General features: G+C 40.4%; 1 protein-coding gene across 1 annotated transcript; it reads right to left on the bottom strand.

Annotated features, from left to right (window-relative positions):
• Positions 1 to 38,546: 38,546 nt before the first annotated feature.
• Positions 38,547 to 43,374, bottom strand: LYG1 (lysozyme g1). Its single transcript, XM_047854664.1, has 5 exons — positions 43,332 to 43,374; positions 41,616 to 41,720; positions 40,498 to 40,691; positions 38,858 to 38,990; positions 38,547 to 38,665 (listed from the first exon to the last, which is right to left on the bottom strand). Exons 1-5 carry the CDS (start codon positions 43,372 to 43,374, stop codon positions 38,547 to 38,549), a joined length of 594 nt encoding a protein of 197 aa, XP_047710620.1.
• Between the last annotated feature and the right edge of the window lie 28,715 nt (positions 43,375 to 72,089).

Here is a 72,089-nt window from a genome sequence, read left to right as displayed (position 1 = left end):
GAGAAAAATGTGAATTCTACATTAAAGTTTAAGATAAAACACCAGATTCAGAAATGTCTCTCTCTCCCTCTTGAAACTCTGCTCCAGACCACCACCCACCCAGAGTGGCCTTTATGTGCCTCTGCCATTGAGAAAGCTTCAGTGGAAAAGTTTAAGAAGTACTGTCCTAATTAATAGGAGGAGAAAAATGATTATGGAATCGGAGGCACTGTGTGTGCCCAAATAAGGGAATGTGGGAATTCCTTGAGGGACTCCTCAAAACATATCATAGAAAGAGATGCACTTGTGCCTTGAGCTAGCCTAGGTCAGCACCCTTTGGAGTTATAAGAGCTCAGTATCTGAAGCTTGCTTGGTCCCCTTTCTTTTCTCATCCATATCTACCTCCTTTTCAGCATTGGTCTGTGGTTTTAGAGACTGGGTTGCCTCTTCCATGTTGCCATTTGTGGATCCCAGTCACAGCTCTCTTTTCTCAAGAACAACTAATGATGATTACCATGGCAACTCATTTAACCTCTCTGAGCCTTAGTTTGCCTCATCTGTAAAATGGAGATGATAATGATGCCCCATGACTGTTTTGACGTTAAAAATAAATTATATGTGTGAAAACATGTTATAAATTGCAATGCTTCATAACACGCCAGTTATTACTATGATGGAGTTGCACACAGATCCTGGTGAGTTGATTTATTCATTTGTTTGTTTATTTGTCCATGGGATACCAGGAAACATAATGAAGAGTTGACTAATAGGGTAGGAAGTAACAAGTGAAGCCAGAAAGGACATATGACAAGACAAGAAGGGCTATTGCTGGGACTCTGCAGTCTGCCTGGTGGGACTGGAGGAATGGTAATATCAGAAACAGTCACAAGCAGCCTAAGCATCCACTGCACAGCTTAGAAACTAAAGAATGAAGGGGCTGCCCAAGAACACATGGGAAAGGCACTTTAGAAACGATGGCTGGTGGGAAGGCAGAAGAGGAGCCCTTGCACAAAATTTCACTAAAAAGCTTAATTTAACCTCAAGATATTTCTATGCCTGGCTTGAACTGCTTAGTGCTTTTCTTTTCTTGTCTTGAGTTTAATATACTCGATGGTAAATAAAATGCCATACCCTGCGGAAGGTACATGATCTTCCAGTGTCAAATATTTGACCAACAGTTCAGAAAAGAGACACAAATGGTCAAAAAACTCACAAAAAGATGCTCAACATCATTGGGCATCAGGAAAATACAAATTAAAATCACAGTGAGCATTTCACACTCTCTAAAAAGGCTAAAATCAAAGACTGGTTATAACAAATATTGGTGGAAATATGAAGCAAATGGAACTCTTGTACATTCCTAGTTAGAGTGTAAAATGGAATAATTGCTTTGGAGAACTGCTTAGCAGTTTCTTATAAAGTTAAACATGTGTTGGGGAGGAAAATTTTTTCTCTACCCTTCACAAATCTAGCTAGTCTAAGAATTAAATGACAGGGGCGCCTGGGTGGCGCAGTCGGTTAAGCGTCCGACTTCAGCCAGGTCACGATCTCGCGGTCCGTGAGTTCGAGCCCCGCGTCAGGCTCTGGGCTGATGGCTCAGAGCCTGGAGCCTGTTTCCGATTCTGTGTCTCTCTCTCTCTCTGCCCCTCCTCTGTTCATACTCTGTCTCTCTCTGTCTCAAAAATAAATAAATGTTAAAAAAAAAAAATAAAAAAAAAGAATTAAATGACATGAGACAGATTCACAGAAGAAAAAAACAAATTTTAATTATGTGCACATGGAGGCCCAATAATGAGATTGAGATCTAAAGAAATGGCCAAGGCAGGCAGTTTTTATATTTTTTAGATAAAGAGACAATAACTCTGCAGGCAACTGACAAGACAAAGAAGACTTATGTTTGGGAGCTTCAATGACTATGAAATTCTGCACAGAATTTGGGCTGGGGGAGTAAATTAGTAAAAAGTAGAAAGTTTGTTGATAAAGGCTTCTTGGCCCTGAATCCCCTCTCTCTGTTGATAAGGATATCTCTATGCCTCTTGGACAGGGAGGGTAACTTTCATATAGGAGATTTCTTTCCTGCTTTCTGGAGACAAAGCAGGGTAGGAGTGTTCTTGCACTGGCTGGTTTTTTTTTTTAAACTAACTTTAATTTAAAATAATTACTATGCCAAAGGAGCACTTTGTGGGGTGGTCTGATTTGGTCACTTATACATACATCTACCATAGGACACAGAAATTCCATTCCTGGGTATTTATCTAAGAGAAATGGAAACAAATGCCTCCAAAAAGACTTGCACAAGAATGTTCATAGTAGCTTTATTTACAATAGTGAAAATACTAGAAACACCAAAAACTCACCAACAGGGGAATGGATTAACAATCGTGGTATAGCCATATAATGTAATAATACCCAGGTTAATAAACAAACAAATTAGGGAAGAACTCCAATTAACCTAGATTGGGTCAAATGCCCACTTCTGGACTATCCAACTATGTCTAGGAATAGATTTGTTTGAAAAGGAGAAAAGAGAAGTCTGATTTTTTTTTTTAATGTGTCATAGTTTTTCACTATACCTGTATTGGAGAGAAGAGCTAGGACAGTATCTGAAGGAAGACTTGAGTCAAAGCCACTTTGTCATGATTTATGCTGGGAATGACTTGAAATATTTAACTGCTGTAGAAGATATTGAGGATATGGAAATGGAAGCATTATGTGATCACATAAGGTTAAAGTCATGAGTTCAAAAGCCTAGGAATAGAGATTGGCATGAGGCAGGAATGGGAACACTTCTTTTATTGTTAACAGAAAGAAGAAGACAAAATCAGATAGTAATGCAGTTAAATGTATAGAGTCAATGGGAAAAAACAGAGTTCTCTAATGATCCCTAATTCTTCTATGAAATAGAAGGTCATGGGGCGCCTGGGTGGCTCAGTCGGTTAAGCATCCGACTTCGGCTCAGGTCATGATCTCGCGGTTCGTGACTTCAAGCCCCACGTCGGGCTCTGTGCTGACAGCTCAGAACCTGGAGCCTGTTTCAGATTCTGTGTGTGTGTCTCTCTCTCTCTCTCTGACCCTCCCCCGTTCATGCTCTGTCTCTCTCTGTCTCAAAAATAAATAAACGTTAAAAAAAAATTTAAAAAAAAAGAAGGTCAAATCATGTGCTAAGTGTAAAAATTATGTAGAATTAGATGCTTATGGAAATGGAGAAAATGTAGAAAAGCCACTCTGGAGGTTTGAGACTTGACAAGAAAGCCAAAAAGACAGTAGTGTCCAGATATGGACTAGTTGAAGTCAGAGTCCATAAATGTTTTAGAAGCACCAAATGCTAGGCCCCCCAGAGTGCAGAGAGAGGAAGCATGGATTAGGAGCCTCTGCTGGAGGCTTTTTAATAATAAGTTTTCTTGTTTAACAACAGGAAAATGTTCGTGATATATTGTTAAGCTCTTTACTTAAGCGGGTTGTTAAATAGTATTAATGAATGGTTCCAATTTTATTTTAAGTGTGTGTATATATACAGTCATGGAAAATAAGCTGAATTGCATCTTCACCTGCACTAGATGTTAGAAAATTTTCTTCAAAGAAGCTACACCACACCTACCCTCTAAAGTGGGATATGAATGTTCCCAATGTCCCATATCTCCACCAACATTTGCTGTTATCAGACTTTTTAAATTGGGTGGGAAAAGTCTCATTTCCTGGATTGAGGTTGGGTGTCTTTTCATCTATGTATATTCACCATTACACTTACAGCTTCTCTAAACTATTTACTCATATCTTTTGATAATCTTTTACTAGATCATTTGCTTATTTCTCATTTTTTAAAGTAGGAATACTTAATCCATTGTAGTCTGGGTCCTAGTCCTTTGTTAATTATATGAAATATAAAGAAAGGAATTGCAGAACATAAAGCAAAATAATACATAATTTATGGGGGTATAATCACAGTATCTTTCATATCTTTCACATATTCTACAAAGAATATGTATTAATTTGGTTATCAAAAGGAACGCTATTTCAAAATTCTTTGGAATTTTAAAGAATCCTGTGTTCTCCAGAGTGTAGCTAGGTCTGATCCCACAGGTGGACACTGTGTAGGGATTTCCTTTTGATGGCCCTCAGCCCCTAGAGTTTTATAAAAACTTCAAAGACACCTTCCAGAATTCTAGCCCCTTGGCCCTCACCTCAGTAGGTGACTGGGAAGGTGGGATAGTCAGAGGACATTTACATTTGCCCATCCTTCTTTGAGTCAAATTGAGAGCTGAGGGAATGAAGTCTGAGTTTTAGCTCCAGATGTGCACAGGAACAGAGAGGCCCGGGAAAACACTGGCCTCCCTGAGGGTCCAGTCCAGCAACAGGCAAGGAGGAGAGGCCTGAGGAGTCATAGCTGTCTGTCTCCCAACCTGTTGACCCAACCTCAGCCAGTATTCCTGAGGCTGGCAAAGGGGTGAGAATGCCACAGGCATCACTGGCTTCTCCTGGCTCCTTTGTAGGAACTTCTAACAACCCTGAGGCTGGAGAATTCACTGTTCAAGAAAAACAGGGAAGTGGCCCCAGATGGTCATGCCACATTGTTAACAACAGAGAGCAGCATTGTGCTGCCTTTGCCTCTGAAAAGAGCCAACCCAAGAAGATGCCAGCTTGGGCAGAGTGAGCAGCTCAGCCCAGAAACATCATCTTACAGCAATTTTTATACTATTTTATTATCTCAGCCTGATTTACTTGATTTTGTCAGGTTCCAGAATTCTCATCCAAAGGAAATTGTAACTACCATAGAAAAAAGAAGAAAATGGGAGCTTCTGGCTTTCTTCATCTTCACTTTCTTTTGCTTCTCTGCAAAGACATAAGCACAAAGACACCAATATGTTCAATGACAAATTGTCTATACAGTAATTACTCACTTTGAAAATTATCAACAACTCTCTGTACAGCTGGATTGAGCCAGGATTATAACATAGGCAATGTCTTTTTAATATCTTATATTTGTACAGTGTTTCAGAATTTCAAATGGACTTTTGAATAAGTTAAAATACCTGAAATAACCCTCTGAGAAAGGTCAAGCAAATTTATCTCCTCCATTATACATAGAAGAAAAGAGATTAAGTGATTTTCCCAAGATCTCCCAGCTAATAAATGGTGAAGCTGAGACTAGAACTCAAACATTCCAACACTGTGTCCAAGGCATTTCCTTCACATTATTTACTGGACCAGATGATCCACAAGGCATTTATTTCTTAAATCATGAAATTCCAAGATTCAGTGACTTGTTTTCTCATTTCCAAAAGCCAGACACTAATTCCCTCACTTACCATTTGGCTGCACAAAGACCTCTTTTCCGAGCCATGTAGGTCCACTTTAATTTCAACACGGCCCAGCATCTCATCTGTCTTCCTTCTCTGATATACACTCACTCCCATTGGAAAATATACTTCTTAGAGTTCTGTGTTCAGAGGTTTTCCAGACCAGCACTGTCCAAAGGAACTATAACATTAACCACAAATTTGATTTTAAATTTTCTATTAGCCACATTGAGAAGGGGGAAAAGAAAATGAAGATTAATTTTAATAGTGTATTTTATTTAATCTAATACATCCAAAATATTATTTCAACATGTAATCAGTATAAAGACAGATATTTACAATCCTCTTTTTAATACTCAGTCTGTGTATTTTAGAATCACAGCACAGCTCAGTTCAACTTAACCATGTTTCAAGTGCTCAGTAGTCACGTATGGCTAGTGGCTACCATACTGGGTGACACACTTTTATTTTATTTTATTTATTTATTTTTTGTTATTTATTTATTTTTAACCAAGTTAGTTAATATATAGTGCAATAATGATTTCAGGAGTAGATTCCAGTGATTCATCCCCTATGTATAACACCCAGTGCTCATCCCAAGTGTCTTTCTTAATATCCCTTACTCCCCACCCATAACCTCTCCAGCAACCCTCCATTTGTTCTCTATATTTAAGAGTCTTTTATGGTTTGTCTCCCTCCCTGTTTTTATATTATTTTTGATTCCCTTCCCTTATGTTCATCTGTTTTTTTTAATGACATTTATTGACAAATTGGTTTCCATACAACACCCAGTGCTCATCCCAAAAGGTGCTCCTCAATACCCATCACCCACCCTCTCCTCCCTCCCACCCCCCATCAACCCTCAGTTTGTTCTCAGTTTTTAACAGTCTCTTATGCTTTGGCTCTCTCCCATTCTAACCTCTTTTTTTTTCCTTCCCCTCCCCCATGGGTTCCTGTTAAGTTTCTCAGGATCCACATAAGAGTGAAACCATATGGTATCTGTCTTTCTCTGTATGGCTTATTTCACTTAGCATCACACTCTCCAGTTCCATCCACGTTGCTACAAAAGGCCATATTTCATTTTTTCTCATTGCCACGTAATATTCCATTGTGTATATAAACCACAATTTCTTTATCCATTCATCAGTTGATGGACATTTAGGCTCTTTCCATAATTTGGCTATTGTTGAGAGTGCTGCTATGAACATTGGGGTACAAGTGCCCCTATGCATCAGTACTCCTGTATCCCTTGGGTAAATTCCTAGCAGTGCTATTGCTGGGTCATAGGGTAGGTCTATTTTTAATTTTCTGAGGAACCTCCACACTGCTTTCCAGAGCGGCTGCACCAGTTTGCATTCCCACCAACAGTGCAAGAGGGTTCCCGTTTCTCCACATCCTCTCCAGCATCTATAGTCTCCTGATTTGTTCATTTTGGCCACTCTGACTGGCGTGAGGTGATACCTGAGTGTGGTTTTGATTTGTATTTCCCTGATAAGGAGCGACGCTGAACATCTTTTCATGTGCCTGTTGGCCATCCGGATGTCTTCTTTAGAAAAGTGTCTATTCATGTTTTCTGCCCATTTCTTCACTGGATTATTTGTTTTTCGGGTGTGGAGTTTGGTGAGCTCTTTATAGATTTTGGATACTAGCCCTTTGTCTGATATGTCATTTGCGAATATCTTTTCCCATTCCGTTGGTTGCCTTTTAGTTTTGTTGGTTGTTTCCTTTGCTGTGCAGAAGCTTTTTATCTTCATAAGGTCCCAGTAATTCACTTTTGCTTTTAATTCCCTTCCTTTGGGGATGTGTCGAGTAAGAGATTGCTACGGCTGAGGTCAGAGAGGTCTTTTCCTGCTTTCTCCTCTAGGGTTTTGATGGTTTCCTGTCTCACATTTAGGTCCTTTATCCATTTTGAGTTTATTTTTGTGAATGGTGTGAGAAAGTGGTCTAGTTTCAACCTTCTGCATGTTGCTGTCCAGTTCTCCCAGCACCATTTGTTAAAGAGGCTGTCTTTTTTCCATTGGATGTTCTTTCCTGCTTTGTCAAAGATGAGTTGGCCATACGTTTGTGGGTCTAGTTCTGGGGTTTCTATTCTATTCCAATGGTCTATGTGTCTCTTTTTGTGCCATGTTCATCTGTTTTTTATCTTAAATTCCTCATATAAGTGAAGTCATATAATATTTGTCTTTCTCTGACTTATTTTGCTTAGCATAATACTCTCTGGTTCCATCCATGTACTTGCAAATGACAACATTTTATTCTTTTTGATTTCCGAGTAATACTCCATTGTATATGTATTTTTTTAATATGAAATTTATTGTCAAATTTGTTTCCATACAACACCCAGTGCTCATCCCAATAGGTGCCCTCCTCAATACCCATCACCCACTTTCCCCTCCCTCCAAGCCCCCATCAACCCTCAGTTTGTTCTCAGTTTTTAAGAGTCTTTTATGGTTTGGCTCCCTCCCTCTCTAACTTTTTTTCCTTCCCCTCCCCCATGGTCTCCTGCTAAGTTTCTCAGGATTCACATAAGAGTGAAACATATGGTATCTGTCTTTCTCTGTATGATTTATTTCACTTAGCATAACACTCTCCAGTTCCATCCACGTTGCTACAAAAGGCCATATTTCATTCTTTCTCATTGCCAAGTAGTATTCCATTGTGTATATAAGCCACAATTTCTTTATCCATTCATCAGTTGATGGACACTTAGGCTTTTTCTATAATTTGGCTACTGTTGAAAGTGCTGCTATAAACATTGGGGTACAAGTGCCCCAATGCGTCAGCACTCCTGTATCTCTTGGGTAAATTTCCTAGCAGTGCTATTGCTGGGTCATAGAGTAGATCTATTTTTAATTTTTTGAGGAATTTCCACACTGTTTCCTAGAATGCACCAGTTTGTATTCCCACAAGCATTGCAAGAGGGTTCCTGTTTCTCCGCATCCTCTCCAGCATGGGTGACACACTTTTAAATGATGACTGTTTAAATGAGATTTTCCTGCCCTAAGACAAATGATTCATCTAACATAGAATTTTTATACCTATGGAGGAGATATTTTTAGGTATTTCAAGTTGCACTGTACCAGGTCCTGTCAGCCCCAGTGTCCCTTGAAGTATTTGTAGTGCTAAAGTCTTGGACTTTAGTTCAAAACCTGCTTCTTAACTGGCCATTTGACGCTGAGAAACTGACTCAACCTCCCTGATTAACTAACTTAACCAGAATACTATTATTTATTTACGATATTGTGAGAATCGTATTTAATTTTATATATAAAGTACCTATTATGATGCTTGTCATACACAGCAACCATTCAACAAACAGTACCTCTCGGTTACCAATATTGATCCTCCTATGCTGCTCAGTTGTGCTGGACTTTCTGTGACTAGATCAGGCCAGTAGGCAGCCATTATACAGGGAGGAGGGGAGTAAATGTCCTCCTTGGAGCACCTTGTACTCCCCCCCACCAGCGTACTCTTTATCACCCATGCTGGGTCAAATAAGGTCACTTCAAAATTCACATCCACCAGGAACCAGTGAATGAATGGGATCTTATTTAGAAATAGGATTTTTGCAGATGTAATCAAGTTAAGATGCGATCATACTGGATTAGGGTGGGTCATAAATGCAATGACTGGTACCCTTAAAGGAAGATAATGTGAAGACACATGGGGACACACAGGAAGTAAACATGTGAAGCCTGAGGCAGAGATTGGAGTGATGTGTTTACAAGCCAAGGAATGCCAAAGATTGCAGGAAACCACCAAAAGCCAGAGGAGCATGGCCCTGCTGACACCTTGATTTTGAACTTTCAGACTCCAGAACTGTGAGCGATTAATTTCTGTTGTGTTAAGCCACCCAGTTTGTGGCAGTTTCTTACAGCAGTCCTAGAAACCAAATACACCACTGAATTTCAATAGTCTCCTTTCTGGGTTGTCTCTCTCACAGTCTGTTGATTCATGTCCTGTCATCTTTCTATCCCTAGTACTTGGCATAGTATTTGGCATATCATGGGTGCTCTATACATGTTTGTGGACTAGAATTGAAGTGAGAAAGCACATGGGAAAACCAACTCTGATAAACATGTAAGGATGTCATTCTACTCCTGATAAATCTCTAAGAACTATTAATATGAGCCAGGAAAAAAGCACACTTGGAAAAACCTGTGGGTTATTATCCTGGAGAACAATCCATGAAACTCTGACTGGAGTTGTTTTTGGTTTTGGTTTTAGTTTTCCTGATTGTAGAGTTTTGACGTAAGACAAAGAGAGTAGAGTAGCAAGAAGCAGAAAAGTCCACAGAACAAAGGTGGGAAGCAGAAGCCATGAGGCAAGAGAAGCCCTGAGTGAGAAGACAGGAGACCAGAGATCAGTCAGAAAAATCATTTGGCTGTCAGAAGTAGTAGCTGTTTATACAGAGATGGAGCGTTCCTGAATCCCAAGAAGAGATCACTAGGAGTTGCTCCTAGGCCACTTATGGGGCTGTGGTCTTCTGAAGAACATTCTGCTTCTCCATACCACCTGCTCATTCCCTGCTGTACCAGCTTCCTCTACTTTCTGATGGTGATCAATAGATCACCATCATCTGAGGTAACCTGAGCATTTCCCTCTACTGCAGACCTAAATATATATATTTTAAAATGTTTATTTTTGAGAGGTGGGGAGGGAGGAGAGAGAGGGGGACAGAGGATCCGAAGCAGGCTCTGGGCTGACCGTAGAGAATCGGATGTGGGGCTCCAACTCACAAACTGTAAGATCGTGACCTGAGCCAAAGTCAGACGCTTAAACTGAGCCACCCAGGTGCCCCAGTCCTAAATATATTTTAATTCAATTTGACTGCTTCTGATGTTATTTTTACTTTACAGATGAAGAAATTGCAACTTATATTAGCACATTGGTGGGTTTATCATATATATATATATTTATATTTATATTTATATTTATATTTATATTTATATTTATTTATTTTGAAAGAGAGAGAGAGAGCAGGAGAGGGGAAGGAGAGAGAGAATCCCAAGCAGGCTCTGTCCTGTCAGCACAGGCTCGAACCCACGAACCGTGAGATCATGATCTGAACTGAAATCAAGAGTTGGACGCTTAACCCACTGAGCCACCCAGGCACTCCTAGTACATTGATGGGTTTAAATCTTGTTCTTTCTCTCTCTCACCTTTCCCCCTCTCTCTTGCTACCTTTCCTACTCTTTTAAGTTAGTCAGAAAGCATAGAGCACGATAGAGAAGACAGGCAACAGGAGAAGTACCTTTTGATGGAATAAGGTAGGTGTTTGTGTGAGAATCATTAGGGGGTAGTTGGTGCTTGGGTGGAGGCAGCAGGGCAGCGGGTCACCCACAGGGAAGAAATGCTTGAAGAGAAATTCCCAGTTTTTCTTAGGAATAAATTTTTAAAAATCACAGACTGTAAACTATTTCCCACAGAAGTCAAGGAGAACATGAGAGTAACAAAGACCTTTAAAAAAATTTTTTTAAATGTTCATTTATTTTTGAGAGAGAAACAGAGTGCAAGTGGGGGAGGGGCAGAGAGAGAGGGAGACACAAAATCTGAAGCAGGCTCCAGGCTCTGAGCTGTCAGCACAGAGCCCGACATGGGGTTCGAACTCACAAACCACGAGACCATGACCTGAGCCGAAGTTGGCTGCTTAACCAACTGAGCCACCCAGGTGCCCCAACAAAGGCCATTTTAAAAATGTTTTAATTTAGGGGTGCCTGAGTGGCTCAGTTGGTTAAGTGTCCAACTCATGATTTTGGCTCAGATCATGATCTCATGGTTTGTGAGATCAAGCCCTGCATGGAGCTCTGGGCTGATAGCATGCAGTCTGTTTAGAATTCATTCTCTCTCTCTTTCCCTCTTTGCCCCTTCCCCATTCACACACTTGTCCACGCATTCTCTCTCTTTCAAAATAAATAAACTAAAAAACACCCTGGTAAATAAATAAATAAAAATAAAAATGTTTTAATTTGAATGTTTCATCATTGTATTTTCACTCTGCTGAGATTTAAAGGTCATATCATAGAAGCAACTCTGAGCAGAGTCCTATTTACCTGGCATGCTGTGATCGCGTTGCTACCCTAAGCTATAAGGAAAGTTATAACCAGCTTTCTCTCCTGAGATGTTTCACATAAGATGTCCCAATGCAGATTCATCAAATAAGGCAGCAGCAGACTGTGAGACCATATAAACACTGTGGGTTTTTTTGGAAGATTAGATTGCATAATTCCAGCGTCATGGACATCTGTGGTCTCAGGCAGATGAATGAACAAAAGATGAAGTCATATGCCAATGAGCAAAACGTGGGTGGGGGTGGGGAATGGTGGAGGCAATCTTTCATCTGAGGAGCCAAGAAAGGGCTTCCCTTCAGGACTGACACATTATGCACCCTCTTCCCCTGGAAACTGAAACCACAGCTGTGGGTCTGAGTTCTAACGCTGGACTGGCTGCTGGAAGATATCCCTGAAAAAAAAAAAAAAAGCCTTCCCAAGAGCAGGGCAGGCATTTTGCTCTTTGCTACTTACAACCTTAGGGTTTTTATCTTCTTTCAGAACGTGGAAATGAAATCATACCAGTGCTAGCAAGAACAATTGTCTTTATTTTTCTAAACTGATTTTTTTTCCCCTCTAAGCTCTTATATCAGTAAACAAGGACATCCCAAGCTCCTCTTTCATTTTTTTCCAGGTAATGATGTTTGTGTGTCAGCATTCAACCCAAGAGGAGAGACTGTCTGGGGTCCCACTGCCACAGTTGATCAGTACAGCCTTGGGCATTCATATTGATCTCATTAAGATGAAAGCCTAAGAATATCCTATTTGCCCCAAGAGCCCTGCTAGGGCTTCCTTAGACAGGATCCTCTGTGAGTACATGTGAATTCCATCACATGAAATCTTGACCCCTTGTTACGAGGAGGTTAATTAACTGTACATCTATCCTGTAAAATAATACTTATTTTTGTCATTGATTGACTTCCTACCTGTGTCAGGGGCTCTAATCAGCATTTTACACACATTGTTTCCTTTTTTAAAAATGTTATTTATTTATTTATTTTTGAGAGAGAGCAAGAGCATGAAGGCTAGCGAGGGAGGGGCAGAGATAGGTAGAGAGAGAGAATCCCAAGCAGGCGCTGCACTGTCAGCACAGAGCCCAGCATGGGGCTCGAACCCACAAACCGTGAGATCATGACCTGAGCTGAAATCAAGAGGTCCATGCTTAACTGACTGAGCCACCCAGGTGCCCCCACACATTATTTCCTTTAATTCTCATTCCACAGATGGGGAAATTCAAGCAGAGATATGAAGTTCTGATGTGAAGCCACGTCTCTCTTGCTGCATGAGGGGAGCTGCCTTTGTTAAACTGGTATCCAAAACAATTTCCCAATATATGTTTAGATTAGCTGAAGTGGATATGCCATATGAGCAAATATTTAGCATAACAGGCAGTCAAAACAGATTATAAATATAACTACCTTGAGGCAGTATAATTATATTAAAAGAAATTTACACCTGGTAGGAAATTCAGAGCATCAACATGTCCAACCCCTTAATTTCTAGATAAGGAAACTGAGGCTCAGAAAGCTTAAGTAACTATAAAAGTATACACAATAAATAGAAGCAGAGTCTAGACTTCTGACCAAATGTGTACTGTGACAATCCACCTTCTTCCCTTAAGACAAAATATACCTACCTCTACTCCCCAGCCAAGCACTCAGGGATGTCAGGAGGCAGGGAGCCTTGGTGCTAAGAATTCATTCCTGCCTTGGCATCCACAAGCTATGTGACACCATGTCAGTCACTGAGCTTTCTGGATCTCAGGTTTCTCTTTTGTAAAATGGAAATAACATGATTCTACCTATCTCACAGAGCTTCTGTGGAAACATAGTTCAATAATGGATATGAAGACATTCAAAAAGGGAAAATGTACTATTGGATGTATGACATAATTATTATCAAAAAGTGAGTTAAGGAGTATTTTCTTTGTTAAGATATGGGTTTGGCTAATGTAACAAAGATCCAAAATCACAGTTATTCAACAAATTAGTTATTCAACATGAGTCAGATTCTTCTTCTATATACTGCTCTGCCTTCCCTAAGTTTGCCTTTTCTTCATGGTCCAAGTTGGTTCATCTCCATGCCATCAAAAACTGAAAAGACAACCCACAGAACGGGAGAAAATATGTACAAACATAAACCTGATGAGGGACTTGTATCTAGAATGTGTTAAGAATTCTTACAATTCAAAAACGAGACAAGTAACTCAAAAGTAAGCAAGGCATTTGAATAGACATTACATATCCAAAAGAAGACATACAAGAAAGCCAATAAAAGGATGCTCAACATTATTAGTCATCAGGAAAGGCAAATCAAAACCACAATGAGCTCCCACTTCACACCCATTAGATGGCTAAAATTATAAAGATGGACAATAACAAGGATTGACAAGGATATGGGAGATAGGAACCCTCATTCATTGCTGGTGGGAATGTAAAATGGCGGAGCCCTTGTAGAAAGCAGCTTGGCATTTCATCCAAAAGTTATCCATAAAGTAACCACATGACCCAGCAACTCCACTTCTAGGTGTACACCAAGGAGAAATGAAAATATATATGTGCAACACAAAAAGCCTGTACACAAATTTTCATAACACTATTATTTACATTAGCCAAAAGTAGGAAACAATCTAAATGTCCATCAACTGATGAATAGATAAAATGCACAAATCCATACAATGAAATATCATTCATGAATAAAAAGAATTCAGTGCTGACCCATACTACAACAGGAATGTACCTTGAAACCATTACGTTGAGTGAAAAAATCCAGACACCAAAAGCCACATATTATTTGATTTCATTTATGTGAAATGTCCAGTAGGCAAATCCATGGAAAGAAAGTAGATTAGTGGCAGCTGGGAGTGGTATTTGGGTATTTGGAGGGGAGTGGGGAGTGACTACTTAATAGATATAAGGTTTATTTGGGGGTATGACGAAAATGTTCTTGGGGCACCTGGGTGGCTCAGTCCATTAAGTGTTGGAATTCAGCTCAGGTCACGATCTTGCAGTTCATGAGGTTGAGCCCCGTGTCAGGCTGTCGTGCCGACAGCTCAGAGACTGGAGCCTGCTTCAGATTCTGTTTCCCCCTCTCTCTCTGCCCCTCCCTCCTTCATGATCTGTCTCTCTCTCTTTCAAAAATAAATAAACATTTTAAAAATTTTTTTAAAAAAGAAAGAAAATGTTCTGGAATTAGACAGTGGTGATGGTTGCACAACAGCATGAATATGCTAAAAATACTAATTGTATACTTTAAAGGGTAAATTCTATGATATATGAATTATATCTAACTAAACTGCTATGGAGGCACCTGGCTGGCTCAGTCAGCTGAGCATTCAACTCTTGATTCCAGCTCAGGTCATGATCTCATGGTTTGTGGGTTCAAGCCCTGTGTCAGGCTTTGGATTCTCTCTCTCCCTTGCTCTCTGCCCCTCCCCCACTCATGCGTGCGTACACACTCTCATCTCTCTCTAAAAAATAAACAAACATTGGGGCGCCTGGGTGGCTCAGTCGGTTAAGCATCTGACTTCAGCTCAGGTCACGATCTCGCGGTCCGTGGGTTCGAGCCCCGCGTCGGGCTCTGGGCTGATGGCTCGGAGCCTGGAGCCTGCTTCTGATTCTGTGTCTCCCTCTCTCTCTGCCCCTCCCCCATTCATGCTCTGTCTCTCTCTGTCTCAAAAATAAATAAAGGTTAAAAAAATTAAAAAAAAATAAACATTAAAAAAATGAAAAATCTTTAAAAAACAAGACAAAGCAATATGTGTAATATACATGTTATGCATAAGACTAAGCAATATACATTATATTGATAAGAAGGGAATCACAAATATAAAATACAGGAAAATGGTTGCAGAAAGCAGAGGATGGAATAGGAGAAGAACCATATAGGTAGAGGTCATTTATTGGTAATATTCAATTTTTTTAGATTGGCATCGGTCCTCAAGTACTCATGATATTTTTTTAAATAAACAGCTAATAGAAACCCATAAGTCACAGGGGTGAAAGGCACAGCATAGGGAATATAGTCAATGACATTGTAATACCACTGTATGGTGACAGATGGGAGCTACACTTGTGGTGAGCATAGCATAAAGTATAGAGATGCTGAATCGCTATGTTGTACATCTGAAACTAATGTAACATCGTGTGTCAACTATGTTGACAATTTTTTTTTTAAGTGTATGTATAATGGGGCAGGGCACCTAGATGACTCAGTTGTCTAAGTGCCAGACCTCAGCTCAGGTCCTGATTTCACATTCGTGAGTTCAAGCCCTACATTGGGCTTTGCACTGGGTGCAGAGCCTACTTGGCATTCTCTCTCTCTCTCTCTCTCTCTCTCTCTCTCTCTCTCTCTGTCCTTTCCCCACCTGTGCACTCTCTCTCTCAAAATAAGTAAGTAAACTTTAAAAAAATAAAGTGTATGTATAACACTTAGTCTTGTGCCTGAAAAAGTTTCTCAACATCTGAGTAATCAGGGAAATGCATATTTAAAGCACAATCCAATAACATTTCACATCCACCAGATTGGCAAAAATTTTAAATGTGCACAATGCTGGGGGATGTGGCAAGAAGAGCATTCATACATTGCTGATGAAAGTGTAAAGGTTATAACCACTTTGCAAAACACTTGGGCATCATTGAAAATTAGATCCAGCAATTCCACAGTAAGATAGATACCTTATTGAACAGCACTGTCCTAGAAATAGAATGCAAACCATATATGTAATTTTTAATTTTCTAATAACTCATGTAAAAAAATAAAAAGAGGGGCACCTGGCTGGCTCAAACAGCCGACTCTTGTTTCCAGCTCAGGTCATGATCTCACGGCTCCTGAGATGGAACCCCATGTCAGGCTCTGTGCTGACAGTGTGGAGGGAGGCCACTTGGGATTCTCTCTCTCCTCTCTCTCTGCCCCTCCCCTCACTTGTGCTTGCTCGCGCACTCTCTCTCTCTCTCTCAATAAATAAATAAACATTAACAAAAATAAAAAAGTAAAAAGATTTAGTTCAAATTAATTTTAACAATATTTTAACTTAAGCCAATGTATCTAAAATTTTATCATTTCAACATGTAATTAATATAAAAACATTAATAGTGAGATATTTTACATTTCTTTTTCATACTAAGTCTTCACAGTTCAACGGATATTCTAGACTTGCTGCACTTGGACTGGCTATATGTTAGGTGCTCAATAGCCACATATGGCTAATGGCTACAGTACTGGATAGCACGGCTCCAGAAACTTGAAGCATGCAACAGGAGGCTTGCACAACAAAGTCTATAACAGCATTGTTTACAGTAGCAAAATCTGTCACCACCCAAATGTCCGTCAACTGTGGAATTGATAAACTGCCACATGCATACAAAATGGAATATCAGATACTAGTGAAAATAGGTAACATTACAGCCATAAGTACCCACTTGTTTGTTTCTCACAAACAAGATCGAGTAAAAGGAACAACTTACTGATTAACATCTACAAAATGACCTCATTGATATAAAGTTCATAAGCAGGCCCAACTAAATGCTATATCATCTAAGAATACATATGTAGTCCGTAAACATGAAAAGCAAAGCAGAAGTCTGGTTAATACAAAAATTCAGTCCAGGTTCCCCCTGGTGGTGATGGAAGAGAAGCACCTTGGAGATAGAGTAGCAGTGGTGTTCTGGTTCTTAACCCGAGAGATGGCTATATGGGTATTCATTTTGGTGTTCTTTAAACTGTACATAAACACTTTATATAACACTGTGCATAAAAGTATATATAGTATGCCTCTGGTTGTGGGGAAAATAGTAAAGCCCAAGAATATTACATGCATATTTATTCATATGTATAACATATGTCTGAAAAAATACAAAAGAATAGGTAAATTTAGTTGCCCCTGGAGGTGCCTGGGTGGCTCAATCATTTAAGTATCCAACTCTTGGATTTCAGCTCAAGTCGTGATGTCACAGTTTGTGAGATCGAGCGCCCTGCGGGCTCTGCACTGACAGTGCGGAGCCTGTTCATATTCTCTCGAAAGAAAAGAAAGAAAGAAAGAAAGAAAGAAAGAAAGAAAGAAAGAAAGAAAGAAAGAAAGAAAGAAAGAAAGAAAGAAAGAAAGAAAGAAAGAAAGAAAGAAAGAAAGAAAGAAAGAAAGAAAGAAAGAAAGAAAGAGAAAGAAAGAAAAGAAAGAAAGAAGGAAAGAGAAAGAAAGAGGAAGGAAGGAAGGAAGGAAGGAAGGAAGGAAGGAAGGAAGAAAGGAAGGAAGGAAGGAAGGGAGAAGAAAGAAAGGGAGGGAGGGAGGAAGGGAGGAAGGAAAGAAGGAAGGAGGGAAGGAAGGAAGGAAACAGTTTCTCATTGGCTGCAAGTGGCAATTGGTGTGCTGTTGGCCTCCCTACAGCAGGGAAAGATCTTGCTTCTTTAAGACCTGGAGATGAAATTCACACGTGAAAATGTTTTCTCTTGTCAAGGTAATTCTCTTCATTCTTTCTGCTGGCTATGCAGGCTCAAGGAGTGGCACAGGTAGGAGTTCCTCCTTCAGGGCTTCCTGGCTCCATTTTAAATGAGGTTTCCTTTATTTTCACAATTAACTCTTCTAACAGCTGCGGAAAAGGAGAAATAACAGGATTAACATAGCTGTTTTTTTTTTTTTTTTAAGTTAAAGAGGTACTGTGGTATAACAGAAAATATATATTTGGTCTCTGTCCCCAGGTCCTGACACAGAGCTCCTAAAACCCTCATAATTTCCTAAGTGATAAGAACACTAGGAGCATCTTTTGTTCTAATGAGGTGACTCTGGGTGGACTCCTGGATGGGGGCTGCTCATCAACAAGACCAAGCCATAATTAGAAGCTTGGAATTTTCAGCTCCACCGCCTCCCCAGCCTTCTGAGGTGGGAGAGGCGCTGGAAATGTAGTTAATGATTGATTGTGCCTGTGTGAGGAAGCTTCTATAAAATCCCAATAGAACAGGGTGCAGAGAGCTTCCAGATGGGTGAACACTTCCACACCAGGAGGGTGAGGCACCTCACCTCCACAGGGACAGAAACTCCTTTACTTGGGACCGTCCCAGGTCTCATCATCTGGCTGTTCATCTTCATCCTTAAATAAACTGGTAAACATAAGTATTTCCCTGAGTTCTGTGAGCCGCTCTAGCAAATTAATTGAGCCTAAGGAGAGGGTAATTGGAATCTCTGATCTATAGCCAGTTGGTCAGAAGCATGAGTGACAACAGATTGGTATCTGATGTGTGTGGGTGCTGTCAGAAGTAGAGGGGCAATCTTGTGGGACTGACCTGTGGAATCTGACAGGCAAAGAGTGTCATAATTGAGTTTTGCTCAATTGAGCAAATTTGCAGAATTGAGAATTGCTTGGTGTGGGGGAAAACTTCCACACATGTGGCGACCAGATGTATGGTATGTGGCTGATAGCTAGTTTGTGCAAGCATACCCCGCATGCACCTGTTAATGACTATCTTGAAAGAGATCCTGTCTTCCCTTCATATTCCCATCAAGCAGAATGTGCAGCAGAATGTGTTGCAGGGTGAGGTGCTCTGGGGCAAAGGGGCAACCCAGAGCATTTCCCTTGTAATGAAGAGTGTCCAGGTGGCAGGCCTTGATCTCCTTAGAAATGCTAGCCATGCAAGGAGGGAGAAGGCCACTGACAGTTGCTACATTAAGTTGCTATGATTTAAAAACTTGCTGCACATAGATCCCAGCAATAATGCTTTGACCAGTTGGCCAATAAACTTCTCCCAATAAACTCATATCTCAATTGTCTCTTAGTCTTGTCTGTGGCCTCACCAGACCATCACCACCCTAGGCTTAGAGTGTGCTAGATTGTGGCTGAACACCAGGTTTTGTGTGAGTAGTAAAGGTGGCTCCCAGAGAAGAAACACACAGTAAGGTAGAGGTGGGGTTTTCCCTAGTAAGAGAGAAAAAAAAAGTTCTTCCCTTACAGGTATTCATCAGGAAAGCTACAAAAAGAAAGGATTAACACATTTGCTCCAAGGAAGTATGATTGGGAAAGGGGTAGGGTAGAGTGTGTTGTCTCCACTTTCATTATAAACTCAGTCTCTCTTTTTTTTTTAAACCACATATGTGTATTACTTGATTTTTTTTTAAAGGGTGGGGACTACAAAAAGTATGACAGAGATGCTGGTACATCCCTCTCCAGGATCAAGCTCAATCCCCCGAGGTGGGGTGGGGCTGGATAAGGTTTTTTAGTTTTTTGTTTTGGAGAAAGTGTGCAAGGCGTGGTCAGAGGAAGGGAGAGAAAATCTTAGGCAGGCTCCATGCCCAGCACAGAGCCTGAGGTGGGACTCAATATCACCACCGTGAGACCACACCTGAGCTGAAATCAAGAGTCTGATACTTAATTGACTGAGCCACCCCGAAGGGGGTGGGCTGTTTTTAAGTGTTATGTGTTCAGATGGGGCCTGTAACTGGAAGCAAACAGGCTGATTGGAGAGTAAGATAGGAAGGAACTTCAGATCTTGTTTCATGACCATTCTGCATTACCTTGGAAAACAGGGCCTGCTTATATTTGCAGCCTGGTTCAGGTGTCCCCAGGTGTCAAATTAAGCAAGCACAGAATCTCTGGGCTTTGGACGAAGAGAAGCAGGTGGGTACCAACTAAACTTCCCCTACCCTTTCCCTCCTGGAACAAATGATTGGCTGGTGCCCAAGACTCTCCCCCTTGGGGCCCATTCCTGCCCCTCCCCTCCCCCAGCCTCAGCATCACTGGGGCCTTCTCTGCTAGGCCTATGCTTCTGAAGCAGCCTGCAGAGAGAATACCCTAGGGCAAATGGATTCACAGTCCAGGGTTACTAGACCTTTGAGGAAGCATTTCAAAAGGAAGATAACATATAGATCCCATCAAAAGCAAAAATATTAGCAGAGACCAACAAATAATTTTAAATTAGCCTAATTTTAAATTTAGGGAAAAATGAAAAATTTGATGGATAGAAACAAGTATTATCCGACAGTAATCTATAAAGTAGGTGTCCCAGAAAGAGAAAAAAATAAAATGAAAAAGGGGCTTATTTCAAGAAATACTGGATATTAATTACCTAGAATTTTAGAAAAGGTGATAAGCCTCAGATTGAAAGCGTCCAGAAAGTGCAAAGAGGAAAGGTAATAACAAATTCACATATTATAGGATAATTTAAGAATATTAATAATAGGATAATAAAGAATAGTGATAGAAACTATCTTAGGAAATACAATTTTATACCCAGCCAAAGATGGGTATGATAAAAAATACATCCTTATGCAAATATGGCCTCTGAAGAGATGCCACACAAAAAACCTACATTGGAAAATTTTGGATGAAATATTTTTAAAAGAAAGGTAATATATCCAGGAGAGATTCCAACGTGTAAATGAAGGAAAGAGAATGAAACGCTTTAGTCAACTTGGTTGTGTGAAAGGATTTCAACCTTAAATGGAGCCAGAGAATATGAAATGGAGAATCTCATGTGAGCACCCTCAGAAGAAGGGACTTAAGAACTGAGGGACTGATTTCCTGTAAACGTCTAATTTACAGAAGATGGAGACTTCTCTCCTGACCAGTGAATATCCACCAAGAATCTGTCTGCATCCCCAAGCCAATGAACTCACTGCTTGGACTCTGCTGGATTTCCCCCTCTGAGCTTTTTGCCCATCAAAGAGCCTGCCCCAAACTCTAAATGGACTTGCCTGTACTTGCTACATGTTTCCTGAATTGTAGTCGCGTGGCCATTCCCGAATAAACTCAATTTCTGGTAACTTGAGCTTGCCTCAGCTTACCTCTCTATTTAGGTTGGTGGGTTTTGCCTTTAAAAAAAAAAAAAAAGGAATAGAAATAAATCCATAACTGAAAACTGAAAATCTAGAAAACATCAACTTGGTAGGTTTGTAATAGAGACCAATGAATGTGAGAGCCTGCTAGTTTCTTGTGTTATTTAGGGAGAGAACAAAATATCAATAATTTTTTTAATTATAAGAAATAATTTTTTAAAAACACAAAATGAGTAGGCAAATCAAAATAATAAATTAAGATGATAAAAGTAGGGGTGCCTCCGTGGCTCAGTCGGTTGAGTGACTAACTCTTGATTTCAGCTCAGGGTATGATCTCATGGTTCATGAGATGAACCTTGCATTGGGTTCCATGTTGGCAGCATGGAGCCTGGTTGGGATTCTCTTTCTCATCTCTCTTTGTCCTTCCCCCACTTGTACGTGTGCTCTCTTTCTCTCTCTCCCTCAAAATAAACATTTAAAAAAATGGTAAAGGTATGTAAGGGTTAAATTGTAGTGTAGGGCTAACCTGTAGCCTTAAGAAATAACAGAGATAATAAGAGATAACAGCCTTGTCCTGTCAATCAAGGGAACAAAAAGTCAAGGAAAATCAACTGGATTAATGTTTTGGATTGGGGTAAGGACATGTCTGAACTGTTTCCACCCCCATCTGGGAACTATTTCTTTGTTCTGTTCCCCGGTGATGATAAGATGATATGGTTGGCTATAAAAACTCTGTACCCTGGCTGTTCGAGACCGCAGTCTGGTCAAGAGTGTCGGTCCCGATTGGTTGGCCTTGCCTCTCATTGCAATAAATTTTGTTATGACTGTCACTGGTGCCCGTAGCATTCTGTTTCAGGAGTCGTTTGGATGCAAGAGGTAGATCCAAATTTATGATTAATTTTTATAAATGTGAATAGAATAAATTCACTATTCATTGAGTTTATTGAGCAATTAAATTTTTTAAAAAATCCAGATATATTCTGTTTATAAGAGATATATCTAAAATCTAAGGATATAAAAGGCTAAAGTTAAAGGGCTGAAATGACATTTCTGGCAAATATTGGCTAAATAAAACTGGTGTGGCAACATTGTATCAAATAAAATAGGCCTTAAGATAAAAACACATTATTAAAGATAGAAACATTAAATGAATGACAAAGATTTAATTCAGTAGTAAGATGTAGCAATGCTAAACATGCAAGGATCTAATAGAATAGCCTCAAAATATATTAAATGAAATTTGATAGAACTACAGAAAGAAATTAATAGGTCTACTGGCATAGTAAACAAATTTCAACTTTCTTCCCTTGGTTATTGATATTTTATTGTTAAGAAACAAAATTCAATCAAGTAAATTTGAAGATCTAATTGACTTTATTAAACAATTCATGAATTGAGCAGCTTCCCATCTAGCAAGAAGAGGACAGCTCTAAACAAAACAAGAGTTTTTAAAGGCAGAGAAAGATCATTAAAAAAGAAGACAGGAATTTATTAGTAAGGAATGCACTTTTTAGGCAAGGGTATCCTCCTAAGAGGGAGCAGAAAGGGTCTATCAGTAAATTTCCCAGCATTGACCAGGAAATTCCATGTTGACTGGTTAAAGGTTACATTCCTAGGGCGTTGAAATGGCAGGCTAGGTATTAAGCCTTAGTTTACTGACTTGAGGCTTTAACCTATGTGACGCCAATTTTGGCTTGTAGTTTTCTTTTCTTCTGTTTTTACTAATTAATTTATTATTTTAATGTTTATTTTTCAGAGAGAGAAAGAGAGAGACAAAGTATGAGCAGAGAAGGGGCAGAGAGAGAGGAAGACACAGAATCTGAAGCAGGCTCTAGGCTCTGAGCTGTCACACAGAGCCTGACATGGGGCTCAAACTCACAAGTCACAAGATCATGACCTGAGCTGAAGTCGGGTGCTTAAATGACTGAACCATGCAAGTGCCTCGGTTTTCTTTTTAATAATGTCTTGTTAGTCACCTAGTTATGTTCTTTGGATAAATGTCTATACAAGTCCTTGGTCTATTTTTTAATTGGGTATTTGTTTTTTAATTTTTTTATTGTTGCTTATTTTAGGAGTTACCATAATGAGTATGAGATGGTATCTCATTGTGATTTTGCTTCGCATTTCTCTAATGACTAGTGAAGATGAACACCTTTTCATATGTTTAGTGGGGCTGTTTGGTTTTTTATTGTTGAGTTTTGGGAGTTCTCTAAATGTTCTGGATATTAATCCCTTATCAGATATGTGATTTGCAAACATTTTCTCCCACTCCATGGATTGTGTTTCTACTCTATTGATAGTGTATTTTGATGCACAATTTTAAAAATTTTGATGAAGTCCAATTTATTTTTATTTTGTTGTTCTGCTCTCGTCAAGAAATTATTGCTAAATCCAATTATCATAAAGATTTCTCCCTATCTTCTGAGAGTTTTATAGTTTTATCTCTTATATTTAGGTTTTTGATCCATTTTTAGTTAATTTTTTTTCTTTTTTAGTTAATTTTTATATTTGGTATAAGGTAAGGGTCCAGCTTCATTATTCAGTTTTCCCTGTATCATTTGTTGAAAAGACTATCCTTACTCTCATCAAATCATCTTGGTATCCTAGTCAAAAATCATTTGACCATGTATGTAAGAGTTTATTTTTGAGATCTCTATTCGATTCCATTGGTCTTTATGTCTGCCTTTATCCCAGTAGCACCATGATTTAGTTACTGGAGCTTTACAGTAAGTTTTGAAATGAGGAAGTAGGAGATCTTCAACTTTGTTATTTTTCAATATTATTTTGACTATCTAGGGTCCTGTGAGGTTCCATTTGATTTTTAGAATGGGTTTTTAATTTCTGCCAAAAAAAAAAAAAAAAGTCTGGGATTTTGATAAAAATTGCATTGAATCTGTAGATCACTTTGGGTAGTATTGACATCTAGTCCTAACAGGTTTTGTGTGTAAGTGTGCATGTGTGTGTATGTGTAATCTTTAGTTATCCACATATAAGATCATATTATCTGCAGAGGTAATTTTACTTCTTCCTTTACAATTTCAGTGTCTTTTATCTCTTTTTCTTATTTGCTTGCTACAGCTAATACCCTTGAACATAAGTGACTAATTTGAACATAAGTGACAAAAGCAGACATCCTTGTCTTGTTCCTGAACTTGGAGGAAAAGATTTCAATTTTTTATCACTCAGTATGTTGATAGCTGTGGGTTTTCATATATGGACTTAATTATGTTGAGCTAGTTTTCTTTTGTTCCTTGCTTGATCAGTGTTTTTATCATAAAAGAATGTTGAATTTTGTCAAATTATTTTTCTGTATCAATTAAGAAAATCATATGGCTTTTTTCCTCATCATATATTTTTTTTATAATCCTAAAAACTAAAATGAGAATGAGAGGAAAGCAAGGGAATGATGAACACAGGATTTATGTTGATAGGTGGAGAAGCTCCAAGGGGATATAATGGTGAAGAGGAAGGAACAATATATTTAAATGTATCTTATTTATTGTTAACATCCTAGGTTTTATTTGGGCATCCACATGATTGTTACATTGCTAAAAACACCTAATTGTATAATTAACTATATATAGCTATATCTAACTATAACAATAAAATCAGGCCATATTTGGATTATTTGACTAGAGAGTGTCATTAACCAGTATTTATGATTAATATAATTCTGATTCCTGAGGCCTGGGAAAAATTATAATATAAAAGTGATAATTGGATATTATTTAGCATTAAGGAGTTTACCATAAGAAGGACTATAAAGGAAAGAATTAAAAGTGGTTGCTTTTACTCAAAAATTCCACTTCTACATATTCACCTAAGAGATGTGAAAAAGATATGTCCACAGAAAGAGTTGTACCAGAATATTCATAACAACTTTATTCTATAATAACCCAAATCTAGAAACAACCTAGGTGACTGTCAACAGAAGCATGCATAAACAGAATGGGATAGCTATACCACAAAGTATTAGTCAACAAGGAAAACATACGAATTACTAGCAAATACAATAATGTAGATGAACTTCAAAAACATTTTGCTGAATGAAAGAAGACTTGTACAAAAAGAATGCATGCTATTTATTCCATGTAAGTGAAATTCTAGAACAAGAAAATTTATGGTCTGGAGACTGAGCAGTAGTTGCCTTCATGGGAGGAGATTGGGCAAGATCGTAGAGGATTTTTTGGAGTGGTGGCAGTGTTCTGTAACAGGACCAGGATTTAGACTGTATGGGAGTAACATTTGCTAGAACTCATCAAATGGTACACTTAAGATTTGTGTGTGCAAATCTTACCTCAAAAGAATAACAGTAAAAAAGAATCATGGACAAATATTGAACTCCTGTTATCATATACAGACTGAAGTATCTGGGAGGAAGTAGAAATAATGTCTCTAAATTAGTCTGAAATGCATCAAAAAAATTGATGGATTGATGGATAGACAGAGGATGGATAGTTGAGTAAATGTATATATAATAAAACAAGTTTAGTAACACATTAAGGGGAAGAATCTAAGTATTACAGACATGGGTGCCCACTGTAAAAGTTTTCAACTCTCTGATTTGTTTGAAAATTTCCAAAATAAAATGCAGGGGTGGGGAAGAATGCCAATGATCCAAACTTCCTTTAGGAAATTTATTAAATAATGATACATCCACATAATGGAATGAAGTAAATAATTATAAAAGAATTTTGTTGCTTTAAGGATGTCTGAGGAGGGATGGAGTGGGAATACTTCTGCTTTTTATTATTTGCACAATTCTATTTTTCTGTGTTTATATTACTTTGGTAAAAATAAAAGCAATACAGAAACTTTTAATAATGAAAGATAATTGATTTTTGTTTGGGAAGCAATTATATTTCCCTAATATTTATCTAATTAGGTAATCTACTTGATTCTGCATGGAATACACTTCCAAAATATAAAGTGGTTTTGTTTGGCAGTAGGACAGACCAGCCATTACTTTGATAGTGGTGATATTGGTTATCTATTGCTGCATAACAAATTACCACAAATTTAATGGCTTAAAAAATGCATTTATTGTGGTACCTGGGTGGCTCAGTTGGTTACGAGACTGACTCTTGTTCTCGGTTCAGGTCATGATCTCATGGTTCATGGGTTTGAGCCCCGCATTGGGCTCCATGCTGACAGTGCAGACCCTGCTTGGGATTCTCTATCTTCCTGTCCTTCTGCTCCTCCCCCACTTGCACATACTCTCTCCTTCTCCCTCTATCTCACAATGAATAAATAAACGTTTTCTTAAATGCATTTATTATCTCAGTGTCTGTGGAATCCAGGCATAGCTCAGCTGGATCCTCTGCTTCAGTGTCTTTCATACAGCTGCAATCAACCTGGACTAGAATCTCATCTCAAAGCTCAACTATGGAAGGACCTGATGCAAAGCTCACTCATGTGGTTTTGGGGAGGATTCAGTTCCTTTGAATCGGTGGAATGAGGGCCTCACTTCCTTGCTGTCGGAGGCCATCCTCAGTTCTTTGCCACATAGGCTTCCCTAACACGGCAACTTGCTTCATCAAAGCCAGTCAGGGAGTTTGCTAACAAGACAGAAGTTACAATCTTATGCAGTGTAAACACAGAAGTAACATCTCATCATCTATGCCATACTTTATTTTTTAAAAGCAAGTCCCAATTACTACCCACAATGAAGGGGAGGGAATTCCACAAGAGCATGAACACCAGGAGAAAGGGACCCTAGAGGCCATCTTAGAAGTCTTCCTGCTACAGTGATCTACTTGGATCCACCAAGGCATAAATCCACAGCATGAGGAAGCTATCAACTTTGCTCTAAGTATGATACAGAGAAACAGCAGAAATTCTAGTTGAAAACTCCTGGTCCTTGGAAACATTCCTAGACCCTGATAGATAAAAGCAACAGTTGTGAAAGCTGGAAAACACTTGGACAAGTTGGTCACTGATAAAACAGGCATAAGAAGTGAAATCCTAGCTTGGCAGTGGGAAAGCAAAGAACCAACTTAATTCATGTTGTGAAACCTTCAGAAGACTCAGAAATTAATGGCATTGGCCAATTCTGGAAGTTGAGGGAAACTCAGGTAAAGAAAAGATGTTTAAGGTTGAAAGGTGATTACGAAACAGCTGAAACCCTGGATCTCTTCCCTGATCCTGGCAGAGATTTTCCTTTCTGGAAAGGGTAATACAGAGGGCAGGATAATATCTGGCAAATTTGGGAAGGCATTCAGACAGAAAAGAGGGAGACCAAGTGAAATGCATGCTGAATGCTGAGTTCCTCAGCCTGCTACCTCCTCTTGGATTCCAGAATACCACCAGACTCTATATGGGTTTTTTCTCTCAGGCGTATGAATAGTCAAAAGAAAATATCTAAAGACATACAGACATAGAGGATTTCCTAACAAATAGCCCAACAGGACCACTTTATGGGATTGCTCACAGATGATAAACTCCATCCATGTGCTCAAAGTTTCTGATAAACTTTCTAGTTCCTGCACTTGTAATATGTCCAGATAACAAATAGTTACTGACATTTGAAGAAAGCCTCCAATATGAAATATAGATGCCAGAACAAACAGAAAAAGGCACCCAGAAAGAAATAGAGATTGTGGAAGAAGACTTGGAGGAGTGGGGAGGACTCTCAATAATGCCCAGAGAAATAAGAGAAAATATTGCATTGATGAAACCAAAGCAAGATGCTATTAAAAGAAGTACTCAGGATCCTAGGAAGATGGCGGCGTAGGAGGACGCTGGGCTCACCGTGCGTCCTGCTGATCACTTAGATTCCACCTACACCTGCCTAAATAACCCAGAAAATCGTCAGAAGACTAGCAGAATGGAGTCTCTGGAGCCAAGCAGAGACGAGAGGCCCAAGGAAGAGGGTAGGAAGGGCGGCGAGGCAGTGCGCGCTACATGGACTGGCGGGAAGGAGCCCGGGCAGAGGCACGGCCCGCAGGCCAAGCAGAGCCCCTGAGTCTGGCTTGCAAGAGCGGAGGGGCCAAACGGAGTGTGTTCCGACAGCAAGCGGGACTTGACATCTGGAAGGTTATAAGCTAACAGCTCTGTTCGGAGAACTGGAGGGCTGGAGGAAAATGGGAGGGAGAGTTGTTGAGCCCGGAGACAGAGCTCAGCTTGGTGGGGAACAAAGGCGCTCACCAGCGCCATCTCCCTCACCCATCCCCCAGCCAAAATCCCAAAGGGAACCATTTCCTGCCAGGGAACTTGCTTGCACCGCGCAAACACCCAACGCTGTGCTTCTGCGGATCCATCCCTCCAGCGGGTCTGACTCCCTCCAGGTGCCGCAGGGCCCCTCCTGAAGCAGATCTCCAAAGGAAAAGTGAGCTGAGCCTGCCCCTCCCGCCCCTGTGCACCTTGCTGATCCACCCCAGCTAATACGCCAGATCCCCAGCACCACAAGCCTGGCAGTGTGCAAGTAGCCCAGTAGGGCCACGCCACCCCACAGTGAATCCCGCCCCTAGGAGAGGGGAAGAGAAGGTATATACCAGTCTGACTGTGGCCACAGCGGTGGGCTGGGGGCAGACATCAGGTCTGACTGCGGCCCTGCCCACCAATGCAAGTTATTCAAGATAGCAGAGGGGAAGTGCCTCGCAGTCCCGCAACACTCCAGGGACTATCCAAAATAATGAAATGGAAGAATTCCCCTGAGAAAAACGTCCAGGAAATAACAACAGCTAACGAACTGATCAAAAATGATTTAAACAATATAACAGAAAGTGAATTTAGAATAATAGTCATAAAATTAATCGCTGGGCTTGAAAACAGTATAAAGGAGAGCAGAGAATCTCTTGCTACAGAGATCAAGGGACTAAGGAACAGCCAGGAGGAGCTAAAAAAAAATGCTATCAGTGAACTGCAAAATACAATGGAGACAACTACCGCTTGGATTGAAGAGGCAGAGGAGAGAATAGGTGAACTAGAAGATAAAATTATGGAAAAAGAAGAAGCTGAGAAAAAGATAGATAAAAAAATCCAGGAGTATGAGGGGAAAATTAGAGAACTAAGTGATGCACTAAAGAGAAGAAATATACACATAATTGGTATTCCAGAGGAGGAAGAAAGAGGGAAAGGTGCTGAAGGTGTACTTGAAGAAATAATAGCTGGGAACTTCCCGGATCTGGGGAAGGAAAAAGGCATTGAAATCCAAGAGGCACAGAGAACTCCCTTCAGACGTAACTTGAATCAATCTTCTGCACAACATATCATAGTGAAACTGGCAAAATACAAGGATAAAGAGAAAATTCTGAAAGCAGCTAGAGATAAACGTGCTCTAACATATAAAGCTCTAATGTGACTGATCCCTCTACTGAAACTTGGCAGGCCAGAAAGGAATGGCAGGAGATCTTCAATGTGATGAACAGAAAAAAAAATGCAGCTGAGAATCCTTTATCCAGCAAGTCTGTCATTTAGAATAGGAGAGATAAAGGTCTTCCCAAACAAACAAAAACTGAAGGAATTCGTCACCACTAAACCAGCCCTACAAGAGATCCTAAGGGGGATCCTGTGAGACAAAGTACCAGAGACATCGCTACAAGCATGAAACCTACGAACATCACAATGACTCTAAACCCATATCTTTCTATAATAACACTGAATGTAAATGGGCTAAATGCACCAACCAAAAGACATAGGGTATCAGAATGGATAAAAAAACAAGACCCATCTATTTGCTGTCTACAAGAGACTCATTTTAGACCTGAGGACACCTTCAGATTGAAAGTGAGGGGATGGAGAACTATTTACCATGCTACTGGAAGTCAAAAGAAAGCTGGAGTAACCATACTTCTATCAGACAAACTAGAATTTGAATTAAAGGCTGTAACAAGAGATGAAGAAGGGCATTATATAATAATCACAGGGTCTATCCATCAAGAAGAACTAACAATTATAAATGTCTATGTGCCGAATACAGGAGCCCCCAAATATATAAAACAAGTACTCACAAACATAAGCAACCTTATTGATAAGAATGTGGTAATTGCAGGGGCCTTTAACACTCCACTTACAGAAATGGATAGATCATCTAGACACATGGTCAATAAAGAAACAAGGGCCTGAATGATACATTGGATCAGATGGACTTGACAGATATATTTAGAACTCTGCATCCCAAAGCAACAGAATATAGTTCTTTCTCGAGTGCACATGGAACATTCTCCAAGATAGATCACATACTGGGTCACAAAACAGCCCTTCATAAGTATACAAGAATTGAGATCATACCATGCATACTTTCAGACCACAATGCTATGAAGCTTGAAATCAACCACAGGAAAAAGTCTGGAAAACCTCCAAAAGCATTGAGGTTAAAGAACACCCTACTAAAGAATTAATGGGTCAACCAGGCAATTAGAGAAGAAATTAAAGAATATATGGAAACAAACGAAAATGAAAATACAACAATCCAAACACTTTGGGATGCAGCGAAGGCAGTCCTGAGAGGAAAATACATTGCAATCCAGGCCTATCTCCAGAAACAAGAAAAATCCCAAATACAAAATCTAACAGCACACCTAAAGGAAATAGAAGCAGAGCAGCAAAGACACCCCAAACCCAGCAGAAGAAGAGAAATAATAAAGATCAGAGCAGAAATAAACAATATAGAATCTAAAAACACTGTAGAGCAGGTCAACAAAACCAAGAGTTGGTTTTTTGAAAAAATAAACAAAAGTGATAAACCTCTAGCCAGGCTTCCCAAAAAAAAAAAAAAAAGGGGGGGGAGATGACCCAAATAGATAAAATCATGAATGAAAATGGAATTATTACAACCAATCCCTCAGAGATACAAGCAATTATCAGGGAATACTATGAAAAATTATATGCCAACAAACTGGACAACCTGGAAGAAACAGACGAATTCATAAACACCCACACGCTTCCAAAACTCAATCAGGAGGAAATAGAAGGCTTGAACAGACCCATAACCAGTGAAAAAATTGAATCAGTCATCAAAAATCTCCCAACAAATAAGAGTCCAGGACCAGATGGCTTCCCAAGGGAATTCTACCAGACGTTTAAAGCAGAGATAATACCTATCCTTCTCAAGCTATTCCAAAAAATAGAAATGGAAAGAAAACTTCCAGACTCATTCTATGAAGCCAGTATTACTTTGATTCCTAAACCAGACAGAGACCCAGTAAAAAAAAGAGAACTACAGACCAATATCCCTGATAAATATGGATGCAAAAATTCTCAATAAGATACTAGCAAATAGAATTCAACAGCATATAAAAAGAATTATTCACCATGATCAAGTGGGATTCATTCCTGGGCTGCAGGGCTGGTTCAACATTCGCAAATCAATCAATGTGACACATCACATTAATAAAAGAAAAGAACCATATGATCCTGTCAATCAATGCAGAAAGGCCTTTGACAAAATTCAGCAAACTTTCTTAATAAAAACCCTTGAGAAAGTCGGGATAGAAGGAACATACTTAAAGATCATAAAAGCCATTTATGGCTAACATCATCCTCAATGGGGAAACAGCTAACATCATCTAACATCACAGCTAACATCATCCTCAATGGGGAAAAACTGAGAGGTTTTTCCCTGAGATCAAGAACACGACAGGGATGTCCACTCTCACCGCTGTTGTTTAACATAGTGTTGGAAGTGCTGGCATCAGCAATCGGACAACAAAAGGAAATCAAAGGCATCAAAACTGGCAAAGATGAAGTCAAGCTTTCACCTTTTGCAGATGACATGATATTATACATGGAAAATCCGATAGACTCCACCAAAAGTCTGCTAGAACTGATACATGAATTTAGCAAAGTTGCAGGATACAAAAATCAATGTACAGAAATCAGTTGCATTCTTATACACTAATAATGAAGCAACAGAAAGACAAATAAAGAAACTGATCCCATTCACAATTGCACCAAGAAGCATAAAATACCTAGGAATAAACCTAACCAAAGATGTAAAAGATCTGTATGCTGAAAACTATAGAAAGCTTATGAAGGAAATTGAAGAAGATACAAAGAAATGGAAAAACATTCCGTGCTCATGGATTGGAAGAATAAATATTGTCAAAATGTCAATACTACCCAAAGCTATCTACACATTCAATGCTATCCCAATCAAAATTGCACCAGCATTCTTCTCGAAGCTAGAACAAGCAATCCTAAAATTCATATGGAACCACAAAAAGCCCCAAATAGCCAAAGTAATTTTGAAGAAGAAAACCAAAGCGGGAGGCATCACAATCCCAGACTAGCCTCTACTACAAAGCTGTCATCATCAAGACAGCATGGTATTGGCGCAAAAACAGACATATAGACCAATGGAATAGAATAGAAACCCCAGAACTAGACCCACAAACGTATGGCCAACTAATCTTTGACAAAGCAGGAAAGAATATCCAATGGAAAAAAGACAGTCTCTTTAACAAATGGTGCTGGGAGAACTGGACAGCAACATGCAGAAGAATGAAACTAGACCACTTTCTCACACCATTCACAAAAATAAACTCAAAATGGATAAAGGACCTAAATGTGAGACAGGAAACCATCAAAACCCTAGAGGAGAAAGCAGACAAAGACCTCTCTGACCTCAGCCGTAGCAATTTCTTACTTGACACATCCCCAAAGGCAAGGGAATTAAAAGCAAAAATGAAGTATTGGGACCTCATGAAAATAAAAAGCTTCTGCACAGCAAAGAAACAACCAACAAAACTAAAAGGCAACCAACGGAATGGGAAAAGATATTTGCAAATGACATATCAGACAAAGGGCTAGTATCCAAAATCTATAAAGAGCTAACCAAACTCCACACCCGAAAAACAAATAATCCAGTGAAGAAATGGGCAGAAAACATGAATAGACACTTCTCTAAAGAAGACATCCAGATGGCCAACAGGCACATGAAAAGATGCTCAACGTCGCTCCTCATCAGGGAAATACAAACCAAAACCACAATGAGATATCACCTCACACCAGTCAGAGTGGCCAAAATGAACAAATCAGGAGACTAGAGATGCTGGAGAGGATGTGGAGAAACAGGCACCCTCTTGCACTGTTGGTGGGAATGCAAATTGGGCAGCCACTCTGGAAAACAGTGTGGAGGTTCCTCAGAAAATTAAAAATAGACTTACCCTATGGCCCAGCAATAGCACTGCTAGGAATTTACCCAAGGGATACAGGAGTACTGAGGCATAGGGGCACTTGTACCCCAATGTTTATAGCAGCACTCTCAACAATAGCCAAATTATGGAAAGAGCCTAAATGTCCATCAACTGATGAATGGATAAAGAAATTGTGGTTTATATACGCAATGGAGTACTACAGGGCAATGAGAAAGAACAAAATATGGCCCTTTGTAGCAACATGGATGGAACTGGAGAGTGTTATGCTAAGTGAAATAAGCCATACAGAGAAAGACAGATACCATATGTTTTCACTCTTATGTGGATCCTGAGAAACTTAACAGAAGACCATGGGGGAGGGGAAGGGAAAAAAAAAGAGGTTAGAGTGGAAGAGAGCCAAAGCATAAGAGACTCTTAAAAAATGAGAACAAACTGAGGGTTGATGGGGGGTGGGAGGGAGGGGAGGGTGGGTGATGGGTATTGAGGAGGGCACCTTTTGGGATGAGCACTGGTTTTGACACTAAACTTCATATATTGAAAAATAAAAATAAAAATAAAATAAATAAGTAAAAGAAGTACTCAGCAGGAAAAAAAAAAAAACCTCCTGGAAAATAAAAACATGATAGCAGAAATGAAAAACTTATTGGAAACTTTAGGAGACAAAGAAATTTTCTAGAAAACAAAAGGACTGAAGTAAAAAATATGAGAGAAAAAAATCAGAAATTTAGAGGACCAGTCCAGGAGATCCATGCTTAATAACATAGGACAGAGAAAGATGGAGGGAAGGAAATTATCAGCCAAATTTTATTTTGAAATTAAATTTAAAAGGACTGAGTGCCCAGCATAATGGATAAAACCAGAATCTTACTAAAGCACATCATTGTGAGATATCAAATATGTGACGAGAGAATATTCTAAAATCTTCTAGATGGGAGGACAGGATACATCATAAATACAGTATTAAAATTGAAATGACATCAGGCTTCTCAAGACTAACCCTGGAAGCCAGAAGACCAAGGGCACAATGTCTTCAAAATTTTAAAGAAAAATTATTTCCAAACTATAATTTTGTTACAGGCCAAATGACCAATTCATGTGACAGTAGGAAAAATGAAAATGATACTTGTACAAGAAAAGTCTGGGAAAATTTACCTCCCATTCACTTTTCTCCAGGAAGCTGCTGGAAGATGTGCTGTATCAAAACAAAGGAGTAAGCTAAGAAAGATGCAAAAAATGCAAGGAGCCACAGAGGACAGCTGCTAAGGGCTGATGGTGAAAGGGATACCAGGGTGCTCTCAGACCCTTCTGATTTACCTCAGAGAGGAGATTTAGAATTGAATTGGTGTTAAGTACAGAGAAAATTAAGGCAGTGCGCAAATAAAGGGTGATTATTAACTCCATGGAAAACAAAAATTATTCAGGAAAGTACAGTAATCCTTGGTTACTACCCATCTTTTCTGTGAACTGATTGCACAGTGTCTGCTCTGGGACAGAACCATTTGTGTGACGAGACTCACAATCTCTAGGAAGAAATTCCTAGCATCTTGATGAAAATCTTGTACTTGAAAAAGAGAAAAACTAAAGAATTTTGACATGATTAAGATTTATTCTGGAACACCAGTTCCTCACACAGCCAGCTGTCAGCCCAGTGTTGAGTGATCTTTAACCAAATATTCTTTTCTTTTTGTGTTGTTAGGGACTTAAAAGTTGAACAAAATGTCAAAAAGAAAGAGCAATTTTATTATTGAATAAGCATAAACCAGAACATGGACACGGTTGATCATCTGCAAAGAAATTATACATATAGAAATAAATTCTATTCTATTTACACAGCCAAGAAGTTATAATCTTTTTATGCTGCTCTATTTTTAGCCTTTATATACATATGAGAAGACCTAACAGCACCATTGGCTGTATATTCTTTAATAGTTTATCCTAAACTCACCTTTATCAGAAGTAATAAAAATTTTCTTGTTTCTATGACACAGAGATGCCCAGAGCTCAACTATCATAGTGACAGGAGCATAGATACTCCATCTTCCTAGATGTTTACATTTCAAAGAGGTGGCTCCCAGACCTTTTTAAAAAAAATCCCGAGTTATAAAGTAGACAAAAGGCTAACTCAAGAAGAGGTTAAAAAAATGTGTACACGCACACACACACACCCCGTCATTTATATAAGGCCTTCACTGGACGAGAACATCCTACCCAGTGTAAACTGCTAGATGCTTAGCATCACCTCAAAACACCAGTAATGTCCATTTCCCCTGCCAACCTCCTACCCCAAGCATTGTGGCAATAACAAGACAAGGAGTGTGAGGAGGAGGGAGGGAAACAAGAAAACTGCTCTCCGACATTTTCAAATACCTCCTGCAAGGGACAGCACCAAGCTCACCTGGACTGGCCTGAGACCTTTCCCCTTTAACTTTCTCATGTATAGCAGTGAACATCCCATGTCTCAGGAAACCCATCAACTCCGGACAAACTGGGATGGTTGGCACCCTAACATCAGCTGTGAAGGGCTGATGGTGAAGGGGATCCCAGGGTGCTCTCAGACCCTTCTGATTTACCTCAGAGAGGAGATTTAGAATTCAGTTAGTGTTAAGTACAGAGAAAATTAAGGAAGCAAGCACATAAAGGGCTATTATTAACACCATAGAGACAGAAACACACACACACACACACACACACACACACCATACATATTAATAATCATCTAATTATGTGCATGTGTTCACTTAGGGAAAAATAAAAAGATTTTAAATGGAAGAAATCTGGGTTTGGATTTTGTTTCTGTGACTAAGGCAAGTCCCAAAACAGCTTTGGTTGGCAGTTCTTTGGTCTGTTCAACTGCATAGAAATGGTGTATCCTCTCAGGGCAAGTGTGAGAATATAGCACCTACCTAGTAAAACAGCTTACTTAGCCTCTGGCTTGAATTCAGGCCTCAGTTCTTCACCAAAGTTCCCACATCGATTTTTAGCTATCTCTTCTTTAAAGAAATTCTTATTGTGTCCCAAGTGTTGGTATATCTGTATCCCAATTAAAACAGGAGACTTTGTGAGCATGAATTTTGCCTTTACAGTTTTTAATACAGTGGTTGGCAGTTAGAAGGTTTTGCTCTACAAGTAAGGATTTGTTAGTAGCTGTATAATTAATACCCTATACTTTTACCAACTCTTATGCAGCTGAGCCTTCTCCAGAGCTCCTATTGTGATATCCTGGTGCTCCTAATTGGCTTTCTTTGACTGGAAATTTTCTCAGGAAGGACTCTACCAACATGTCACAAGTTACCCCTACTTACTGGGCATATGTGTCTGTAGTGGGAGCTGCATGACGCTGCCCTAATGGTGTGATTTCAGGAGGATTTTATTCACCCAAATATTTCACCTGTGGGCTGATAACCAGTGCCTCAGAATCTATTTCCTTTGCACTAATGAAATGTAAATCCCCAAAGAGGGTGTATTCATGAGGCTTCCTTAGTCATTTTTCCTTGGTGGGAACCCCTTAACTGCATTCAGCCTTGAAAGTAGGTCTAGGAAAGCAGTGGGTGGAGAGGCTAAGAAGGAAGTGGCCCTGGGTTGTTCAGTTGGTTGAGCTTCCGACTTCGACTCAGGTCATGATATCACAGCTCGTGAGTGACAGCTCAGAGCCTGAAGCCTCCTTCAGATTCTGTCTCTCTCTCTCTCTCTCTCTCTCTCTCTCTCTCCCCCCCCCCTTCCCCCGCTCATGCTCATGCTCTGTCTCTCTCAAAAATAAATAAAAACATTAAAAAAAAAAAAAGAAGGAAGTGGCCCTGGAGGAAGTCAAGGGCACCAGTGGTCATGGGCAGGTTCCACAGACCCCTGACACAGAAGATGAGCACTTCACACGGCTACCTGGTATAGGCCCTGAGTTTGTACCTTGTGCACATGTGTGGTTGGCTGTTATCCCCAACTATACTGTATGATTTAGTTGATTTAGTTGAGCTAAGCACACAGTTGTTGCTTAAAAAAAAAAATACTGTTTGAAGTGACGACAGTTGTTCTAGAATGACACACTGCAGAGTATTGATATCATGTAGTAGGGAGGAATGGACATTTATTACATTTATAGAACACAACCCTTTGAATTAAATAATTTACCAGTATAGTGTTGGTCAATGTCCTTGAGGGCAGTTCTGACTGATGAATCACTATCCTATGGCCTGGCTCTGTTAGTCTTAAGTGCCCCAAACAGGGAATAATCTAGGTGAGTTGGGGAGTATGGGTGCAGGAGAAGGTTATGTGGTCCAGGAAAGGAAAGGAAGAGGTAAAATTAAATGACAAAGAGACTGTCCTAGGATTAAGCTAATGCTGCAAAGGAGCAACTCTCCTGAAACTTCTCCGCCCAAAAGATGGGGCTGGCCACCATCCCACCCTTTTTATCTTTGAAAGTTTTCAATTAAAATTTATTTTTTAATGTTTATTTTTAAGAGAGAGAGAGAACAAGTGGAGGAGGGGCAGAGAGAGAGAGAGGGAGACACAGAATCTGAAGCAGGCTCCAGGCTCTGAGCTGTCAACACAGAGCCCGATGTGGGGCTCCAATTCACGAGCTGTGAGATCATGACCTGAGCCGAAGTGGGATGCTTAACCGACTGAGCCACCTAGACACCCATCAATTAAAATTAAAAACTATGATTTTTATCAAGGAAATCAGTGATAAGAGTTGCCACATAGAATACCACATGCCCAGTTAAATTTGAATTTCAGATAAACTATGAATCATTTTTTAGGGTAAAAGTGTTCTAAATATTGCATGGGACTTATACTAAAAAATCAATCATCATTTACCCAGAACTCAGATTTAACTGGGTTTCCTGTTTTTATTTGCTATATCTGGCAATGCCAGTCAATGAATACAGGATTCATTTTGTGGAAATCCACATTGCAGCTAACTTCCATGGAAATACCTTTAAGGAGACATAACCCGGGGCGCCTGGGTGGCGCAGTCGGTTAAGCGTCCGACTTCAGCCAGGTCACGATCTCGCGGTTCGCGAGTTCGAGCCCCGCGTCGGGCTCTGGGCTGATGGCTCAGAGCCTGGAGCCTGTTTCCGATCCTGTGTCTCCCTCTCTCTCTGCCCCTTCCCCGTTCATGCTCTGTCTCTCTCTGTCCCAAAAATAAATAAACGTTGAAAAAAAAAATTTTTTAAAAAAAAATAAAAAAAAAAGGAGACATAACCCTTAATTTACATACACACCACTCCACAAAATGCAGACAACTCTTCCTTTAATGTGATTCATGTTATTTTGATGACCTTCAAGTCAAATTCAGATTCGCAGTTACAAGCTCCATTGGCTAGTTTTATCTGTGTAACACTTGAGGCCTCCTGTTTGCTCTGAAGCATTAGAAGCCGTGTCTCTTGAAGTATTTGGCTCGTGCAAGGACATCATTGCAGAAGTCACAGTTCAGGTCTTGGCTGCTTCTGATGTAGCCAGGACCTCCAGCATAGGCACAGAGTCCACCTGGAATTTGTGAGATGGGTTAATGCTGACCCTATAGTCCCTCATTGCTTCAGGGTCTCAGCAGTTAGCTTAGATTCTCTTTCCTAATTGCTTAGTAGGAGGCAACTGAAGTTTGGGGGAATCTGATGTAATGTCTTGTATTTGTTCTTCTTACTTCATGCTGTGAAACCACCAACACTGGGTTACACTTACCTCTCAGGTACTGGTCAGGGGTCCAGGTTGGAAACCTGGTCTGGATTTCTTTGATCCTAAGTGTCAGGACCTCGATTATCTGAGAAACCTGGGACTCGCTGATCCAGGATGTGGGAGCATAAAGGCCAGGGTCCTAGGGGGAGGCAGAGGAAAAGCTAAGTAAGCCAGGTGGGAGAGTGACAGGACTTCATGGGATCAGTGTTGCTTTTTAATTTCCCTTCTTTTTTCTCTCCTCCTCCTCTGGCAGAGCTAATGCCACCTTTAATCTCCCTGGGAATAAACAGTAAAAGTTACAAGGTTTGGGCAAGTGAAGCATGAGCAGACATTTTGCAACTGCTTCATTATAATGGTGAGAGGCAGAATTGAAAGCCTAAGGTGACAGAAGTAGTGAACATCCCAGTCTGATGCCCTCCTTCAGTGTTTAAATGTAAGCCCTCCAAACCGGTCAGAAACAGCTTTTTCTATCTGTACTTGTAATTCTCCTTCCAGGTAATCTGAATATCTTAAAGTACTTCTAACTTTTCTTATACATCTTTGGTTACCATTCCACATGAGTTTCAACAGATTTAGGAGAAATGTCTGACTCGGGACAATTCCTTCATCTTCAAAGTAAATGGGTTCATCCTTTTCCCAAGGACAAGATTTCACAAAGGCAGAGCAAGGCATCAGAAATGATGCTGACCCTAACATCGCCCATGTTGGTATTGGTCCCTGTTTTGCATTTTCCAGCTGCCATGTGACTTTGCAGCAATGACTCCATCCTTGTAAAAACACCTCCTCACTTGGAAAGGATGGATTGCATGCCTTCCCCTTCACCCCATCCTCATCAGATTATTGGATGAGTCCCTAAATCAAAATGAGATAAAGTATTTGAAAGTACTTTTAAATTGCAAAGTGTCATTCCAAATAGTAATAGGAAGCCAGTTTAAAGATCACTGAGGAGATCACATGCTCCTAAAAGCTAAAAAGATGACCACAGTACTTAAAGGCTTCCCAACAATTACAATAATAATGTCAAATGCAATAGAAAAAAAAATCACAGCACCATTGTCTCCTTGCCATCCTTGATCCCCCCAGACACAATGAATTCAACAGTGGGGTTAATGCCCAGTTCCCTGGGAGTCTCTGTGAGACAAGTTGAGACCAGGCAGAATTAGTGCAAAAATAAAACTGGATCTTCAGAACTAAGAATTGTGTAGAAGAAAGAAAAGGAAAAGGAATTCAATATTTGCTGAGAATCTGCCAGATACTAAGCACATTTTCCCATTATTGCATTGAGTCTTCATAACAATTCTATGAGGATGGCGTCTTATAGGTGAGGAAACTGAGGCCTAGGGAGATTAAATGAGGTCACGTGGTTACAAAATAACAGAACAAGGAACCAGACTAGGGGACCACAGATGATATCCTGGAAACACAGTGTAGTTGATTTTGAAAAGAAACCATGGCTCAAAACAAAAAAGTGATGCTACTACCTGCATCAGGCAGGGATGTGGCTCTCACAGTGCCAGGGAGCACCTTTCACTCTGTGTTCCATAGAACTGCACTTCAGGGCGTCCACAACAACAAATGTGAAGATGTCCCCTTAGCATCATGCCATGCAACACAACAGCCATATGTCATAACTGACAGAGAGTTACCTGCACAACCCCGATTCCATCACCCACATTGCCCACATTGACCATAATGTTGCCACCATGAGACTCCCTGGACAAGACACCAGCGATCACTGCAGGATCCATGCAGTACTTTTGGCCAACAGTACGAATCACAGGCTGATATCTCAGGATGTATGGCATGTCTATTTCAGCCAGCCTTTCAGAAGCACGAACTCCTAAAGCAAACACAGAAGGAAGGATGTGGCTTGTGTGACTTATGCTGACATGGGAGCTCAAGAGGACAGAAATCACACTCCAAGGATCTGGGCAGTGGTCTAGGACCAAGAAGCCCATGTTTCAGTCTGGAATCCCTAGTGGACCTGAAAGTATGATTCTTCTTTGGACTTGAGTTGGTGTCCACTGAGGCAGGGTCCTTTATGGCTTCCAGTGCCTCTTGCTGGACTCTCAGTGGATGCTCTGGCCCACACAAGACAATTCTCTAGGCACAGGCACACTGGCCCCATCCTAAGTACCCCAAACAGATATGCCTATCCGTCAGCTACAATGGGCACCAGATGTGAAAGAGAGAATCCCCCAAACCCTTTAAGAAGTCCTTGTTTCCCTGACAGGTTTGCTCACTCTTGCCCACCTTTCCCTCCTAAAAGGACATCCAGATATTGCATGATCTTAAACCATTGTAGAATAACAAGGATGTTGGGCAAAATTAAAACTAATACTGATTCACCTGGCTGGCCCGTTTACCTTGTAAGCATTTTTTGTGGTTTCAAAAGTATTCTCATCTATATTCTACCGACCAGAGTTTACAACAAGACTGTAAAATAAGTACTTTAAAGTCCTTTCAGTAGAGATGGAGGGGAACTAAATGACTCATTGAAGAACCACAGCACACACTTAGACAAGGTCTTTGGACTCCACATCTAGTGCTCTTCCCACTACTTGGTAGTGTGGGGCTGTGGGAAATAGTTGGAGCCAAAGGATATGTTGAGAGGACCAAAATTTGTGAGGAAGGACAGGGAGACATGGGTTTGAAGTGTCGGGAGAAGGGACAAGATCCTGTCAAAGTCACCCTTGCCAAAAGGAGGCGCCTTCCGAGAGAAAGGGAAGTGGAGGGTGAGGTGGACATTGGGATTATAAAATACCACAGTAGTTCAGGCCTTGACGTTTTCCAATCCCACAAGATGCTCCAGGGGTGTTGAAGTTTCGGATGTTTCCATAGCATCCCCAGTTGCTGCTTTCAGATAAATCTACAAATTGAGAAAATTTCAATGTAAGGCATTGAACTAGACTCATGTTGATCATCTGTCCATGAATGAAGTACCATTAATAAAAAGAACTTTACCAAAATCCAATTACAAGAACTTCACTCTAAATTGAAACACTTTTGAAATTTACAGTATGGTGACAAGGAAATTATCACAGAAACCCCCTCGATACAAAATTGTCATCTCCTATCCTGCAGGCATGGGGAACTGTTGGAGCAGCTATACTCTTCGCAAAGCCCTGGGCTGTCCAATGTTGTTGAGTTGGTGTCTTGGAATCAAACCAGATGATCTCTTCCCTGTAACTAGTCCTCATCCTGTATCCTAGGGGAACTCTCAGTACTTCACCTTCAAATATTTCTGACCGGTTGGTCAGGTGAGATATTTATGGTTGCTCTGGAGAACCAGAGGGAAGTAAGGACTTCTCATTAGATTGCTCTTTTTTTATTTACTTTCTTCTTTGCTCATATCATCAAATCTTCATGATTTGCAAATCTTTGGAAATAAATCTACTACACATCATCATATGTGTATTGTATATTTATATAAATGCCTTTTAAAGTTCTATTTTCTTACTGAGAGCTTCTTGAGATTGACATCTGAAAATATTAATATTTTGGAGTAAATACTTCTACTTTACGAACTTTTGATAAGTAATCTGAAAGAAATATGGAGATGAAAAGACCTGGTCTTTTATAAGTGTAGTAAAAGCTAAATGAGCTGATGTGTCTTTTTTTATTTTTTAATCAGTACATTTTTATATTTATAATTGGTGACAAATACCCTTAATATTATAATTGGTTGTGTCATTCATTGCTCCTGCCCCATAGCCACTCCCTAGTCATATTAAATGCTCCTTAAAGTTCCTTATATTCCCAAAATATCTTGTTGAAATTTAAAAATACTTGTTAAATAAATGGATCAATCAATAAATGAATAAATGTAAGACCCTATCTGAGTAATCATCAGAAGTTACAGCTAAGATAAAATTTGCTTCTCCTGAGAAACTATGCTTCCTCCTTTTATTTATCAAAAAATATGTGTACTTTTCCCTTTGCCCCAGCTGCAAGGAAACTTAAGACCAAATCTGAAATTTCAAGCATAGCAGCTATGTCAGCCTCAGTGGTTAGCTTAGTCACATGTTTTTGATCTCCTTCATGCTAGTTTTCTATTTGAAATTGCATTTGAATTATTACAGGAAGCCATCACAATTCTTCTACAGTGCTTATCAATGAGTACTTATCAATGATGTATATTTAAAGCCTACAGTACTTATCAATGAGTACTTATCAATGAATACTTATCAATGATGTATAAAGTCTATAGCACTTATAAATAAGTACTTATCAATGATGTATATTTAACGTCCAGCTTCCAGCACTGCTGTCTTAAGCCAAGCCTACATTCTGTGGAACCCCCTCCTTTGTGGGGCATCTGGAAAGAAGCTATTTTTCAGTGGCTGTTATTAAGTCCAGTATTTTTTGGACAGCTTAGAAAAAAAACATTTTCTACTGCAGTTTCAAGTATCAGAAATACCATTCTGTTCCTATGCTTACCCTTCCCATCTCCAAGGTCATGTAGGAGACCCTTACTCACCAGTAAGAGCAAGGAGACCCAGAAGCAGCCACAGCACAGACATATTGATGAGCTGATTCTACTGGTCCTAAAATGATTTTAGAATAGAAATTAACTCAAAGATGTGAAAACATCAATCGTCATCATAACAATATGTGATGTTTCTATGGAAAGAGGTAAAAAAAAAAAAAAAAAAGAAAAACTTTTTCACCCATATCTTAACTAAGAAAATTAATTATTTGAATCATAATAAGAAAAACAAAAGTAAGACATGTGCTCCATCCATCCTTTTAATTAGCTTTAAAATGATGATACTCCTGCTTGGTGCACAGGGACTCACCATACCACCAAGTTACTGGATAGTAATTATTTCAAGAAGACAAGATACTTTGATTCTCAACACTGAGAAACATAGTGACCTGAGTTCAGATGCTGAAAAACAAACTTTGGATGCGTGAGCCTTATCTCAGTTGTAGCCCTCTCCTTATGAAAAGATAATGTGAAAAGGAGAATCTTATATTAGTGTTTCTCTTCATTTGGGTTCTTTTTTGTTCAGTGTAGAGGAAAGGTTATAGTGCCTTCAGGGTCTTGGAACATACTTTGTTTTGATTGGAGGAAGGAATTGGTACACCTTTCTCACTGCTCTAACCCCCCAGCCTGGGAATCTCAGACCCCTTTGGCCACCTTAAGCCATGATCCCCATTCCCCTTCTGCAAGACTCCTGTACAGGAGAAAACCTGGGCCAGAACCTGGGAAGATAGAGACATGGGTTGATTCCACCAGCAAAGTCAAAATCCCATGAAGTCAGGTCCTGGGCAGGGGGCCAGAATTGAACTTACAAGATGCTCACTAGATGGGAGAAGTGATAAATGGTCAGTATCAAGCACTTGCACTCACCCACTTTCTCTTTCTCATCCCAACCATTTCTGTAACCAACTTCCATGTGTGCAAAGAGCCTTGGTTCTCCCACTAGCTACCTAACAAATACACAAATGCCACCTAGCATAGTTGACTCCAGGCAATGCTGAAGGACCTGGCCTTCTGTCCCCAAATTCTCCACCTCCCACTAACCCCTCCCACTGCAGAGTGTTCCTCATCCTCTCCCTAGGTCAGCTGAGCCTGACTACCTATCATTTTGAAATATTGCTATCATTATAAGTAAGAGTGTGCATAAAAATACAGCACCTGGCACTTTCTCATCTCTTTTGTTTTGAGGTTATTCTTTTTTTTTAATGTTTTATTTATTTTTGAGAGAGAGAGAGTGAGCAGGGTAGGAGCAAAGAGAGAGAGGGAGACAGGGGATCGAAAGCAGGCTCCAAGCTGACAGCAGCAAGCTCAATGCAGGGCTTGAACTCACAAACCATGAGATCACGACTTGAGCCAAAGTCAGACACTCAACCAACTGAGCCACCCCGGTGTCCCTTGAGATTACTCTTTATGGGTGTTTCCTTCCAAACACCCAGGAAAAGATTATGTCTCAAGGTAAAGGAGAGGTATTAAAGAAGTCATTTGAATTAAGTCTTATACCAAGCAATTGTATGCTCCTCAGACATGGCCATTTGTTTTGTTTTGTTTTTCTTCCCCACAACACTGAGATGGTCTACCTGATTTCCCTTAGTTGAGTGGAAAATGCCATGCTCAGAAAGTTACAGGAACGTGGAATTTTAGCTGGGTCTGCAAAATTTCTCAGGTTCAAACACTCAACAGGAATTGTTTATTATGTACCCACTGAGCCTCCAACACTGAATGAGAGAGGACACTGAGTCCCAGGAAAAAGAATGGAGAAAGAGCCAGTTAGGTATAGGAAAAGCTCATACAGTCTCATCAAAGTTTGTCTTCACAGAGACTTCTCACTGGCTTTATGGAAAGAATCCTAAAGGAAAAGGCACTGCTGGTATCCAGATGCTAAACCCAGGGCATTTTACTCTTGTTGCTGCTTTTCCAGGGAACAAAAATACTTCCTCTTGGAAACCCAAGTGGAAAAGGACTTAGTTTTCATTGCAACATGAAAGCTACCTCACATTCCAAGAATGGAACTAAAGCTCTGTTGAGCAAGCACTTGAATGAAAAGAGGCTATGTAATTATGTGTGTCAATTACTTAGAAATACAAAGTTACTTTTATTATGTTTTAATTGCATCAGGAAAGAGCAACAAGTGACAATGGAAATAAACACAGCATACTGAAATAACTCAAACTCTGTGACCCAAATTTACAGATGCCAAAAAGCACTCTGTGTTTTAGAAGGGACTGTTGAGGCATTGCTGGAGTGTGCTCAGGGTAACCAAGTGTCCACTGGTCACTTATGGCTAATTTCTTAATCCCCTGGGGCTCCCTGCACTTGAAACCATTATTAGAATGTCAAGCCAAGACAGCACAGTGCTCATAATTAATGCCAAGCACAGTATCTCTGGTGGCATCCCTCTTCCTCCTTCCTGAAGAGCAAAACAGTGACACACACCACAGGATGTCAACAAGCTGGAGCAGTAGCCTGATGGGCACACTGGAAACAGACAACCTGAGCATCCCTTGGGGCCAGTTCAAGTTCCTGATGGCCTCTACCCACCTTCCCTCCACTGAATGCTTTATAATTCCCAAAGCACTGGTTAGGTTTGTAAGGCATAATAGACCATCTTCTCCTCCCTTAAGCAATTTTTCTGAAAAAGGTGGAAATAAAAGTTTTTGGTCTTTGTAATTCTCTCACTACAGAACTCATGTTTCTTTTCCATGAATGTGCTCTCAGGTCTTCACCAGAAACCTTAAATCATAGCCACTACACGTCCTTAGGGCCCTCCAACCAGCCTGGAAAATGTGTTGTATCAGCTCCCTGAGGTGCTGATGAGGAAGCTGACCCTGCCCCATCATGGCCCCCTGTTTGATGCTAGAAGAATTGAGGACCGCTCTACACATGCATGTTAGACAGGTCTCCCACTCCACACTGTCTTGTCGCCTGCTTTTACTGATAACTTGTCTTTCCGTCTGCTTGCTCCCTGTGGGCTGATAGGCCTTTCCAGTAGTATCTCGTCTTAGTCATCCACACTCTTGCTGCCCTGTCTTTTCCCTCTCTCCTCACAGCAACACCCCAGCCCATTGCTCTGCAGATTGCTATCCACCAACAGGACTGAATTAAAATAATAGCAATGACAGTCACAAATATCAAATGTTTTCTACTATGATCATGTTTTCTTGAGAAAAATATAACTTTTAGAGTAAAATTTAAGGCTCCTTCTGAACTCACTTTTTTTTTAAATTATCTTATAATGTACTTTATTTTTTTTAATTTTTTTTAACATTTTATTTATTTTTGAGACAGAGAGAGACAGAGCATGAACGAGGGAGGGGCAGAGAGAGAGGGAGACACAGAATCAGAAACAGGCTCCAGGCTCTGAGCTGTCAGCACAGAGCCCGACGCGGGGCTCGAACTCACAGACCGTGAGATCGTGACCTGAGCTGAAGTCGGACGCTTAACCTACTGAGCCACCCAGGCGCCCCCTGAACTCACTTTTTGCAGAATTGCATGGTCTGTGAATATGTATGTTTCCTGAATTTGGATTATGAGCAGTTTACCAGCCCCAAAGAGCTTGGAGGTGTGATGGCATCTCTTCACTCTCTGCAGGCAAATCCTTTCTTCTCTCTCTGTAAGCCCTCTGTGCCCTATTCTCCTCATTTTGCCCATCTGGGCAAACTCTTCCCAGAGTTGAGAACTCCAGGAAGGCTCCTTTCCTGGTCCTGGGAGCTATCCCTGGCATATCTCTTTCTGAACAAAGATCAAATGAAAGAGACCATGGTCTCTCTGTTAATCTCCTTGAAGCTTGTCTCTCCTTTTACTTAGCCAGGCTTAAGCTGCTAAACATGTTCGCCTTAGCTCCTTCAAGGTTTCCAGAGAAAATAGGATTCTATTATAGAGCCATTATGTAAGGTGTATGAGGTTAATGCAACGTTGTCAGGAATGTGATGGTGGGGGAGAGATTGCTATCTGGCAAAATACCAACACCTCAATCCTTTGGCTTTGTTGTTGTTGTTGTTGTTGTTTAATTTTTATTTATTTATTTTCAAAGAGAGAGAGAGAAAGAGAGAGAGCAGGAGGAGAGGCAGAGATGGAGGGAGAGAGAGAATCCCAAGCAGGCTCTCTGCTGTCAGCACAGAGTCCAACTTGGGGCTCGATCTCACAAACCATGAGATTATGACCTGAGCTGAAATCAAGAGCCACCCAGACACCCCAGTCAATCCTTTGGCTTTGAAATCACAGCAAAGACATCCTATTCAGCCTATTACACCTTCTGCTAAATGTACATCTATTTCTGTTCTTTGTTTTGCACAAATCCAAAAGTAACTCTATACTTGCGTTAACAGAAACCTATTTTTTTATAAGTATTATAATGAACAGAAAAAAATCATCCTATCATCTACATAATCTTTTATAACTTGGGCTTTCCTGGCAAGGTCCTTAAGTTTTATCCAACTCCAAATTTTCTTGTTTACTTAGCAGCAAAGACACCATCATTACCAATTGATCACCATAGACTGGATCTTTCATTCTAAATAAGCCTGAAAGTAAGTTTCCCCAGTCCATCTTATACTCACCTGTCTTCTGTTACCTCTTGTCCTTAGAGGCAAGTCAGTCCCCAATGCTTTATATAGAGTCCCTGTCCTGCTTCCTCTTTTTAAAAGTGTTGACTTCATCCTCTTATGAAAAGAGTTATGGCTAACTCTCACAAGTTATAGTAATAATCACAATAATTACAAATACTTTGAACTTATATAGGGCCTTTTATTCAAGAATGTCCTGGCATTGTGCAAACATTAACCAATTACTTTCCTAGCACACCTCAGCGGTGGATCATAGTTTGTAGATTCATGTTGATGCTTTCAGTCCAACATTTGCTTTTATTTGCACCAGTTTCTAGGAATTGGGGAAGGTAAGAAAAGAAGGAAGGAAGGAAGGAAGGAAGGAAGGAAGGAAGGAAGAAAAAAAGAAGGAAGGAGGGAAGGAAGGAGGGAAAGAAGGAAAGAAGGAAAGGGAAAGGAAAAAAAAGGAAGAGGGGGGAAGAAAGAAAGAAAGAAAGAAAGAAAGAAAGAAAGAAAGAAAAGGAAAGGAAAGAAGAGGGAAAGAAATTGATTTGGAATGTCAAAAACTCATTCTTGGTTGGTGTTTCAAGCAAGGAGAACCACACCTTAGACAAACTGAATTGTTTTTATATACGGGTAGTTCATACATTTTGTTCCTAAATTCCTACCTCAATAAATACTTTGAGAAGTTTTATATGAAGTTTCCAGGAAGGACTCTGCCCTAGATTGCCCAAGGGATGAGTTTCATAAGTAGAAGAGGGAACCCTCTCTATTACCAACGACACCCTTTGCCCCATCTCTACTGAATGACTTGATTTTCCCTCAACACAGCCCCATCATTTGCTCTATACCTTCCCACAGGCTCTTCCCCCTGCCTGAAATGTCCTTAGGGACAGGCACTATGTCTCATGTGTCTTTATAACCCCACCCTAACACCCTGCCTGACACATAGGAGATACTCAATAAAATCCCTAGAATAAATGGCTTGCTCATTGTTAACTTGTTTGTAATCTGTCTCCTCTGCATCTCCTGCCTTCTCCCCCTGCCTCCACCCTGACACAACTAGAATGTAAGCTCTGAGCAGTGACCTTGGCTGCTTCATTATGACCAAGTCCTCAGAGCCCAGATCAGAGTCTGACATATTATGGGTGTTTGGTACATATATGTTGAATCAGTCAGGGCATGAAGAATTCCTACAACCTTACCCAGCAAGATTCAGATTGGGTTCCCAATGCCAGGTCTCAGGGTAAGCTTGCATTGCTCATGACCCATGCAGGCAGCCCTGTGGATATTTCTATCACAGCACCTGTGACACTTTTTTTTTTTTTTTTTGTCAGTCTGAAAACAACTGGAGAGCAAAGACTGGGTCTTTTTTCCTGTATCCCCTAAATAGCACATAAGGAATATTCAATAAATGTTTATGGAAAGAATAAGCGAATGAATTAATGGATAGGATATTTAAGACTGCAGCTCAGATTTTGGGGATTAGGATTTTGTTGCTCTCTACCAGTGGCTGAAATGATGAGGCCACAAGAATGCAGGGCACTGTGAGCAAGGACCCAGACCCAGAGACCCAGGGAGTCTGGATCCAGACCCAGAGACCCAGGGACCCTGGATCCACTGGATCCAGAGCCAGAGACCCAGGGAGTTCCTGAACTTTACATTTGGGAAGGAGGATATGAGAATGCTTGTCTCCTCTCTGTTATTGGCAGAGTTGGAATATAAAGCAGGGCAATAATGTGCCCTGAAGCCATATCCTTACAAAAAAACGGAGCCCTTTCTTTTCATTTTGTCTAGCACACACCAACTAAAATTTATTACAGTGTAAGGAAATATGGAAATGCCTTGACCCCACCTGCCCTGACCATGTCACCAGGGCTGATCTAACCCAGTATCCACATTAGTATCCTGGAAGGTTCTCCCTAGTTGGAGGCCAGCATGTTGCCTGGCAACAGCTCCGCAGAAATGATGCCCATATAAGCTTCAGGCTTGTTCAGTCCTCGGCCGGTTCCCATATGGATAAAAATTCCTTCCAAAGACCTGGTGTACAACAGTAGGGGAGGTGGTGTAGGTATGGGAAAAAAAAGCTTGGTGTACTTAATCTTAAGTGACACTAAATAGGAACAGTGCAAAAAATATTCCCTGTCATGCTCCCAGAGCCAGGAGAGCAATGAATGCCTCTACAATTCTGATGCCAGTTCTCATGTGGTTTTTTTTGTTGTTTTTTGTTTGTTTTTGTTTTTTTTTCTTTTCCATACAGGCAATTCTGTGACACCAGTTGGGTGTCTGCAATTTAACTCAATTCTGATACTATGTACCTGGAGACAGCATCAGATCTCAGATTAAGGGTTCAGTCTTACAAGATTGCTCCCACCCCAGTTCAGACACCCATCACAAGACCAGATTGTCACCTGTGCTTCTGACAGACAGACTATAAATCTGAGGTTCTGAATCCTTGGGGTCAATTAATTTGCTAGAATGGCACATAGAACTCAAAGAAACATTTTACTGACTAGATTACTGGTTTCTTATAAAAGGATATATAACTCAGGAATAGCCAGATGGAAAAAATTTGTAGGGTGAGATATGGGGACAGGATATAGAGCTTCTATGCTCTCTCCAGATACACTCCTGTCCATGAATCTCCACCAACCTGGAAGCTCTCCCAACCCCCTCGTTTTGGGTTCTTATGGCAGCATTACTTAGCCATGACTGATTGACCAGGGAGATTGAACTCAATCTCCAGCCACTCCCCCCTTCCCAGAGGTTGGGTTAGGGATGAGGGAACTGAAAATTCCAACCTTTTAATCACTTATTTGTCCCTCCTCCCACCCACCCTCCACCTTTCTTTCCAAAACCCACCTCATTAACATAATAAAAGGCACCTTTATTGTTCTCATCCCCTGGGAAATTCCAAGGATTTTAGGAGATCTGTACTGGGAATGGAGATGAAAACCAAATATATATTTCATTTCTTTTTTCTTTTTTTACAATAATCCAATGGTACCTTTATAAGCACTAGAAGAGATACCAAGATGCATACACACAGAGAAAAGGCCATATGAGTGATGACGTTTTGGGGTGATGGGGGTTCGTGGGGCCTGGAGCCAATGACCAAGAAAGAATTCTTGAAGCTGTCTTTGGTGCAAAAAGGTGATTTTATTAAAGCATGGGGACAGGACCCATGGGCAGGAAGAGCTGCACTGGGGTTGTGCCCTGCTCCTCAGGTTGGGAGGGGTTCAGGGATAGAGTAAGTCTCTAAGGAATTTTGGAAGCAAGATTTCCAGGACCTTGAGAAGGTAGATATTGCTAGGGAAACACCATTTATTACCATTTAATAAAACCTTAGTCATGAGACCCTTAAGATGGATATTGGGGGGCCATTAGCTTGGAGTATGATTGCCAGCATATATCTTGGGGCAGTTGAGATAAAGGAAGCAGATTTACAGGATTCTCAAGGTTGGGATAATGTTAAGCTAAGGTTCTCTTTTGCCCCTAGCAAAGTGTTGTCATTGAAGCAGCTGAGCTCCTGCAGGGAGGTCATTCTGCCAGGTACAAGGACTTGTCAGTGGGCTATAGGCAGTAAGGGAATTTAATTTTTCATTTGCTTTGGTTTCCCACATTACCGTAGCAAGCACTCAAACCCCTTTCCTTTGTTCTTGGGTAGCCAGGAGTGTCCAAGGAATATCACACATATTCTGCCTGGGGGGAAGGGGAAAGGTGCCAGCCTGTATTTTACCCTCAGCTTACCCCACACTCCCTCATCATGAGGACACAGCAAGAGAGTACCCATCTGCAAGCCAGGAAGAGAAGACTCAAGAAAATCCCAACCTGGGGTGACCAGTGGCTCAGTTAGAAGAGCATGTGACTCTTGATCTCGGGGTTATGAGTTTGAGCCCCATGTTGGGTGTAGAGATTACTTTAAAAAAATAAATAAATAAAACTTAAAAAGAGAGAAAGAATCCCAATCAGCCAATACCTCAATCTTAGATTTTCACCCTCCAAAAACGTGACAAAATAAATTTATGTTGTCTGAACCCAAATGTATATTTCTTATTACAAATCACAATATTGCACTCCTTCACCTCACTCCCACCCCAGCCTTACTTCACAGACACAGGATCTTCTTCGTTTGAGTCTGTATATGGAATGAATTTAGCTTTCTTACTTTTACCTTAAGGCTGGGTTCTGCATGGTATCCCTCCATAGGAACATAAATCAATTGACAAAAAACCCAAAACAAATGGATAGTTTTACAGGAAATTACCTTGAGAGGTACCAAAAAGAGAATCATTCTACACATCACTAAACTTCCTAAAAATCCTCCTTTTTCATCTATCTCTCCAAAGTTTCAGAAACTGTCTTCTCCCAACCATATTTCTTCTATAAAATGTCTCTTAAACAATATCTTTTTCCCCATCCTTCTCTACTCCCAGTACTTCTTGGCATTTTCTAATACCCTAATAATGTAGTATTACAAGATTCTTCTGCATTAAAATTGAAAGCATTTACTGAACATATTGTGGGTGTCCAGATTGAATGGGGATCGGTGGCCTTGAGTGGTGAAAGAATTTGCCCAAGGCAGAACAAAGGAGATAGTTTATTGAACACACTGCAAGGGAGCAGCAGGCTGGACAGCAAAGAAGAGATTGTCTGCCTGGAGGCAGTGGTGAGGGGCTATAGCTATAGGGTAGAGAAGAGAGTATGGGAATGTATGGAATTTTCCATCTTTTAGTAATCTTAGGAACTGTTCCTGGTTGTAACTAGTCAGTTAGGGCCTATAGCTATTTTGAGGTGGGTCATTTAATGAGCCTGTTTGTGTTAGCTGGATGGTCAGTGTGGGCCCTATTGCCTTGCTCAGGTTTCCACTTCTCAAGCCTGTTGCCTAAAAGCCAACATATCAGAATCTGTTACAAATGCCATCTCTATTACTCCTCACTTAAACATCTGAGTTGACAGAGGAGGAAGGTATCTTGCTTGGGAATGGAGAGATTGAGTTAAGCACCCAGCTTCTTTCTTCCCCTGGATGCTGCCTTAGCATTTAGCTCTTAAATTCTGTACCATCTCTTTTAGGCAGGTGCTTCCTGGACTCCTGTTTTGTCAGTCTCCTGCCCTGCTCAGTGGTTAACCTTTCAACTACCTTCAGTCCTGAGTGAAGCTACCATCTTTGGTTGCTGCTATTCATGTCTCTGAGAAATGGCTTCTCATGGACCCTGCCTGTGATAAGTTCCAATTCTTCTCCAATGTACCTGGGTCCTCTAACCCTAAAAATCCTAGTGGTCTAAGAGGGCGTTGTCCATGAAGAAAAATGATATCTTTATGTTTTAAAGAGACCCTCTGGCTGTCAATTAGATTAGAGATGAACAAGAGTTGAGAGATATTGAAGAGGACCAGGTGAGAGATAATAGTTGCACTAGGATGATGGGTAACAGAGAGGACTAGATGCAGAGGACGAGGAAAAGAGAGGGGACATAAGCAACTAGCAGAATGGTGTTGAATCTTAAATGTGAAAGAAGACTAAGAATTGAGTTTTAAACATTGGGAGTAGAGAAGGATGGGGAAAAAGATATTGTTTAAGAGACATTTTATAGAAGAAATATGGTTGGGAGAAGACAGTTTCTGAAACTTTGGAGAGATAGATGAAAAAAGAGGATTTTTAGGAAGTTTGGTGACGTGTAGAATGATTCTCTTTTTGGTACCTCTCAAGGTAATTTCCTGTAATTTGCAGCATAATTTTTCTCAGGTGTTAGAAATAAACCCATTGACCCAATCAAAGGAAGGATGCTGAGACTCAGAACATAGTGAAGGGAGGTTTTCTTTTTTTTTTTTTAACTTTTTTTTTAACGTTTATTTATTTTTGAGACAGAGAGAGACAGAGCATGAATGGGGGAGGGTCAGAGAGAGGGAGACACAGAATCCGAAACAGGCTCCGGGCTCTGAGCTGTCAGCACAGAGCCCGACGCGAGGCTTGAACTCACGGACCTCGAGATCATGACCTGAGCCGAAGTCAGACGCTCAACCGACTGAGCCACCCAGGCGCCCCAGTGAAGGGAGGTTTTAATCAACGTTCTTGCATGAGTGGGTGTCTGATGGACAGGAACACTTGGGGCAGTTACAGCAGACAATTTATCTCCTAGCATGCAAGTCCCTCCCCTGGTTCCTCATTGGCTGAGTACTACGGAGGTTACAGCCTTACCCGGAAGTTGCCTATGCCCATGTAAGGCAAAAAATAACCTGATTGGAACAGGAAAATGTACATTCCCTGAAGTGCCACAGAGACTATCAGTTCCTCCTCCCTTTGTTCTTTGGCGCATGCTCATTGCAAAGCCCCCCAAAATAAGCCTGCAAAATGGAGAGGGGAAGAAGAACCAGGAAGTGAAGTGTCTAAGGGTTTGAAATTCCATTGTTGGTGTGGTGGTGGTGGTGGGGTCTTCATACATATTTCCAATAAGTTGTAAACCTATTATTAATTAGAACAGCTTTTATTTGGTATTTCTGAAAATGAATCATCTCTCTTACCTTTCACACCAGGAATTGCCCCTATCTTCAATTTCCTGTAACACAGGTGAGTACCATGAGAGTACCCATTTGTAAGTTTACCCTACCTCTTGTTCACAGTCTCTTGGATCAGTGGTGGGAAAATAACCTGAGATGAACCAAGAAGCAACTTGGAACCAAGGGAGAGATGTGATAATTTCTCTCCAAATTGCTGAAACCAAGGACATGTGGATTTGGTATTTGTTGGTAGTCTAGAACAGGGATGGACAAACTGCAGCCCAAGGGCCACCACTTGTTTTATAAATAAAATTTTATTAGAATACAGCCATGGCCATTCATTTACATATTATCTATGACTGCTTTTGTGCTACAATGGTAGATTTGAGTATTTGTGACAGGTACCACATGGCCCAGAAGTCTACCTGAGCCTCTAAGAAAAAGCTTGCCAACAATTGGTCTAGAATTTCCATTTGGTCTGAAGAGCTAAAGCCAAAGAAAGGCAGCTAGAGAGAAAAATGAAGTAGCTGCACAGGAGGAATGAAGAGGAATAGTTGAAGAGAATCCTGACAATATCCTAAGCCAGGTTCCAAAAGGCCTAACCACATTCCTGTTCTCAAGTTCAGTTGAGACATCTCAGTTGAGTTATACTACATTCCTGTTATTATTTAAAGTAATTTGAGTTAGGATAATTATAGCTGCAACTAAAGGGTACCATTATTTAATTTACCCACTTATTTGTCTCTCATTCATTCATTCTAAAATTTTATAAAGGGCTTATTCTGTGTCAGGCATGATGCTGGTGAAGAGCACAACTATGACCTTGCCCTTGTAAAGCTTATATTCTAATATAATGAGTTAGGCTTCAAGTGTCTGTGAGACATACAAGTAAAGATGTCACAATGGCATTTGGAGCTCAGAACTGAGGCCTGGATTGATAACTATAAATTTGGGAGTCATTGCTATATAGAGGGAAGTAAGGGTGGGGAACTAGAAGACGCTGTTTGGGAAGAAACCATCAGGTGAGAATTGAAGTATGCCCTTTACCAGTCCCTGAATAACCCCAATATTTAGGAATTGAGTAGAGGGGGAAAAAAAACTGGAGAAGGAGCCCAAATAGGAGAGACCATACAGGAGGGGAAAACTAGTAGAGTATTGTTAAAAAGAAACAGCACGTTCAAAATGGAGTCACTTATGTTAGGCCCCACCAAGACTTAATACCTAACCTAATTGCAGTTTCAACCTCTCCCAGGAGTGGAATTTTAAACCAACCAGTTTGGAATGTCCCCAGACTGGTTGGAATGACCCCAGTGAGAAGTCGCCTGCATGATAAGACCCCCTGCTCTTTTCCCTAAGGGAAGGTGACCTGGCCTTTTTTTTTTTTTTTTCCTTTTGGTAATAATTTCCTTGTCCTACCTCTTTAGGCCTATAAAAGCCTTCCATTTTATGCAACTCCTCAGAGCATGCCTTCTATTTGTTAGAGGGAATGCTGCCAGATTCATGAATTATTGAATAATAAAGCCAATTAGATCTTTATGTTTTCTCAGTTGAATTTTTGTTCTTTAACAATATTATATCACAGAGGCCAAGGACTTAGTGGTATCTTTGCTAAATGCTGTTGAGAAGAGAAGACTGAAAAGAGATTATTGCACTTAGCTACGTAGAGGTCACTCAATACCATGCAAGAACAATTTTGATATAGGTGTATCAGGATTCATTTCATTGTAAGTAACTGAAAATTTGACTCAATAAATACTTATTAACTTACGTAACAGGACGCTCAGATAGGCCGTTTCAGAGATGGTTTGATTCAACAGTTCAGCAATGTCATTGTACACCTGGAATTCTTTTGTGCCTTCACTCTTCTTTCCTTCCTTCCCTCCTTCCTTCTTTCCTTCCTTCCTCCCTCCCTCCCTCTCTTCCTCCCTTTTCTTTCTTTCTTTCTTTCTTTCTTTCTTTCTCTTTCTTTCTTTCTTTCTTTCTTTCTTTCTTTCCTCTTTCTTTCTTTCTTTCTTTCTTTCCTTCTTAATTGGAGTAGCGTTCACACACAATGTTACATTAGTTTCAGGTGTACAACATAGTGATGTTTCAGGGTTTGTTTGTTTTTTTTTACCTCAATACCTGGGGTTCATTGTCTTGCTGCTTTAAAGAATGAAGAGGTGGACACAGAATAAGCAGCAGGCAGAAGTTTATTAGAGTATAAGATTAGAAAGGAAGAATAGTAGGAAAGCTCTCTTTATAGAGAGGGGACATTCGAAAGTGAATGCCTGCGATTATAGGCAAGTGTCCTTGTTTTATAAGGTTATGGTCAGCCCTCCCTTACCTTCCCCCTTGTTCCTTCTCAGGTCCTACCTTACTGGCTTGATAGTTCTAGGTGCTGGGTTGGTCCATTCATGATTGGTTCATTTTCATTGTATAAGGGGTAGTCTATGGCCATACTGTTCCTTGTTTCATATGTTTCAGGGTCTACTATACTTATTTTCAATTAAGTCTTTTGCCAGTTCCTGAAGGAGACATGAGGGGGGCGGTAGGTGGGTGTTAGTTACATTCTTAAGAGGAACTTTACACCTGAGAGAGGTTGCTGTGTTCAGATGCTCTCAGCATTGTTCCAAAATATGTGTCTATCCCCACCCAGGGAACTCAGGTCCTAATCTTTCCCTCTCTGCCTATTTTATGCTATCTTTTCCTATCATAGTGATTCCCTACACATGTTCACTGCAAGATTGGCTACCATCTGTCACCACACAACACTATTACAATACCATTGACTATATTCCCTATGCTGTGCTTTCATTCCATGACTCACTCATTCCATAACTGCAAGCCTGTACCTCCCACTCTTCCTTACCCATTTTGCCTATCCTTCCACTTCCCTCCCCTCTGACAACCAATTTGTTCTTTGTGTTTATGGTTCTGTGTCTTTTTAGATTCCACATATAAGTGATATCATATGGTATTTGTCTTTCTCTGTCTGACTTATTTCACTTAGCAGAATATCTTCTAGATTCATCCATGTTGTCACAAATGGCAAGATCTCATTCTTTTTTATGGCTAAGTGATATTCTATTGTGTGTGTATACACACATGCATACACACATACACACACACACACACATACCAACATCTTCTTTATCCATTTATCTATTGATGAACACAAGCAAGGTTGCTTGCTTTCATATCTTGGCTATTGTAAATAATGCTGCAATAAACATAGGGCTATATGTATCTTTTCAAATTAGTGTTTTCATTTTCTCTGAGCAAATACCCAGTACTACATTCTGCTTTCTTTGTGTCAGCCTCATCCTAAAGCTTTCTGTCCCACCACCCACCACCCACGATGGCTTCTGACTCCCAGGGTTAATGCTTTCTCTTTCAAATATAGAGAGTAGAGAGAGAATCACTTTAGCAACTTTCTAAGAAAAGTGAGATGAGGTACTAACTGGACTGAAATGTAGAGGCAAAGAGGGAGTATTTATTATTTATTTGTACAAAAGGGACTATTAGGGCATCTCTGAACACTGACAGGAGGGATCCTGCAAAGGAAGAGCTTGAAAATGCATCAAGGGAGTAAGAAATGGAGCAGTCTCCTTGAAGATGACTGAGAGTAGAATCTTGAGTTCATGCCAGGAGTTGGTTGGCTTTTGCTGGGAAAGGAAAGCAGAGTGACTGAGAGCATGACTTTGAAATCCCAGAGCTCTGGGTGACCTGTGGCAAGATGATCTCTTTAAGCCTGTTTCTTTGGCTGTTAAAATGGTGATAATGCTCCTACCTCATGGGGAGGTTTTAAGAATTAAATGAGATAATGCTTGTAAATGACAATGGTATTTTTAACATTCTTTAGACCTTCTCTTTTCCAGCTCTAATCAACACTACCAACTCAAAGCCAGGGACAAACTTCTGGGCATCGCAACACACTAAAGGAAAGGAAGAGGGGAGTGGGAGAAAGACTAATATAAATTTATATTTGCAAAGCCTTTTCATCTAAAAGCCTCCAAATTACTTGCCAAAGAATCATCAACAAAGCCCTCTGGAACTTTCCAAGGAGACAATTAAACAAGTCGTTCTCACAAGGAGATTGGCTGCCAGCAATGCTGTCAGCAGTGTCCCCTTCCCAGATAAAGGAAGGGCCAAGATGTCATTATTCCTCATTCTTGACAGCTTTACCAGACCATGGGCAGTTTTGGCCACAATGCCAGGAAAAAAGGATGTCAGTCAGAAGAAGCACAATCAGAAAAAGGGAACTGAGAATGAGCCATTAGTGCTAGCTTTAGACATGACTGACTTGCTATATTTTATTGTGGAACAGATCTTCTTGCATACTTAGTTTTTCTTTTGGTGAAACAATAGAAAACCTATAAAACAAATGAACCAAAACCTTCCTCCTGCTTAGCTCACTGGATTGAGCTAAATTGTTTTTAAGTAGGGGTATTTGGAAATATGGGGAGGTATTTTTTTGAGTTATCTCAGTTCTAGGGTGTTGCTCCAGGCATTCAGTGACCCCTTGAGAAATACTGTTGATTTCATTCAGTAGGAGCTTCCACTGTGCCAGTCCTTTGAGGACTATGCTATTATACATATTCAAGTCCAGGAATTCTCCTGGTGGCCTTTTGTAAGAAGTGACTGAATGGGGCAGATGTTGTGGTGTGTTCTGCTGACATTTCCTTGGGAGAAATTGGCAGCTCTTCTTGCCCTCCCCCGAGGCTGGTCCTACACATAGGTTTGGGGTACAGTCTCACAATACGTAGCCAGTACATACTGGGTGTAGCATGCACTTGCTTGGTAGGTAGGCCCAAGAGGGGTTTTCTGTTAGTATATCTTTGCAGCATTTCCCTGAGAGAAAAGGATGAAGTTTATCTGATCTGATGGGCACCTATAGAATCTTTATATTCATTTGAAGAGACCCTAGGATCATATCATAGATTATTCATAGATATCCATAGATTATCTTTCTCATAGATTAGCCAAAACATCAGGAACAATAAAATGTATGCAATTTCTTTTCATACATCGAACATGGAACTTAGGGACTTTTTTTCTATTTGTTTTCGCACTGTATGATGCCATCCTTAGAGAACATGTCACAAAAAGTCAACATGTCACACCAAGCATTCTCACTGCGAAAGACCATATCATCCAGTTTTCTTTAAAGTCAATGAAGGAAAGCAATGGTTGAAATTTCAGCATAAGAGAAGTTTGACTACCTAAAACTCTCAGATGGAAATAGGTGCCATGTCTATATATACTGCGGTTTGCTGCAAAGACCATTCAAAACCTTGCTGTGATTCTGTGTGTGATTTCTGGAGGAGAAGTAGATTGATTGCTCTTGCTCAAGAGAAACCTCCTGATAGCTCTGGGGCTCAGAGAGTTGACTTGTTCTTAATAGTCAAACCCCAGTACAGTGAGAGGGTCTACCGTGTTTGTCTTTTTCTGGGGGAAAAAAATCCTTTATTTTACATTCCTGCTTTTTATCTTTGGCTGGGCACATCCCTAAAGTGTGAAATTCCCTTGTGTGTTAAGAGCAATGATTTAATACCAATTTATAAATGTGTGGGTAATTAAATACATTTAGACATGTAAACACATCTTTTATTGACTTTCCCCTTACAACTAATAAAATCTCCAAGAGAAATACTTTTCAAGTAACATGGGCCTGAGACTACTTTTGCCTGAAAGCATTGGGGAGATAGATCATCTATGAATGAAGGCTGGCTCTTCAATGTGTTTTTGGTTTCTTCTGGTTTATATGAAGAAAAAGAATGGGCACTTGAATTATGAACCTGACACAAGCTTTTTATGTATTTTATGTTTATATTCATATGACATCTTTTCTCTAATAAGTGAAAAAAATATTGACTCCATGTAACAACAACAACAAAATAACAGCACAAAAACAAGGCAAAAAATAAATGTCTAGACTAGTTACAGAGATAGGCAATTCCAGGAAGCAAGTAACACCCTTATTCCTTCCAAAATAATTCTGTTCACCCATTAAATAAATGTTTACTTAGTGTAATGTGTACTTAGTCTACTATGTACCAACCCCTGGGCTTTATGACAGGAATAATAAGACAGCCTCTGCCCTCATGAAGCTCATTGCCGGATATGTGCATTTTTCTGATTTCTGTTGTGCAAAGGGGCTAAATTGAAGGCTCTTCCTGAAGCCAACATTAAACCTTTCATGTACAGATCATAAAACTCCATAGAATCCACCAGCCAGCCAGCAATAAACTGATGAGGCAATGCTAAGTAAATTCTTTATTGTCCACAGGCATGGGAGAGTGAGACAAATAAAACTCTTATCCAGGAGCCAATAAACTCTTAGATGCTGTGACTCATGCAATTTGTCTGAAACGTCCCAAATATGGGAACCTACCCAAGGGATCATTCAGTCACACCTCACAGTTGTGGATTACTTCCCAGGGTATAAAGTACTTTCACATGTGGAGGCATTACCATTACCCATATTTTACAGGTGAGGAAACTGTGATACTCAATGATTAAATGGCTTATCCAGGTTACCAAATTAGCAAGGGGTCAATGGTTGAGTAAGGTAGACTTATTTGCCTTCAATCTTATGTCCTGTAACTCCCTAGAGAACATAGGGTTCCTCTCTTAAATGTAGTGGGCTCTCTGGGGAGTACCATGATTTGGGAACCAGCTTCAGTCAAGACCACAAAAGGTTGGATAGAGGTGATTGTCCTCTAGAGGATTATCCTCTAGAGGTAGTTGGATAGATGGTGACTGGGATCCCAGGGATAGGATGCATCCCTAACAAGGCTGGAGAGATTGCCATTGTTTCAGGTCAGGAAATGGAGCTGTGTGTCCCATATCTTGGGGATTTGCATTCAGGAATGGAGGAGACTGGATGCTCTGTATAGCTGCTGTAGAAGAGCATGGAATTCCTGTGATTATTACCCGAAATCAGTAATGCGGGAAGCCCACATCATGGAGTCACTACTACCAGCTGACCCTGGAAATTCTGAAATGAAGCCTTTTCTCAGTAGTAGGATTTGTTGCCTTGGGAAGCAAAGGTCTGAGTCTCAGGAGCTCATAGGCAGACAGTAATTACAAGCCATTTAGGAATTCTATAATAGGAGCCACTTGACTAATCAAAGAGAGTGAGGAAATCCTATATAGTTTGTAGATACTCCTTTGAGAAATAACTGCCTGATTTATCTATGTCAGGAGCCTACTGAAGGCTGGCTGGGGCTTCCCATCCCCCTGGCTCGGAATTAACTTTAATTTAGGATGAGATGTGCCAACTGGCTGTTACATCTTGTGATCCCCAAATTAATAATTTATTATGGGATCCACTAGACTTGTGAAAATGAGTGTAATTATATTGTTCAGTTCTAAAATTTCTATTTGGTTCGTCTTTGTATCTTTTTTTTTCTTTTTTCTTTTGCTGAGATTATTTTCAACCATTTTAGATGTGTCTGTAATTGGTGAAGCATTTAGAAATCCTTGAGTTAAGTCTAACATCTCTGTCATCTGTATATTGGCATCTGTCGATTGTCTTTTTGCGTTCAGTTGGAAATATAACTGGTTCTTGGAATTGTGAATGATTTTCAGTTGAAGCCTGGACATTTGAGGTACTATGTATGAGACTCTGGATCTTATTTAAACCTGTTTTTTTTTTATTTTATTTTTTATTTTTTAAAATTTACATCCAAATTAGTTAGCATATGGTGCAACAATGATTTCAGGAGTAGATTCTTTAGTTCCCCTTACCCATTTAGCCCATACCCCCTCCCACAACCCTCAGTTTGTTCTCCATATTTATGAGTCTCTTCTGTTTTGTTCCCCTCCCTGTTTTTATATTATTTTTGTTTCCCTTCCCTTATGTTCATCTGTTTTGTCTCTTAAAGTCCTCATATGAGTGAAGTCATATGATTTTTGTCTTTCTCTAATTTCACTTAGCATAATACCCTCCAGTTCCACCCATGCAGTTGCAAATGGCAAGATTTCATTCTTTGATTGCCAAGTAATACTCCATTGTATATATATATACCACATCTTCTTTATTCATTCATCCATTGATGGACATTTGGGCTCTTTCCATACTTTGGCTATTGTTGATAGCGCTGCTATAAACATTGGGGTGCATGTGTCCCTTCAAAACAGCATACCTGTATCCCGTGGATAAATGCCTAGTAATGCAATTGCTGGGTCATAGGGTAGTTCTATTTTTTAGTTTTTTGAGGAACCTCCATACTGTTTTCCAGAGTGGCTGCACCAGCTTGCATTCTCACCAATAAAACTGTTTTAACTGGCTTCCTCTGACATTGCTCCAAAAGGCAAAGGGAGAAGTGTCATGTTATTACCACTAGGTGGGGATGGAAGTTCAGGCTCTCCACTTGATGTCCACTGACACTGAGCGGGGTAGGGGTCCTCATTACCGCCTCATTACTGCTGTGCAGAAATGGGACATTGGTTCCAGAGAAGGCCTCCACTGACATCTCCCTGATATCATCCACTCCCTAGAAGAGTGCCTGTCTGCTGTTCCCCTGATATTGATGGGGGGAGAGGCAGGGAAGCCTCATTACCAGTGGGTGGTGGTTAAAGTCCTGATTCTCTACTAGATCTCCTCTGATCACCTCTTTTGAAGAAAAAGTGCTCATTACTGCAGATGATGGAGTCCAGCCTCCTCACTTGGTTCCCAGTGACACTGTGGTGGGGACAGAAATTTATTAGCCCCATTAGAATGAAATTCCCAGCTTGCCCTCTGACACCACAGCATGAGGAGAAAGTGGGGCACCATGTTACAGCTTGGCAAGGGTGGAGGTCTATGCTAGGATTCACACTGCTGGCAGAGGTGGGGCTACAGTAGAGTGGTAATTGTATAAACATTGTCTCTCTTACTGGACTGTCCCTTTCCTGGTCTTAAAGTTTAACGGAACAGGCTTTTACTGAGAACTTTTTTTTGGGGGGGGGGGGCTCAGGTAGGGATGTCTGGATGCATAGGTGTTTCCAGTTTTCCTGCTTCTTCAGCTTCAAGTTGGGCATACAGTAAGCAAAAACCAAACCAAAACCAAACCAAAAATAATCCCAAGAAACTCACTGCCATGTTATTCTTCAGGTCCTGAGCCAGTCTGATTGATATGTGTATACCAAGGTTTTTAGTTGTACTTGGAGGGAAACAGGGAAAAGTGTATCTATTAAATCTTCCCTGAGGAAAAGTCCTCCATTTCCTTGCTTTTGAAGGGAAATTTTTTTTCACATTAATATCATTTCCCAAAGGTAGTTTTTAGCTTATTTTCTCACTTAATATTATATTGGTAGGACCCATGCACATGACATATAGCTGCATTCAAAGTTCAGATGGTTTCCAGTGACAGACTTGTGGTCAATGTTCTGCACTATCAGTGAAAGGCTATTAGGCCCAGTTAACCAGCCACCTTGCTCAGCCCTCACACCCATCTAGAGATGATCCACAACTACACAGCACATTCCCCGTTGGTGGCATTTGTGTAGTCACTCATTCCCCTTCTATTCTCAAAGATGGAGATCCAGGGAAAGTTAGGTGCCAACAGTGTTAAATAAAGATTGAAGTAAGCCATGAATGTGGTCATGGAGATGTTTAGAAATCACTGTGAAGGGGTTGGGGTTTCCCAGGAAGGCTAGAGAAACTTCCTAATTCCTTACAAGAAAAGCCATCAAAAGTTCATGAATGGTGTTTTACTGGGAAATTATGCTAAGTTTGGCTGACTTTATAACATGGATTCCTAGAAAAAATCAGGGACATTCTGTTTTTAAATGTTCTGTTTAAACAATATGTATATAGGGGCACCTGGCTGGCTCAGTCAGCTAAGCATCCAACTCTTTTTTTTTTTAATGTTTATTTATTTTTGAGACAGAGACAGGGAGTGTGAGCAGGGGAGGGGCAGATAGAGGGGCATCCAACTCTTGATATTGGCTCAGGTCATGACCCAACCTCTCTCTCTCTCTCTCTCTGTCTCTCTCTCTCTCAAAATAAATAAACTTTAAAAAATATGTGTATGGTTTTATTTTTTTTATTTTTTATTATATGAAATTTATTGTCAAATTAGTTTCCATACAACACCCAGTGCTCATCCCAAAAGATGCCCTCTTCAATGCCCATCACCTACCCTTCCCTGCCTCCCATCCCCCATCAACCCTCAGTTTGTTCTCAGTTTTTAAGAGTCTCTTATGCTTTGGCTCTCTCTCCCACTCTAACCTCTTTTTTTTCTTTTTTTTCTTTCCCCTCCCCCATGGGTTTCTGTTAAGTTTCTCAGGATCCACATAAGAGTGAAAACATATGGTATCTGTCTTTCTCTGTATGGCTTATTTCACTTAACATCACACTCTCCAGTTCCATCCACGTTACTACAAAGGGCCGTATTTCATTCCTTCTCATTGCCACGTAGTACTCCATTGTGTATATAAACCACAAGTTCTTTATCCATTCATCAGTTGATGGACATTTAGGCTTTTTCCACAATTTGGCTATTGCTGAGAGTGCTGCTATAAACATTGGGGTACAAGTGCCCCTATGCATCAGTACTCCTGTATCCTTTGGGTAAATTCCTAGCAGTGCTATTGCTGGGTCATAAAGTAGATCTATTTTTAATTTTTTGAGGAACCTCCACACTGTTTTCCAGAGTGGCTGCACCAGTTTGCATTCCCACCAACAGTGCAAGAGGGTGCCTGTTTCTCCACATCCTCTCCAGCATCTATAGTCTCCTGATTTGTTCATTTTGGCCACTCTGACTGGTGTGAGGTGATATCTCATTGTGGTTTTGGTTTGTATTTCCCTGATGAGGAGCGACGTTGCGCATCTTTTCATGTGCCTGTTGGCCATCTGGATGTCTTCTTTCGAGAAGCGTCTATTCATGTTTTCTGCCCATTTCTTCCTGGATTGTTTGTTTTTTGGGTGTGGAGTTTGGTTAGCTCTACATAGATTTTGGATACTAGCCCTTTGTCCGATAAGTCATTTGCAAATATCTTTTCCCATTCCGTTGGTTGCCTTTTGGTTTTGTTGATTGTTTCCTTTGCTGTGCAGAAGCTTTTTATTTTCATGAGGTCCCAATACTTCATTTTTGCTTTTAATTCCCTTGGTTTGGGGACGTGTCAAGTAAGAAATTGCTACAGCTGAGGTCAGAGAGGTCTTTTACTGCTTTCTCCTCTATGGTTTTGATGGTTTCCTGTCTCATATTCAAGTCCTTTATCCATTTTGAGTTTATTTTTGTGAATGGTGTGAGAAAGTGGTCTAGTTTCATTCTTCTGCATGTTGCTGTCCAGTTCTCCCAGCACCATTTGTTAAAGAGACTGTCTTTTTTCCATTGGATATTCTTTCCTGCTTTGTCAAAGATGAATTGGCCCATATGTTTGTGGGTCTAGTTCTGGGGTTTCTATTCTATTCCATTGGTCTATGTGTCTGTTTTTGTGCCAATACCATGCTGTCTTGATGATTACAGCTTTGTAGTAGAGGCTAAAGTCTGGGATTGTGATGCCTCCCGCTTTGGTCTTCTTCTTCAAAATTACTTTGGCTATTTGGGGCCTTTTGTGGTTCCATATGAATTTTAGGATTGCTTGTTCTAGCTTCGAGAAGAATGCTGGTGCAATTTTGATTGGGATTGCATTGAATGTGTAGATAGCTTTGGGTAGTATTGACATTTTGACAATATTTATTCTTCCAATCCATGAGCATGGAGTGTTTTTCCATTTCTTTGTATCTTCTTCAATTTCCTTCGTAAGCTTTCTATAGTTTTCAGCATACAGATCTTTTACATCTTTGGTTAGGTTTATTCCTAGGTATTTTATGCTTCTTGGTGCAATTGTGAATGGGATCAGTTTCTTTATTTGTCTTTCTGTTGCTTCATTATTAGTGTATAAGAATGCAACTGATTTCTGTACATTGATTTTTGTATCCTGCAACTTTGCTAAATTCATGTATCAGTTCTAGCAGACTTTTGGTGGAGTCTATCGGATTTTCCATGTATAATATCATGTCATCTGCAAAAGATGAAAGCTTGACTTCATCTTTGCCAGTTTTGATGTCTTTGATATCCTTTGTTGTCTGATTGCTGATGCTAGCACTTCCAACACTATGTTAAACAACAGCGGTGAGAGTGGACATCCCTGTCGTGTTCTTGATCTCAGGGAAAAAGCTCTCAGTTTTTCCTCATTGAGGATGATGTTAGCTGTGGGCTTTTCATAAATGGCTTTTATGATCTTTAAGTGTGTTCCTTCTATCCCGACTTTCTCGAGGGTTTTTATTAAGAAAGGATGGTGAATTTTGTCAAATGCTTTTTCTGCATCGATTGACAGGATCATATGGTTCTTATCTTTTCTTTTATTAATGTGATGTGTCACATTGATTGATTTGCGAATGTTGAACCAGCCCTGCAGCCCAGGAATGAATCCCACTTGATCATGGTGAATAATTCTTTTTATATGCTGTTGAATTCAATTTGCTAGTATCTTATTAAGAATTTTTGCATGCATATTCATCAGGGATATTGGCCTGCAGTTCTTTTTTACTGGGTCTCTGTCTGGTTTAGGAATCAAAGTAATACTGGCTTCATAGAATGAGTCTGGAAGTTTTCCTTCCCTTCCTATTTTTTGGAATAGCTTGAGAAGGATAGGTATTATCTCTGCTTTAAATGTCTGGTAGAATTCCCCAGGGAAGCCATCTGGTCCTGGACTCCTATTTGTTGGGAGATTTTGATAACTGATTCAATTTCTTCACTGGTTATGGGTCTGTTCAAGCTTTCTATTTCCTCATGTTTGAGTTTTGGAAGTGGGTGGGTGTTTAGGAATTCGTCCATTTCTTCCAGGTTGTCCAGTTTGTTGGCATATAATTTTTCATAGTATTCCCTGATAATTGCTTGTATTTCTGAGGGATTGGTTGTAATAATTCCATTTTCATTCATGATTTTATCTATTTGGGTCATCTCTCTTTTCTTTTTGAGAAGCCTGGCTAGAGGTTTATCACTTTTGTTTATTTTTTCAAAAAACCAACTCTTGGTTTCATTGACCTGCTCTACAGTGTTTTTGTTTTATTTTATTATTATTTTTTTAATGTTTATTTATTTTTGAGACAGAGAGAGACAGAGCATGAACGAGGGAGGGTCAGAGAGAGAGGGGACACAGAATCTGAAGCAGGCTCCAGGCTCTGAGCTGTCAGCACAGAGCCCGACGCGGGGCTCGAACTCACAGACCGTGAGATCATGACCTGAGCCGAAGTCGGAAGCTCAACTGACTGAGCCACCCAGGCACCCCTACAGTGTTTTTAGATTCTATATTGTTTATTTCTGCTCTGATCTTTATTATTTCTCTTCTTCTGCTGGGTTTGGGGTGTCTTTGCTGCTCTGCTTCTATTTCCTTTAGGTGTGCTGTTAGATTTTGTATTTGGGATTTTTCTTGTTTCTGGAGATAGGCCTGGATTGCAATGTATTTTCCTCTCAGGACTGCCTTCGCTGCATCCCAAAGCGTTTGGATTGTTGTATTTTCATTTTCGTTTGTTTCCATATATTTTTTAATTTCTTCTCTAATTGCCTGTTTGACCCATTCATTCTTTAGTAGGGTGTTCTTTAACCTCCATGCTTTTGGAGGTTTTCCAGACTTTTTCCTGTGGTTGATTTCAAGCTTCATAGCATACTGGTCTGAAAGTATGCATGGTATGATCTCAATTCTTGTATACTTATGAAGGGCTTTTTGTGACCCAGTTTGTGATCTATCTTGGAGAATGTTTCATGTGCACTCGAGAAGAAAGTATATTCTGTTGCTTTGGGATGCAGAGTTCTAAATATATCTGTCAAGTCCATCTGATCCATGTACCATTCAGGGCCCTTGTTTGTTTATTGATCCTGTGTCTAGATGATCAATCCATTGCTGTGAGTGGGGTGTTAAAGTCTCCTGCAATGACCACATTCTTATCAATAAGGTTGCTTATGTTTGTGAGTACTTGTTTTATATATTTGGGGGCTCCCGTATTCGGCACATAGACATTTATAATTGTTAGTTCTTCTTGATGGATAGACCCTGTGATTATTATATAATGCCCTTCTTCATCTCTTGTTACAGCCTTTAATTTAAAGTCCAGTTTGTCTGATAGAAGTATGGCTACTCCAGCTTTCTTTTGACTTCCAGTAGCATGATAAATAGTTCTCCATCCCCTCACTTTCAATCTGAAGGTGTCCTCAGGTCTAAAATGAGTCTCTTGTAGACAGCAAATAGATGGGTCTTGTTTTTTTATCCATTCTGATACCCTATGTCTTTTGGTTGGCACATTTAATATATTTGCATTCAATGTTATTATAGAAAGATATGGGTTTAGGGTCATTGTGATGTTCGTAGGTTTCATGCTTATACTGATGTCTCTGGTACTTTGTCTCACAGGATCCCCCTTAGGATCTCTTGTAGGGCTGGTTTAGTGGTGACGAATTCCTTCAGTTTTTGTTTGTTTGGGAAGACCTTTATCTCTCCTTCTATTCTAAATGACAGACTTGCTAGATAAAGGATTCTCGGCTGCATATTTTTTCTGTTCATCACATTGAAGATCTGCCATTCCTGAAGACCTGCCATTCCTTTCTGGCCTGCCAAGTTTCAGTAGATAGATCTGTCACAAGTCTTATAGGTCTCCCTTTATATGTTAGAGCACGTTTATCCCTAGCTGCTTTGTGAATTTTCTCTTTATTCTTGTATTTTGCCAGTTTCACTATGATATGTCATGCAGATGATCAATTCAAGTTACGTCTGAAGGGAGTTCTCTGTGCCTCTTGGATTTCAATGCCTTTTTCCTTCCCCAGATCCGGAAAGTTCTCAGCTATTACTTCTTCAAGTACACCTTCAGCACCTTTCCTTCTCTCTTCCTCCTCTGGAATACCAATTATACGTAGCTTATTTCTCTTTAGTGCATCACTTAGTTCTCTAATTTTCCCCTCATACTCCTGGATTTTTTTATCTATCTTTTTCTCAGCTTCTTCTTTTTCCATAATTTTATCTTCTAGCTCACCTATTCTCTCCTCTGCCTCTTCAATCCGAGTTGTGGTCATCTCCATTTTATTTTGCAGTTCATTAATAGCATTTTTTAGCTCCTCCTGGCTGTTCCTTAGTCCCTTGATCTCTGTAGCAATAGATTCTCTGCTGCCCTTTAACTGTTTTCAAGCCCAGGGATTAATTTTATGACTATTATTCTAAATTCACTTTTGTTCAATTGTTTAAATCGTTTTTGATCAATTCCTTAGCTGTTGTTATTTCCTGGAGGTTTTTTTTTCTGGGGAATTCTTCTATTTCGTCATTTTGGATAGTCCCTGGAGTGTTGTGGGACTGCAGGGCACTTCCCCTGTGCTGTCTTGAATAACTTGTGCTGGTGGGCGGGGCCACAGTCAGACCTGATGTCTGCCCCCAGCCCACTGCTGTGGCCACAGTCAGACTGGTATATACCTTCTCTTCCCCTCTCCTAGGGGTGGGATTCACTGTGAGGTGGCGTGGCCCTACTGGGCTACTTGCACACTGCCAGGCTTGTGGTGCTGGGGTTCTGGCGTCTCAGCTGGGGTGGATTGGCAAGGTGCACAGGGGTGGGACGGGTAGGCTCAGCTCACTTTTCCTTTGGAGATCTGCTTCAGGAGGGGCCCTGTGGCACCTGGAGGGAGTCAGACCCGCCGGAGAGATGGATCCGCAGAAGCACAGTGTTGAGTGTTTGGGTGGTGCAAGCAAGTTCCCTGGCAGGAACTGGTTCCCTTTGGGATTTTGCCTAGGGGATGGGCAAGTGAGATGGCGCTGGTGAGTGCCTTTGTTCCCCGCCAAGAGGCGCTCCGTTGTCCGGGGCTCAACAACTCTCCCTCCCGTTGTCGTCCAGCCCTCCTGCTCTCTGAGCAGAACTGTTAACTTATAACCTTCCAGATGTTAAGTCCTGCTTGCTGTCCAAACACACTCCGTCTGGCCCTTCCGCTTTTGCAAGCCAGACTCAGGGGCTCTGCTTTGCTGGTGGGCTGCCCCTCCGCCCGGGCTCCCTCCCGCCAGTCCATGTAGTGCGCTCGGCCTCTCTGCCCTTCCTACCCTCTTCCGTGGACCTCTCATCTATGCGTGGCTCCAGAGAATCCATTCTGCTAGTCTTCTGGTGATTTTCTGGGTTATTTAGGCAGGTGTGGGTGGAATCTAAGTGATCCACAGGACGCGGTAAGCCCAGCGACCTCCTACGCCGCCATCTTCCCAGAAGCCTCTCTCTATATGGTTTTATTTTAAATGTACAAAAAAGCTAGGTAACCTTAGTATTGGCTTATAAGTCATGAAATGTAACCTGTCCCTTACATACTAAAGATCATTTTAAAGTTCCTGGTTATGAGCATATTACTACTTCTTTAAACATTGATTCCCTGTATCAGAACTCCCCAGGCATAATCTACAGCTTCTGACACTCATCATAGTTTATATTCCTCCTAGAATTTAGACATTAAATATATATATTTTTAAATTTTTTTAACATTTATTATTTTTTTTGAGAGACAGAACATGAGTGGGGAAGGGGCGCAGAGAGAGAGAGAGAGAGAGAGAGAGAGAGAGAGAGAGAGAGAGAAAGAATCCAAAGCAGGCTCTGGGCTCTGATCTGTCAGCACAGAGCCTGATACGGGGCTCAAACTCCAGACCCATGAGATCATGACCTGAGCCAAAGTTGGACGCTCAACCAACTGAGCCACCCAGGCACCCCTAGACATTAAATATCTAATTAACACCTTTTTGCTTCTAAGTCTAAAGTCTAAATGCTCTTGCAGCTCTACTATCAAGAAGTAAATTGGTGTAGCAGTTACAAGTCAGACAGAACTGGGATCTTTGCTCAACAGCTTCCACCATATTAAATTGGGCAAATTTCTGAATCTCTTTCCTCATCTGTAAAATGGGAATAAAAAAGTACCTATTTTATAGGGTTGTTGTGGGGATTTCTTGAGGGAAAATATTATAAAATGTCAGCATAATATTAGCACAATTACCTTATCACAATGCCTGTAATATAAATGTTAGTTGGGTTAAAAAAAAAAGAATCTAATCATAAATTTTGCAAAGATCTAATTGGCTTTATTTAACAATTCATGAATCAGGCAGCTTCCAATCTAGCAGAGAGAAAGGAGCTCCAGAGAGCTGTACCAGGTGAGAGATTTTTATGGACCAAAGTGAGCAGAAACAAGGAAGTTATATGGAGCATTTGCTGTCTGGTTAAAGCAGGGTTATCCCTTATATGGGGCAAAGGGAAGTCTTAGAGCCAGGTCAGGTAAATTGTGCCAAGGAGGCAAGCACTGCTTGGTTGACCATGGCCTTCCTTTTTTGACTAAGCCAAGCATAGAAATTTAGTTAAGTTTTGGTTTGCTAACATTGGGTTTAGCATGAAGGATTCCATCTTGAACCTAATGTAGGTACTTTAACAGTTGTTAAGTATAAATGCTTTGTTGGAAAGGTTAAATGGTATGTAAATAATAAAATAAATATTCTATTTCTTTGGAGCAGTGGTTTTCAGTGGCTGCTCATTAGAATCACCTGGGGAGCATTAAAAACATCTGGATGCCTATGCCACATTCTCGGCCAATGATATCAGACCCTCTGGGAGTGAGCCCAGGCATCAGTACCATTTGAGATTCCCCAGCTGTGGTAGGCAGAATAATGGCCTCCCAAAGAAGTTCACATCCTAAACCCTGGAACCTATGACCTGTTTTCTGCATGAGTGTTACCCAGCAGAAGGGAATTGAGGTAGCAGATG

This window comes from Prionailurus viverrinus, chromosome A3 (assembly GCF_022837055.1).
Source record: "Prionailurus viverrinus isolate Anna chromosome A3, UM_Priviv_1.0, whole genome shotgun sequence".
Classification (NCBI taxonomy): Eukaryota; Metazoa; Chordata; class Mammalia; order Carnivora; family Felidae; genus Prionailurus; species Prionailurus viverrinus.
The sequence above is the reverse complement of the archived record's forward strand: the minus strand, read 5'-3'. Positions and strand labels throughout refer to the sequence as shown.

What these genes read in the sequence shown, in the direction of transcription:
- LYG1 (XM_047854664.1), bottom strand. Translation starts at nt 43,374, where the DNA reads ATGTCTGTGCTGTGGCTGCTTCTGGGTCTCCTTGCTCTTACTG. An exon ending in GGGTCTCCTTGCTCTTACTG is followed by an intron (nt 41,721 to 43,331) that starts GTGAGTAAGGGT and finishes CTCAATTTGTAG; the next exon opens with ATTTATCTGAAAGCAGCAAC. An exon ending in CCCTGACCAGTACCTGAGAG is followed by an intron (nt 38,666 to 38,857) that starts GTAAGTGTAACC and finishes CACAAATTCCAG; the next exon opens with GTGGACTCTGTGCCTATGCT.